The 51,695-nt window shown below is 45.5% G+C and overlaps 3 protein-coding genes across 4 annotated transcripts in view; all 3 read right to left on the bottom strand.

Moving 5' to 3' along the window:
* Positions 1 to 4,402: 4,402 nt before the first annotated feature.
* myo7ba (myosin VIIBa) lies at positions 4,403 to 21,869 on the bottom strand. The gene is made up of 47 exons (XM_030082513.1): positions 21,835 to 21,869; positions 21,651 to 21,752; positions 21,407 to 21,559; positions 20,679 to 20,863; positions 19,791 to 19,912; positions 19,558 to 19,700; positions 19,355 to 19,468; positions 19,118 to 19,271; positions 18,918 to 18,994; positions 18,704 to 18,823; positions 18,050 to 18,189; positions 17,750 to 17,960; positions 17,520 to 17,655; positions 17,071 to 17,246; positions 16,824 to 16,964; positions 16,571 to 16,729; positions 16,383 to 16,475; positions 16,094 to 16,188; positions 15,919 to 16,003; positions 15,626 to 15,844; positions 14,678 to 14,887; positions 14,380 to 14,595; positions 14,168 to 14,290; positions 13,955 to 14,080; positions 13,711 to 13,871; positions 13,503 to 13,629; positions 13,306 to 13,425; positions 13,046 to 13,219; positions 12,691 to 12,918; positions 12,429 to 12,596; positions 12,208 to 12,325; positions 10,461 to 10,587; positions 10,056 to 10,222; positions 9,797 to 9,978; positions 9,590 to 9,711; positions 9,341 to 9,492; positions 8,949 to 9,102; positions 8,546 to 8,701; positions 8,199 to 8,304; positions 7,976 to 8,089; positions 7,784 to 7,871; positions 7,525 to 7,631; positions 7,176 to 7,361; positions 6,681 to 6,797; positions 6,520 to 6,603; positions 6,323 to 6,442; positions 4,403 to 6,233 (listed from the first exon to the last, which is right to left on the bottom strand). Exons 1-47 carry the CDS (start codon positions 21,850 to 21,852, stop codon positions 6,138 to 6,140), a joined length of 6,492 nt encoding a protein of 2,163 aa, XP_029938373.1. The 5' UTR covers positions 21,853 to 21,869; the 3' UTR covers positions 4,403 to 6,137.
* Positions 21,870 to 24,845: 2,976 nt separating this feature from the next.
* On the bottom strand, positions 24,846 to 35,571 carry sap130a (Sin3A-associated protein a). Of its 2 annotated transcripts, XM_030082514.1 has the most exons (21): positions 35,446 to 35,571; positions 34,635 to 34,757; positions 34,256 to 34,548; positions 33,816 to 33,983; positions 32,576 to 32,702; positions 32,355 to 32,470; positions 32,140 to 32,264; positions 31,853 to 31,997; positions 31,678 to 31,768; positions 31,475 to 31,579; positions 31,226 to 31,367; positions 30,863 to 30,978; positions 29,028 to 29,315; positions 28,775 to 28,943; positions 28,187 to 28,285; positions 27,712 to 28,064; positions 27,356 to 27,598; positions 27,148 to 27,273; positions 26,958 to 27,061; positions 26,154 to 26,267; positions 25,917 to 26,075 (listed from the first exon to the last, which is right to left on the bottom strand). In XM_030082514.1, exons 2-21 carry the CDS (start codon positions 34,744 to 34,746, stop codon positions 25,917 to 25,919), a joined length of 3,195 nt encoding a protein of 1,064 aa, XP_029938374.1. In that variant the 5' UTR covers positions 34,747 to 34,757; positions 35,446 to 35,571. The 2 variants fall into 2 exon arrangements, with proteins under 2 accessions (XP_029938375.1, XP_029938374.1); XM_030082515.1 differs by lacking the exon at positions 35,446 to 35,571 and having other exon boundaries at positions 24,846 to 26,075; positions 34,635 to 34,746.
* An 8,467-nt stretch (positions 35,572 to 44,038) lies between these two features.
* The window catches only part of amotl2a (angiomotin like 2a), a 7,737-nt gene continuing 80 nt past the window's right edge, over positions 44,039 to 51,695 (bottom strand). The window contains exons 1-11 of the mRNA XM_030082517.1: positions 51,567 to 51,695; positions 50,269 to 51,077; positions 50,004 to 50,160; positions 49,464 to 49,608; positions 49,283 to 49,375; positions 46,864 to 47,159; positions 46,544 to 46,734; positions 46,356 to 46,457; positions 46,102 to 46,262; positions 45,655 to 45,828; positions 44,039 to 45,547 (exon numbers count right to left, since the gene is read on the bottom strand). The exon at positions 51,567 to 51,695 is cut by the window's right edge and continues 80 nt beyond it. Coding sequence (XP_029938377.1) covers positions 45,465 to 45,547; positions 45,655 to 45,828; positions 46,102 to 46,262; positions 46,356 to 46,457; positions 46,544 to 46,734; positions 46,864 to 47,159; positions 49,283 to 49,375; positions 49,464 to 49,608; positions 50,004 to 50,160; positions 50,269 to 51,005 — 2,139 coding nt within the window. The 5' untranslated portion in view covers positions 51,006 to 51,077; positions 51,567 to 51,695 and the 3' untranslated portion in view covers positions 44,039 to 45,464. The remainder of the gene's footprint in view (positions 45,548 to 45,654; positions 45,829 to 46,101; positions 46,263 to 46,355; positions 46,458 to 46,543; positions 46,735 to 46,863; positions 47,160 to 49,282; positions 49,376 to 49,463; positions 49,609 to 50,003; positions 50,161 to 50,268; positions 51,078 to 51,566) is intronic.

The following is a 51,695-nucleotide window of genomic DNA, read 5'->3' as shown; positions in this document are numbered from 1 at the left end:
AGCCGAGCTACCCACCACTGGGTAAGAAGCATATGACAAATTCCTGATTCAGGCGACTGTAGATACCGGTTCAGCTTCGTCCAGCTGGCAGGAAGAACAACAGTCACTGTATACCATATCTCAGGCATGTCGATTAAAGCAAAGCCTTCTTCATAAACACAAAGATGATGAAACTAAAACTCAGAAAGAAAAACAATATGTAAACTTCTTTCATTCTAGCAGAGTGAGGATGATATCTGACACGTGGCTTTACAGTTAATGAGTCTGAAGCTACAGTGTGTGAACTATATATGGAATAACTTGAAGTAATCAACACAAACCAAACAGTCACCACAGTAAACATTAGTGTGTATTGTCCTGTGGGTATATTGCCAGTATTTTACACACTGACCATCAAGTAAAACCTGTTTCAAAAGACCAAAAATTAGAGCATAGTAAAGTGATTCACTGTAGTTTGATGTCTGCCCTTCAGTCCAAGAACAGAAAAAAGCATCCGGTCTTAACATCAAAGGCTGCAGCTTGTGGTAACTGTTATCTTGCTGCACTATCAAACTCTGAAACATTGCATTGACTCTCCACTGCCAGTAGCTATGTTTTCTTCTGCCAGTGCATAAAAAATACAATGACCACATATATTGTACCTATTATCCCTTTCATGAGAGGAGAAATGACAGCACGTTTGTGTGTTTGCTTGGCTTAGTTAGTGTAACAAGAAATAACAGCAACAGCAACAACAAGCAAGCAAAATCTGAATAAATTTGACTGTTAAGAATGGATTTTCTTGATGTTTTGGACTGAAGATGGCCTTTCGCCTGTTAATAAGCTCTGTCCTAAACCAGGGTACAATGTTTCTGCACATATATCTATAAATACTCAAATTTTAAATGAAATAGTATATTGAACTTATAATCCCAGTTAGAAACTAAAGTATTTTGCATATTGCATGCATTTTAAAATACACTTATTATGGTTTAATTGGTATATTTTGTTCACATAAAGTGCTTTCATAGCTTCAGTACTATAACAGTTTGGAAAGCCTCAAAACAAATGAACATATTGAAATCATGGGAATCAAAAATAATAATTAAAGAAAATATATTTGAAAGCTTCTTTCCATCGCTGTCACCTAACCTGCTGCCATAGCGGTTTGTGTTCAATGGGGTGAATGTTTTGCACACAGGACATTTATGCAGGATAAGAGGAAAACGTTTTATTGTTCTCATAATAACAATACTATTCTCTGGTCGGCTTCATTGGAGTGCAGCTCTGAGATCTTTTCAAAAATATGCATTGCTCATTACAGATTTTACTGTCTTTGTCAGATTCTGTTTAAAGGTTTAACAGGATAAAGTTGATCTGCACTAACAGCACTCTGAGGATTGCATTTTTTTTTCCCAACTATTCAGACACACCTTAAAATGACCACCCACTAGTCCGACCAAGTCCAGCAGTCCACTCCTCTTTCTGTTATCTGTTCTTTTCCGTGTTGCTTCAGCCTGACATCTAAACTCAGGAACCACAGGGGAGGGAACAGGACAGGCTGACACTGATTAATCTCAGGCGAGGCTTCTCTCTAACTTTGGTATTTGTGATTGATCCAACACCAACAGAGCAGCATGTGTATCTAGGAAGAGCCTGCTAACCCAGCTCATGTCTCTAGCTGAGATGGGAGGCTTCCATGCAGATAACACACCGAGGGCTAATGCGGGATCAAATTGTGTTGCATAAATGCAAGACTCCCAAACAAAAGGCAGCTAAAGGATTGGCTGCCCTTGCCTGACTGGGCTAAAGCTTTGTTTCATCAGCTCACTACCCAGGCTGTGAAAGAACCAACCAGATGCAGCGGCGGCGGCAGCGTGGCTCTTTTCAGCGAGTCGCTGTGAGAGTCACATGGAGCGCGTTTCTCATTCAAGAAGGGCTCAGTCTCTGAGCATCCAGGCTGTGCAAAATCCACCTCCCCTCCCTCAAACCAGCCGACGAAAAAGGGGCTGGGGTTTCAGCAGGGGATAACAAACCAGGACTGGAACATTGGAATTGAAAAGCTTTCATAAATACGGATCTCTGAGGGATAATCCCAGAGGGAGGCGATCCCGAAACACGCCTTCATCTCAGCGATCTGATTAAGCAGATCAGTGGAGGCGTGAGCGAGCGAAGAGACGGCTGTGCATCTTGGCTCTGGTCCTTTTACATCCCTCATTTGTCGCTGTACCGACAGCTGTGCACTCTTCTTTTTTCTCTTTTTTTTTCAACTGTGGAGTAACCTGGAATAAAGTACATGGTGAAATGTGGTAACAGGATTAAATGAGTGCGCTGGATCTTCAACCGTCTGCACTGTCAAGAAGAAAAAGCCAGTTCAGCTTAATAAAATGCCGTTAAATGTTCAATTAGTCATGCAAAAAGAAAAAAAACCTCGGTGGTTTGCTCATATACTGCATAGTATGCAGTAAATGTATGCAAATAAATAACTTCATGCACTTGATTCAAGAAGTTGCATAAACTTGTTTCCAAGTTGCCACAACAAACAGCAAACATCTGTTAAGTTTGATAGTTGTATGAACAAAATGATAACTATTGCATAAACTGAGAATCAGGCCGAATTAACAGCTGATGAGATCTTTGCAGATAAGATGTTGCTGACATGATTGGAACTGGAGCTGACACAGCTGATAGCTCAACTTCTTCTCTGCAGTGTAAGCTTTAAACTCAAAACCTTTAGAAAGGTTTGTAGAAAAGTTGTCCTGCCTTTAAGTCCAAATTCCAGCATGAGATTACCTTCATGAAAAGGCACCACAAATGTTCACTCTTCCATCAACCTTCACTGTCCAGCTCCTGCATTCCCTTCCGCTCTCAAGCCGTTCCCTTTCACTGCTTTCAGTAAAGTTACAACAGAGCTAGACCTCGCAAACAAAGAGTACTTACCCAAAAGTTCTGCTGCTTGGAGTCAAACTGGTGAGCAGGAGCCGGGAGCTGAGAGCAGTCTGAGAGATCGTCTGCCACTCTGTGGAAGGACTTGCGCTCTGACATAAAGGACGTCGTCCCAAACCCCCTCCGCCCCCCTTCTTCTCTCCCTCAAGATGTCCTTGGGAATGAGACTGTAGCTCTTTTTGTGTCTCAGCAAATTTGATAACAGGCGAGGGAGTCCCGATGGGAGCCTTTTCGTTTGAACCCTGACCCCACCCTTTCTCTCTCCATCCCCTTCTCCTCAGAGAGCCACTTGTGCGCTCCACAATAGCCTGAGTCAGAATAAGCGGCGTATTTTAGCAGCGGGAAAGAAGAATGGCATGCCTCAGTCGCAACGAGTTGTCGGGCATGACTCCATGGAAACCGGGCCTCGTGGTGCGCCGGGCGTCTTTAACGTGAACTCCCACCCCCCCACTGGCAGATAGACGATGGACTGTGCTGTTAATTGAGAAGTTTATGACGAAACGTCTCAGACATGATCTTTTGTAGATGGTCTGTTAAGTTCTAAAGAGGGCCCCCGTGCCCCATAGGAGAGCAAGAAAAAAAACATAGAAGAGGGAGAGCATGGGGATGGGTGTGTGTGTGTGTGTGTGTGTGTGTGTGTGTGCTTGTAGGAAACAGAGGCCCTTGTTGCTGCTCGCCTCCTGGGGGCATCTTGAATTGGAATGCCCAAAATAATCAGTCACATAGCCATCGGACAGATGTGGAGAGAGGACCCGCTGGCAGAGGGGGATAATATTTCTTTCATACATGGACTTCACAGCTGTGTGTCAGACACATCGGCTCTTTCTCTGTTCGCGATCATCGATATGCAAATGCCTTTCTCAAGCCGTGAATGAAGCCACTATCTCTGTGAGAAGCTTTGACATCCCTACTCTGTTAATCTACTGCCAACTGCTAATTGGAGCGTCTTCCCCTCCCCGCTCCTTTGCTTTTGTTCGGCTTCTCCACTTTGTCCGCGGATCGCCTTGTCACCCCGAAGCGTAAACATCACCCTGTCTGAGTGCTCGAGATCATAAATATACCACTGTACCGACTGCCGGGGGTGTCCCCCACTCCCCAAAGCAAGAATATATACTGAGATGAAAATGAGATGCTCTTTTGGAAAAAAAGAAAAGAAAAAGAACAATTCACAATGAAGTACTAGAAAGTCGGCCTGCAAATACAAAAACATAACAGCCCCAGCTTTATCTATAGCTATATCTATATCCTCTGTTTCCTTCTGATGACCCGGGCAAATAAATAAATAAATAAATAAATAAATAAATAAATAAATAAATAAATAAATAAATAAAGGAAAGCTCATTGGATACAACCAAGGAAACTCAAATAAATCAGAGTTTTTGCTTTCGCAATGTTACAAAGCTTTATTTGAAAATCTGAGCAAAAAGCAACAATTTCTCACAATTAACAAATACAAAGAAATGCCTAATTAATTCCTTGCTGGAAGCACAGAGGGGGTTAATAATCCTCCAGCAGAAACTGTCAAGAACAAGCAGTTGGAGAAACAAACAGCATGAGTCGCAAAATTTCCAAGAATGGTCAAATGACAACAAATAGTCAATACTTCAGACATGAAAACATTGGAATATTTTTTTGCATAATTTTTGTGTCATTAGCATCATATTTCAAGGAGAAATGCTGAATGTAAACCTATAAGAAACAACGCCCTGCGGAGTGAATTATTCCTGTAAAGATTGCTGCTTTTTTTCATCAACATAGAAACCCAGATCCAAATCCGTTCATGCATATAAATAAATGTATTACATTTAGTTTAACATTTTTGTAGAAAGAGAAAGTCTGAGAGGAATAATATGACCACCCAAACACTAAATTCTTCAGTTTTGGTTGTATTTACTTGAATAACAGCTTTGAAGTCAGTGTACGTAGAGAGAAACTCTGTTTTGCAGTGAAAGATACTGTTGTGAACAGTTTGTGAATGATTCAAAAGATCATTTATTCTTCATAATTTAAAAAGATAGGTTTTTTTTTATTTTTAGTATATATCTTTTTATTGGTAATTTATCAGCATTGAGTTTTACATGCCTGTAATTATTTTTTAACAGGAATATATTTGGCATAACACCAGTCTGTAGAAGCATGCCACCTATTTTACGATTCATTGCAAAAATCAATATCTTTAGATGTAGGCGTTATCGAGCTTTTATTTAACATCTTAAGTTTTCAGGACATACTTATTTTTGACTTTTTGTTCAGGTTGTCTTCCACTTCATCAAAGTCCGCTCACAAAAGTAGGAGTTTTTCTAAGCTGGTAAAGACTGGATGTTGGATATGCCTTATGCCTTGACCGACTGGTTTTTGTGTCGAATAATTTAAAAGTGTGTCATGGTTTCATATAAATTGTTTCATAATGAAGCACCACAACGACACAAATATTTAATTAAAGATATCTGTTGCTGTCTACAGCCGTACCTTAATTAACTTAAATTTTTGTACAGATGCTTGTTATTTCATGCAGAAAACGCAGTAACTCCTGTCTTCTGCAAGGAATTTTATTTCAGTACACACCTCACAAACACACTATTCTCCACTCGGGAGGCAGTGTTGAGGCACCTCAGCGTCCTTCACCTGGCTGGAGTGTTGATCTTTAGCTCATCCTTTCCTGTTACGGTCCAGACTGGGTGGAAACATGCAGCCTTTTACTGACTTTGACACTTTAAAGTCCGGATCACAGTTCGGCCATCTGAAAACACTTCTCTCATGAACCTGCAACCTGCTCAAAGAATCTTCTAAATGGTATCTTAATAGTGTAAGTCTGCTTTTAATGTGGAGCAGTGAAGCAGTTCAGCCATTGCTGGGTTAAATATTCATTGTGCTGCTTCTTTGAGTGACTCTTGTGGCGTTGTGGTCCAGACTTGTATTGCAAAACTAAACAAGTGGGAATTTCCTAATTTGACAGCTGTACCAGCTCTCTTCACAAAATTGAACATTTTCACAGAACTAATTTTGTGGATTCTACCACTCATTCATTCTCCATAAATGGCAAATGAATATATCGTTAAATAAACACAAAGCTCTCCCACTTATTTCATAACTCATTTCTTTCATCTTCCATAAAAGGCATTTAATTAACTCATTGATTTATCTTTCAACAACAGACAAGCTCCGCCTCATGGTGTACTTGTCTCTGTGCCACAGGCCTCCTCAGTCCCACTTCACATGTTGAAGCGCTGGTTCCTGGCTTGCAGCGCCCGCTTCTCCCTGACGTACATGTTGACGTAGGAGCTTATAAGATCGTCCATCTTGTAACCCTTTTAAAAAAACACACACACACACAGCGGTAAAGACAGGGGAACTGGAAAGAGTACACTTGATCCTAAAGAGGGTTTTCTGAGCTCACCAGAGAAGTCTCGCACAGGAACTTGGTTCCTTTGACCAAGCTGCCGATGGTCATGTGGAAGTAGGTGCTCCCGCTGGACCAGTTGGCGATGCGGTTGAACGGGTGATTCGCCAAAACTTCCTGTAAAAGAGATAATTGAGTGGTGAGAAACAAGGCTTCCAATTAAATGCAAATAAATATGCTTAACGTTTTCCAACCTTGGTTTTAGGGTGTATGATTGTGAGCCCTTGTTTGCTGATGGCTATTCGCACGATATCCGGGAAGTTTGGCTCAGATGTTTGCTGCAGAAACAGTTACAAAGATAAACGATCAAATACCAATAAGACAAGATATTCGCCCACCACTCCTCTGCTTTTACCTTCACTTCGAAGAAGGCACAGCCGAAGGTCGGCCATCGGCTGACGGTCTTCAGGAACGCCACTTTTGCTTCTTCAGCAGTCGAAGCAGCTTGTTTGTTGAAAGCCGCCGCAATATTCTGAGAAATATAGAACATATGGTCACATGGAACACAGCAGTTGTTTCTGTGAAGAGCTTTTAATCATTGTCCTGCACGTTGGTTCATTATTATCATTTTTTTAAGATTTAACATGATTGCTGTGAATCCCGTTGCTGCATGATAATCCAAAAGGATGTGCTTTTACTGCCCAATTGTGTTTGTGATGACTTTAAATAAATCCTCACTGTGTATTTCAGTGACACTTTTCAGTGATACAGTCAACCGTTTATGTCTTCAGGAACGCTTGTCTGAAAACACCCGGTTTTAATATTGGCTGGTTTTGGTGTTCTGATGGGGTTTATCAACAGTAGCACCAATAAAGAGTCGCCTCTGCATGCTCAGCTGGAGATTTCTTACCTTCTTCCACTCGTTCTCGGACAAGGCTTTCAGCTGGTCGGCTGGCACCAGCTCCTTCAGCAGCTTCGGGATCATCACAAGCTGGCTCTTGTCTTTGCCGATCTTTATCCTCAGCAGGAGGCTGGCGATGTTGAGCACATCTTCTTTGTTGCTGATATGATAGCCTCTCAGATACTTGGGTAACTCCTTCGAGACATAAAGTGTAATCTGAATTATGCTGTTCGGTCAAATGGGTGAAGACTCGCTGTGTGAGCAAATGATGCGAGGAGGAACTGTTTTCAGTTTAAAAAATTGTTTTTAATTGCAGATGGAGACGTTAACCAGCATGAAAGATGTGATCTGAACGTACCTGAGGGAAGTGGAAGATACTATCAGCTTTTGGGTCTCTGCCAGGGATCACATTAAACCACAACTTTCTCATGAAGAACACCCGGTATGAGATGTTGACTGGCCCAGCTGCAGAATACACACACACACACACACACACACACACACACACACACACACACACACACACACACACACACACACACACACAGTTTTACATGTAAATATATACAATACAGGCAGTGTAAGACTGGCAGTAACTTCACATAACGTGCCATTACCATCCTTGATCCTCTTGGCTCCCTTGGAGTAGTCGGTGATATTTCTCAGACTATCGAAGAAGTAATCTGAGTCATTCAAACTCAAAACCTAAAATAAAGCAGACCAAACACAGTTACAGACTGTTTTATAATCCACCACAGAGTCAATAAAGTTTACGAGATGCCAAACAGATGTGAAATTTAAAGATAAACCTTGTCTTGTATTTTGACGAAAATACTGAATCCGTCTGCTGAAGCCAGCTTGAGTTTCTTGACAATGCTCTGGATGAGGTCCTTCACCCTGGTGCTGGTCGCCACCTCAAATATCTGGAATCAGTTGGAAACGCTGAAGCCTCAGACGCTTTAAAGCCAAAACCGATGCAATTTCCTTTGCCAACGGCGTGTTATTCTTCCTGGTATTTCATGAACCTCTCACCTCGTCTGTGTCATTGGGGAAGTGGACTTTGTGGAAGATCTGGGTGCTGTTCTGCTTGATGGCGTCCAGCTCCACTTGATGAGGTGGGAGCTTCCTGGGCTCCATCCTGCAGGAAAACAGCAAATGCTCTGTCACGCCCCCTGCAGGGCCCTTTGGATTTCACCTCAGTGAAGCAGACGGTGTGAGAGGTGCATTAAAGAGAGCAGGATGGGCTTTGAAAATGCTAACTGGGCTTTATCTTCATCAATTTATGCAACGGGAAAAATATGCAGCTAATTTATGATCTTCAAAAAAGGCTCCTTCTGAGTGGAGGTAACGTGTGGCGGGGTGCGGCGTGTCGCACGTACCTCAGAGAGTCCTGCATTCGCTGCAGACAGTCGGAGGCGAGCGGCTGTCTGCGGCGGGATTCTACAAATCGCTGTGCATGCCTCAAAAGCGACTTACTGGGAGGAAACAAGCCACAGCAGAGCCACAGCAGCTGCCAGCCCTGCTCCATACTGAACCTGCATCATTTGAAAAAGGAAGTAAAAGAAGACATAATATTTTAATGCTCTTCCCTCTCAGTCAAATATAGAACCTATCATCTCAGTTTCCACATTGAACAGAGGTATGAAGAACAATAATTTGTCCTGTTTCCCAAAATCTGCCAATAATTTCAATCTTCACTAATTACTTCTCAAAGGGTATAGTATGTTTGGTTTATAACTGAATATTTAAACTATATTAGAAACAGGGAGAAATGCTATTTACCGGTTGTTGTTGTTGGTCATCTGCTTCATGATCTGGCAGTAGATCTCATCCCTGAGCGCCTCGTATTTGGTGGCCGGGCCGAAGATCTGGTCAGTGAGCTCGAGGGGGCTCTGCATCTGTTTGGTGGGGTAATCCCCCATGTACTTCAGGATAGGTACGCAATCAGGTCAAGGACTGGTCAGGGTGAGCATGGAGGTTTTAAAAGAAATAATCCTAACAACTTGTCCAGCGTGACTTCATGACTAACTTTAGCATGTGTTGAAGAGTTATCAAAAACAAAAAAGAAAACATAATCAGCCTGGTAAAACGATCTAACTGACTTTATTCTGACTTTAAAGTCAAGGCAGTGCTGGAGAATTGAAGACATGTGGCGTTTTGCATGTGAAGGATATCGGTGAAAGCAAGGCAGGCTTTGTGGCTCAGCTCTGAGTTGCCCAGCTTCTGGAGGAGCGGCTGTCGGATGGGCTCTCTGGAGTGGGCCCACAGCCTCTCAGGAGCTGCGTTCCTGGAAATCACCTGCCGGTTCACGTCCTTTATGGGCTGCCTGAAGGATTAAGACCAGAACTGTGAAGATCCCAAGACAGTGGTTCACCTCCCTGCTGACCGCGGGGTGAGAGGAGTACCATGCCAGCCTGGAATACCTGAAATACTCGAGAGAGAACTCCTTCAGCGTGACGGGAGCCACGGCTGTCATTGTGTCCGTTTGCTTGATGTTTGCCTCGATGATGTTCTTCCTCTGGTTTGGAGAGAGGTTGATGAGGTTCTGAAATAAAGAAAAAAACCACATGTTAGACTCAGCAGAGCTCGGAAACTGGAGCTCCTGTGACGCAGAGTTGAGAGCTCCGTACCAAGACCTCGTTGGAGGGTTTGCTCAGCGTGGGCAGGATGAGGATGGCCTCGATGGGGACGGCTCCTGTCCGCTTCGTGTTATCAACCTGGCCCTTAATCCAGCCCCGCTCCTGAGAGAACTCATTGTCCTTAATAATTATAATGAGCTCTCCTTTCTTGAAGCTGAGGAGCGTCGGGTCGTCTGGCGAAGAGGGAAAGCAGAAATTAGACATCTGACAATCAAAGGTGGTATTTCTGCTGCTTGACCGGGACTCCCACCTGATCTGCTCATTTCCTTCAGAGCAACCGCATATTGGGAGCGCTCTGTCAGGCCACCGATGAACATCGTGACGAGCTCGGCCATGTCCTCGGCGTTGGAGCCGCTCAGGTGGAAGTCTCCTTTCAGTGTCAGCAGACTCACGGTCTGGCCAGACACCTTCTTTTCTCTGCATTGGCACAACAGAGACCCAAATACATGGTTAAGGAGGACCTAGTGTCTGCAATCAGCATAATAATGCTGGACGGAGACATTTCTAGCAGACAAAATGTCAACAAATAAAATAAGATCAGATTAGACAATTCTTCTTTCATCCCACAGCGAGGAAATTAATTACTTATGTATGTGATTTATGCAGACGGAGGTAGCCCGGGATTGCTTTCTGGTTTTTCTGAGACTATATCTACCTCAGGGTATTGATGGCAGTGACTTCTGGGAAAGATAACTGCAGCAGCCTCTTCTCCCTCTCATCCAGGAAGGTGATACCGGTCCAGTTAATTGCCACAATGAACTTGTTCTTTGGTAAAGGTGGACCTGAAAGCATGCACAGAGGAAAGAAACACAATAAAAGATTGTTGATTGATTGATTTCATTACAGTTGACCTCATAATATTTTAAAACTGCTAAAAAATGGTACGCACACCAAGACAATTGAGAAGTTTTACACAAGAAAGCTATTTATTATTAATCAGAGCAATTTGTTTCAAACAAAGGAAGGTTAAGGTTATAGAACAAATATTACAGCCCAAAACCAAATAAACTCAATTAACAATGACCTTCAATAGTTTGTAACACGTTTCCTCTTAGGGTACTTTTGCTGATCCCCTGGGGGGGTGGACCACGTGCACAATCATGCATACGTTGGGGGAACATGCAAACTCCATACAGAAAGGTCCCGGCCGGTATTCGAACCCATGAACTTTTTTGCTGTGAGGCAAACAATCTGGCCACTGTGTCACTGAGCAGCACAAATGACCATTCAGGAAGATGATCATGCTGGCAGCTTTTGGTGCTGCGCCTCAGAGGGCCTGAAGCAGAAGCTCCGAGCGGCAGTCAGAGCAGTTATCTTCCTCATCAACCACTTGACTGTGCAGTAACTTCTGAGTTGTGTGAATCAAACACGTAGTTTTCCTCCTCTTTTGGTTTGTGGCAAAAGAAAGTGAAATACAGTTGTGATCTGTTGAGAGTAAAGCCGTTGGTATTAATACCAGTGTGAAATGAGCTCAATGCTGAGAGGATATTTTGTCGACCGTCTTGTTTTGTTGACATTCTTACATAAAGTGTGGTGAGTTGAGCCTCAGCGGTGCTGTGTGTCTATTAATAGGCTTTTCTTGAGTTTCTACATTCTGACACTGCTACAAAAATGTCCTTTAGCATTTTTAGACAACAGCGCTTTATAGCTTATGATTTCCATTGTGTGGCTGCAGATCGTGAAGATTGACACGTCTGTCGCAGGAGCTTCATGTTCAGAGACGATCCAGGCCGCAGATCCAGCTGCAGCTGAGCACAGCAGGAAGGGCTGCAGAGCACGCCGGCCCAGTCGCTGCTGACCACAGTGTGCTTGTGGTAACATGCTACTTATTAACCACGAGCCGGTTTTCAGAAATGGTCTGATTATTTTCAGCCTTTTGAGGATAGACACCTCATCTTCATCTGACATCTAGTGTAAACCTGTCATTGAAAAGTAGAAGTTGAAATGCTTCCGGTTTCTATACTACAGTCTGTACTACTGCAGTTTCAGTGTACATCTGAAGATCACTGAATGATGAGGATGTAAAAGTGTAGTTCTAGCCCCGTTAGCAGTGGTACTGATCCGGCCCGGAGACCCCAGCTTTTCCTGAACCCACGGCAGACGTGTGGATGTTCGGAGTCCGAGGAGCATCGGTGCCGGATCACAGAGCTAAAGGTCATTCCTCTCAGACTGGCTCAGAGTGGATTATCTTTGGTTTGACGAGGAACTAGATGTTGTGTTTTCTTTGTCTCTGTCAGGGTTACCGTACATGTTTTCTTTTTATTTTATGATAGGGTGTCTGCCATATCAATCATTTTCCAGTTTAGTTTAAAAGAAGAAACTGATATGGCCTTTCATGCAATATTGCTATAGATCACAAAATAGAGCTCAGTGGAGCAACTACAGCTTTCTTGTGATCCTACCTGAAACCTTGGTGACCTGAAAGAACCTGGAGAACAGCATTGGCCAAGCTTCCCGGGCAAAGTCAACCATGTCTGCCTTCACCAGGTCTGCCGTTTTTCTTGAAGCCAGATACGGACCCTTGAACGGATTGAAAAAGGAGACAGAGACGTCAGATCTGATCCGTGGCCTTTACAGCCTGTGTTGCTGCTCTGCATGCAGCTCCAGCGGACAGAGGACTGACCTGAGCATGGGCTGTGCTGACCATCTGCAACCACTTGGCCTCTGATTTCGACTCCAGCAGAGAGTTCTTGATGCAGTCCTGCACGGCTTCCTTCACATTTGCCGTGCTGCTGTCTGTCTCATGTAGAACGTACAGATGCTGAGCAGCCAGCTGGACCAGATCATCCTCCTGTCAAAACATGAATGCAGAGTTTGTTTTACAGAAACATAGCGAGCACTCTGACGGTGAACACAAGGCGTGTTCGCCATCAACGTGGGCTCACCCTTTCACAGCGGTACTCCCCAAACTTCAGCCCATGGATGATCTGTCGGTGGATGAGGTCCGTGCTGGTCTTGTCCTCCTTGCTGTCGTGCCACGGGGTGAAGATCTCCTTGCGGAAGATGAGTCGCCAGGGAGCGTGCTGCTCCTGGCCTCCCCTCCTCTTCACCTCCTGCTCACACTGGGAGATGGCGTCCATCACGTGCTCCCGGCCGCTGCCCAGAGCCCACACCTTCACAACACAGCGCAGCTCCAGTTATCCAGTTTCCTACCTTGACACAGTCGCTCCATGCAAGCATATTGTCCATGTATTCTGACTGCAGGTTACTGTCATTCGCATGAGAACAGAATTTACGTACCTTGTCATACAGGGCGACGTAAACAGAAAAGCCGAAGGTATCCTGGAGTTTGATTTTGTTGGCGACGAGCTGGCAGATCTCTCTGGAGGTGGATGCTGAGTCAACAGGAAGGTTGATGGAGCGGCCGTCCAGCAGCATCACAGACATGATTATGGGCTTCATAGTCTTGGTTGCCTGTCACACACAAAAAAAATCAGTTTGTTGACAGAATCAGTATAGCACAATCTGATGGTAAGTTAGGGTCTTTTCAATCCCATCACCTGAAGCTCCAGCCAGGCAGGAGGCTCCCCCCTCATTCCATTCATTAGAGTTCGTCGCAGCCTTTTAGCGCAGAAGGAGGCGTACGATTCTGGAGCAGAGTGAACGAAACTCTGGAGGTACTGTTGAGGGAAAATGGAATACTTTACTTAGTAATTTTTTTAATTACAGAACCGGTCATTGTGGCAGCTGGGCTTACCTTCACAAACCTGTCACTGGGAGGGAAGACGCCCAGACAGAGAGACAGCAGGATCCATCCTCGGAAGTAGCTTCTGCGATTGTTGTTGCCCTGAATCTGCTTGCAGATTTGACAGTAAATCTCGTCCCTGTGTGAACCACGTCAGTCGAGGCTTAGAAAGAGACGTCTGAGGGACAGGCAAGCAGCTTAGGAATCAAACTCTTCTCACCTGAGCTCAGGTCTGAGGATGGCGTAGCCCACAATGATGTGGAGCTTCTCCATGGAGGTCAGTGGTCTGTTCATGGTGGGTCCCTCTCCAATCAGGACGTTGCTGTCCTCTTCAACAGTCTGCAGGCCGGGCTGCTTCGACCCTCTGTTTTGATCCTCCGTCTGTGAATTAAAACATTCAGTTTCCCTCAGTATGAGACTCACTCCCCAGATAAACATGACTGAAATGCTCCAGCTTGCATCACCGAGTGGGCAGATGCTCTTTTGCTTCTGGAAAGCTTGTCAGCGGACCCCCTCTGGCCCTGTGGATTAATCTGGACCTTGTCACTGGAGATGGAAGCCTTCCTGTTTGGCGTTGACTCATTGACTCTCTGAAGCAAAGAAAAGGGAAGGAGCTGAATGTTTATCGCGATACCACACGACCTCTATAAAACGAATAAATGTCGTGGGAGGTTTACCTGTTCCAGGTCTTGTGGCAGAAATCGTTCCTGTGCGGCGCTCTGTCGAACCCTGCCCTGCATCCTTGGCTCAGGAGAGTCTCCCATGAAGCGCTGGATGATCCACCACACTGTCAGGGAAGCCTGAAAACACACGAAACAAACTGGGTTGAAGTTCAAACAGCAGGGCCGAAACGGTTGGGACTGAGAAGTCGGCAGGTCTGGAGCCGCACCAGGATATCGCCTTCATCCTCGTGGTAGAGTAAGGGCTGTCGAAGGCGCTGGCGAACGTGGCTGGCGGAAGCAGCCCCCTGGAAGTACATGGTGGCGAATTTGGAGAAGGAGTACTCATCCAGGCCGTCGTCCTCGTCTTCGTCGAGACTGTTTTCCTCCATGGGGATTTCATCGATGTCTATTTCTTCGATGATCATCCTCTTTCCTTCAATGTTCTGAAAGTACAGACACACAAATTGACTCATCAGTTCACATCGAAGTTTTAACCACGGTGGCCAAAATGTTACTGGGCCGAACCTCGAGTCCCGCCGGTGCGTCTCCCTCCCTGCCTCCAACCATGGTGGGCAGGAACCCGAAGATTTCATCCACCATTTCCTGGTTTGTGATGGACTCTTGCTGAGCCTGGTCGTCCATCTCTTTCTTCCTCTTCAATACTTCCTCCAAGCGTTTCTTTTTCTCCAGCATAGCCTGCCGTTCTCTCTCCTTCTCTCTGGCAGAGAGGTGCCGCTGAAAGAACGAGGCATAATTTGCAGTCAGAGGAAAACATCTTCCGTCTTTTATACATTCCTAGTTTCTTTTCTCACTGCCTGATGTTTAAACCACCCATATTACAGGGTAGAACAGTGATGCTGTGTTGAAAAGGTGTTGAAACGATTTAAAAGTTGAGGTGAAAAACACAATCACTTAAAACATATACCGTACTTTGTATTTAAACAATGGCACCTGTACATTTGAAAATGCATTGTTTATCTTTTCACATAAGGACTAAGAGGTGAGATGAACATTTATTACTGTCGACACAGTGAAAAGAGCAAAACCCTGCTTATTGTAACTTTCACTAAAGAGCTCGAGGTGGCTCGCATTCAAGTGAATCTGCCAAATCTGCACACTGAACTCACTTTGTCTTTATGTCTCGTACATGTGTGTGTATATGCCTTTGTTAAATGTGTAAATTCACCGTGAAACGGTTTCCAGCTGTGATTTTGTTGTATAATGAATCTCCATAAATCTTTCAAGTTTGTACTTTAGACGTGTCATACGTTATAACACACTTTGAGAAGCAGTAAACTAAACTAATTAATGCAGCCTGTTATATTGAATGCATGGAATTTCTTAGATAATTAGCAGACAGTATAAACATAACTAGAGGTGAACTCTTGCAACATGAGACATAAAGTCAGTCAATCAAAACATTCTTATCTTCTTTCCAGCTGTTAAGGTGAAAAAGTTCCTTGTTGTACTCACGGCTCTTTCCTTCTCCTTGAGAGCTTTCCTGGCCAGCATGCCCCTGGTGTGAGCTTGCAGCAGGATCACGGCGTCTCTCTTGCGCCGGAACTCCTTCCTGGCCAGGTATCCTTTGGCGTGGGCCTGCAGCACGAGGGCCGCCTCCCGCTTCTTCTTGTACTGGAAGCACAGCTGACGGGAGCGGACTTGTGCCTGGAGTCTTGCAAAGCCCAGCTGCACCTAAAACCCAAAAACCACTTCGGGTTTAATACGAGCCAGAGCAGGGTTTTTAAACGCAGGACGAGAGGACGTACCGTTCGGTACAGCTTCCTGCCTTTGTAGCCCCTCCAGTGTTTCTGGATGACGAGCACCGCTGCCTTTTTCCTCAGGAAATCCCTCCTGTTGAGGGCACGAATGGCAAAATTATGAAACAGCACTTCATATCTAAAAACAGTAAAGGTGCATTTTGAAGTGTTTGGTATACTCGACCTGTATTTGTAGCCTCTCATTACTTTCTGGATCAGAAGTGCTTTTGTGTTGAGCTGCTCCATTCTCTCCAGTTCCAGTATGGTGTCGTGAAAGTCCTGAGAGAAAACACGCAGTGTGCCATGTTTGTGTGTGGACTGGCATGAATCAGATACTGATTTTTTGTGATATTTTTGTGCTGTTCTGGGTAATAACACATTATATTTTCTTCTCAGGTTTTATAAACAGTACCGACATACTTTTTAACAAATGTGTAAACGTGTATATTTCTTTGTGAGGGTGTGGGCTGTACCTTGAGGAAAATCTTTGTTTTGCCGGTTTTCCAGTCGCCTTTACCAGCAAGAACACTTTTACAAATGCTTTCACAGAGTTTCTCTTTGTTTTCCTGTTAAAAAAAAATTAACAACAAAAGAAACAGTTGTGATCGCAACGAACGCAGGAGATATGGAGAAACGTCTCACTCCGTCATGTCCAGCTCACTTTTTTGGGATCGCCCGTGGGAGCCCTGAGCAGGACACGGTAGCGGTTGAGAAAGTCGTCGAAACTGTAGCGCACTGGATACCCAGCTTTCCTGATCCTGATGGTCTCCATCATGCCGGAGTAGCGGAGCTGCGTCATGCACAGCTCCCTGTCGAACACCTGAGACCGAGGAGCGTCGAGACATTCATTTCGCTGCCACGGCCTCTTCTCTCGTGAAGACATTCCCTTTATTGAACGGATGTTCTGCGCTCACCTTGGGCCTCTTGAAATCATTGGGTTTGATGCAGCGTATGAAGTAAGGCTGGCATGCAGTCAAAGTCTTCATCAGCAAGTCCAGAGACTTGCGGAACTGTCCGCTCAGGGTCGGCACACGCTTCTTGTTGTCGGCCGCTTGCTGTCACACACAAACAAACATCACAGTGTAAACAGCTGCTCACGGATCGTGCCTCTGCATTAAGACGTCGGGTTAAAGCCGCTGCAGCTCTGACGGCAGCACCGACCCTCACGGTCTGCCTTGATGGGGTGATGATCATCTTGGGGTTGGCACTGCTCTTGATTGTTGAGGAGCTGCCGGAGAGCTCATTGTGGAAGGCGCTTTTGAGGAGTTTGTTGGCGGAGGTCTCCACCAGCTGGATCAGGTCGGTGCTCAGAGCATCACGGTTTTTCTCCAGGAAGCCTGATACCAAACGGGCAAGGTGAGTGTAAGAGCAGAGGGAGGATTAAGGCAAGACAGATGACTGGTACAAGTTGATCCAATACCAACTAAACCATTGCTGATATTGCCAATAACACCAGTACTTTGTACAAAAATTTAATCTAATAAGAGTTAAAGGTAGTTTCTTTCAAATTTGGCCATTAAAAAAACCTACTAAACTCAAAAGATAACTTTGTCAGCGGCTATGAGTTTCTCATCAGTCCCACTGATTGTTCTAATCAGATCCAGCAGTACCTTTTGAATCGTAGTAGACCGCTCCGGCAAAATGCTGGATTCCAAACTGCGTGTCGTGGTCATTCTTTGGGGTAAGGTAGATGTTCCCTTTCCCATGAACTTGATTCAGCTTTTGGAGCAATGTGGCATCTGTGCCCTGAAAACAGGCCATAAAGCAAATTTAGTAGAATCTTAGAGCTAATAGAAAAGCATTTATTTATGTATTTTGATGGTGCATGACAGACGCGGACCTTTGGGAAGTTGCTTTCCTCGTCAATGAGCGCCAGCATGTTCATGGGTTTGTTGGCCAGCACATCCAGTGTGCTCTGGTTGTCCTGGTAGTCGATGTGCTTCCAGACGATGCCCTCCCGGGCGTACTCCTCCTGCTCCAGCTTGAAAACGTGCTTCACGAAGAACTGCTGCAACTGCTCGTTGGCAAAATTGATGCACAGCTGCTCGAAGCTGCGAGGGACGAGTGGCAGAGGGATTTTAGTCTGAAGGAACAAGCTTCACAAAGTTGCGATGACGGGAGAACTTCTGCGAAAACTGACCTGTTTTTGGCAAAGTTCTCAAAGCCGAAGATATCGAGCAGGCCGATGGACTGTCGGACATCGCTTTCGTCCTCAGGAGGCTTGTAAATGGCTTTGTTGATTTTGTGCACCACCCAAATGAAGAGACGTCCATATATCGCCTGCACAGATATGACAGAGATGAAAGCAGCCCGTCAGAATTTATATCTTTTATCCAGTGATAAGTGCAGCGTTTGTACTGTATAAATGATGATTTGTTCACTAGAATGTGCTCATCATCATCATCATCATCATCGTCATGATATATGCACATTGAAGGTCAGCTGTGTGTGATGTTTGAAGGTGTTTACACACCAAAGACATTTTAATGGCATTTTTCACAAGCTGAGACCTGCAAACAGCAGCTTTAAGGAAAAGGCCTCCATGCTGGGAACTCCACGGTGTCCAGACGCTTTAGCCGTAGTAGATGAGAAGCACTGGTAGCTTCAGATAAACATTTGTCTCTCCGCCGCTTCAGGCTTCTTTCCCTCACTATGAAATTGGTGACTACATTGATTTTTTTTCATCAGCCATCAGTGAATAGTTAATCATACTCTTAACTGTTGTGCTTTTCTGGCGCTGCAATGCGGCGCAAACAATAACTTATTTTGAAGTGCTCGGTGCGGCTGGCTTTACTTTGACGAAAGCGTCCCTGCCGTCCATGGCCTGTGTGGTGTTCAGCGGTTTGACCACGCTCTCTCTGGCGGTCATGAAGGAGCGCTGAGTCAGGCTGTCTTCCAGCGCTTTGGGATCCACCTGAGGTAACGAAACAAAGCTGTCAGGTCTACATTTCATATATACTGAGAGAAAAATGAAAACAAAACACAAATAAAAAAAAAACTGCACGTGCCTCCAAAAGCTTGCTGGCCATCGTGAAGTGGGAAGACTTGGCGATGTCGCTGCCCTCCAGGTTATTCACCGTGCTGCCTGGAATGCAGGAGCGAAAAGTTACTCAGCAAAAAGAGAGCAAAGCACAGATTTCATCCATTTGACAGGAATTTTCTCAAATGCAGGGCACGCATTTGATTCAGCGCTCTCTCTCCCCCTTACTGGTGAAGTTCACATTTCCCAGGTGGAGTATGGCAGCGAGCAGTTTGGAGATTTCCCAGGAGTCATTCTCGGAGAAGGTGAGTACTTTCAGAGCAGAGCGGAAGTGAGCGTACTCGTTCCCGTCGTCCCGTCCCTCACAGCTGGTGCATTTACCCTGGAGTTAGAGACATGGGAGTCAAAGCTGAAGACGAATCCTCGTCCTTTTACAATTATCAGAGACATGAGATTCCGCCGTACCATGGTCAGATACTTGTATTCTGAGGCGCTGCCCAGAGAGAGGAGCTTCTTCTGATCTTCGGGCATGCCCATCAGCATGTCGTAGAACACATGGTAGTTTCTCTCCTCTGGGGCCTGAAACACAAACACCGGCGTCTTATCACCGTCTGGAATCTGGACTTCCACCACCGACGTGTAAACCGTCAGGTGACTTATTCCCTCACCTGACGGCACACCCGAGACTTCTCCAGCAGGTACTGCTCGATCCGGGCCCCTTCGATGGCCCCCTCTTTGCTGAAGCTGATGTCGATGTACTTCCCAAAGCGGCTGGAGTTGTCGTTGCGGGTGGTCTTGGCGTTTCCGAATGCTGGGAGAAAAACACAGATTCTGTTCAAACAGCGGTGAAACCGAGATGATGATGGACTGTAAATGATTCCTGGAGCCGTTCGATTCTCACCCTCCAAGATGGGGTTTGCCTCAAGAACCTGCTGCTCGATCCAGGAGTGCTGGCCGCTCACCGCCGCCAGGAACTGGAGCATCAGCTTGGTGTTCTCGGTTTTCCCTGCTCCAGACTCTCCGCTGATGGGTCACATGGACAAGTGTTAGTGTTTCACATGCATTTTCAGAAAATATGTTTACTTCCACTCTTTTTTTGGTTCAGATTAACAAAAACTTTTTAATATAACTAAAATATATATATTAAAAAAACAGGTGTACGTGTAAATAAAGTCAGCGTGTTTGTATATTTTTATTATTTCTGCAAAAAAAGATTATTGTTATGTAATTGAAGAAGAGTGAGCAAACACAAAGATCTCACGTGGCGGAAAAGTCAAATAATGACATGATAACTCATAAATACAGAAGACTTGTAAAGTTTTTCCACCAAACAATATCAGCACATTCCTCAATTGTTCGCATTTGAATACGCAGTTTAAAAGGCAGTACAATCTGAAGCTGGAGATCCTGGTTTTAGTCAGTCATTCACACCAATAAGCTTCTGGATTTACAACACGGCGGAGCGTTCAGGTGCAATATCCTCTCCTGTAAGTGTTTTATGCTCTGGTGCTGGTTTGACTTGGAGTCTTCCATCCATCTGTGCACAGACAAAACCACGGAATACTGCATGTCTGCAGTGTGTCTTTAGGGATGTTTGTTCATGTCTATGGGCACATCTTAATGCAGCCTTATCATGATTTGTTGTGAAGCTGTTTTTTTGTTTAATTGTTGCTGATCATGCAGCACAGTAATGGGATTACAGGTGTTGTGTTCACCATGGCTGCATCGACACGAGGAATTGCTGCACCTGCTACTTCCCTGTGAATGTCATTTTAAGTGGAAGACAGACCTGATGATGCAGCACTGGTTACTTTGGGTGCGGCGCATGTTGAAGAAGCAGCTGTCTGCGATGGCGAAGACGTGCGGCGGCAGTTCGCCCAGCCGCCGGTCTGTGTACATGTGCACATAGTCCATGGTGTAGATGGGCAGCAGCTGGTAGGGGTTCACCGCCACCAGAATAGAGCCTGTGTACGTCTTGAAACAGAGAGGCACATTAACTGTCACACAGTGGCACGCTTGATTCGGTTTGTTTGTGTACGTGAGGATAATGAAGTTATTATGGTGCGAGCGTAGCGTCAAACCAAGTGACCCAAACGACCCCTATGTTTAGCCGGGGCGGCGGCGGCGCCGCACGAGACATGTGATTCACTGGATTCAAGCGATTCACGGATTAGTCACAGTCACGAACTGTGGCCAAATGTCAGGTGGTCAATATTGTTACTGCCAAGCGCCAGACAAGAGAATATCAGTCTGTAAACGTTGCCCGGAGTGTTTGGAGGCCGTGGTTTTCTATAAGGGAAAATAGTTGTATTCATGGCTCTGCACACAGTGTGGAGCTTTGAAGCCGTGACGCAGAAACACTGGGACCTTCTCCTGTAACAGAGGCTCATTCGTCCCCATGGAGACAAACTGCAGGGAGATAAACCACGGGGCAAAGTCTGCAGCCCAGAGGTGGGAGGACACCGGAGAGTGTGGATATCGTAAAACATGTCGGATCTGCTGGGAATAGAAACTCACATATATGTTGCCCTCTTTGTGGCGCACCAGGAGGTTCCTGAGCAGGCCGGCCTCGCTCAGGTCTCCCAGGCTTATCATGTCGTCCACGCCCTTCACCGAGCTGGGGTGCATGCTGCGGAGGCCGCCCTGCGTCTTCTTGTTGAGCCGGTGTTCCTGAAAATAACAGGACCAGAGACATTACGACTGCCGCTCACACTTCTTTTGTTCCAGACCTCTCGGTCGTGGGATGAGACGAGTGTCGCACTTTTCCTTCATCGTCGGTCAGCTGAAGCTGGCCGGTGTCGGTCACCGTCACCTCTGCCCCGATCGGCACACCGTGACCGGTGTCCATCCACACGAAGTCCCCCTGATCACACAAAACCCACAGAGTCACTGGAAAGGTTTCAGAGAAAACGGCTGTTGACGTTGATATCGGGGAGGATTTATACCTTACTGAGATGCAGCATGGTGGCAGCCTTGTGGATTCAGCCTGCAAAGAGGCAGAAATAGTTATATTTCCACCGAAAGACTCTTGATACATCAGCCGTCCTTGATTCAACCCGACCATCAAGCTCATATATGTAAGAGTCAGACTTGCTCAGTGCTCTTTATTAGGTGTTATTTGAATGGATTATAATCTCGCCACGGGATTTAAACATCTGTAACACGGTGCAGAGACGAGATTACCAGCAAATTATTCAGCAAATAAAATGCATTTAGTGACAATATTGCAGCTTTTTCTTCACTGCAAAGCCATTCGCTGTGAACACATTGTGTTTATTAATTCACTGTCAAGTTGAAACAAGCACCAAAATTACCGATTGAAAAAGTTCTTCCATTTACTGCCAGTAAATAGTCTGAGAGGAGCAGCGCGATGAAGCATTTGCTCCTGGGATTAATAAAGCATTTCCATTCAATTCTATTTCAAATATAAGTATATTCACCTTCCAAGAAACTTTCTCTGAACTATTTGAACTTAATTTAAGAAGTTCAGGTATTTCTCACAAATCATCGCTCTGCTGAACTCAGTAAGAATGTTATTTTACGAGGTTCTTTGAACGAAAAGCCAAGGCAGATATAGATTATTTGCTGTTTTAAAATAACTACGAACCATTCAGCTCAGGATATTCACTTTCTCAGGTCAGCATCGTCAATTCAATCAAAAAATGACTCAGTCAAGTCTTATATCTTTATATTCTATCAATCTGCTTTAATAAGCAAATATATTAGCAAATGAGGGTTTAAAAAAGAAACTAAATGTTGTCCTAATTATCTTTTTGTTTTTTTGACTAAAAAGAAGCACAATGCTGCCAGACAAGGACTTCTTAACCATATAATGACATTAAGAACAAAACAAGGCTCAAAAGGTGAAAACAAAAATCCAAACGTAATCCTAACTCTGTTCGTTTTGCTTGGTTGTTTTAATTCAGCCGAATCATTTCTCCACATATCTGAGCTCTTACCTGGCGGCCCCTGAGTCCCTGCTGGAAGCTCGCCTGCCTCTGCTGAAGGGATGATCCCTTCCAAAGACCATGGAGCAGGAAGTGTTCCCAGCAATGTGTGCTTTATGGCTTCTTGACTTTGCTCCTGCAGAGTCAGAACCACCCAGTCAGGCTGACGTCCAGCCAGAGGGCGTTTCCTGATCCCATCAGAAGGCCTCCACGCCAGCGGCGCCTCATGTTTTACCTGCTGGATGTGATTTACCGAGTCAAATGTTGCTCAGGGCCGCAGCGGAACCCTCATTGTCTCCTGTCAGTATCTGACTCCTTTCACTGAGGGTATGAACACAGTAAGAGCAGAAATAACCGGCATTGGAGAAACCAATCAAACAAAAGGCCAGGAAGTCAGCTTCCTGATCGGTGAACATACTTGTCATGGGTGAAGCGCTGCCTGCAATATAACGAGAGGCAGTTAAGCTGTAAAGCAGCTGATATAAAAGATGACCTGCTCAAATCACTCTGGGCGATGAGAATCACTGAGGGTGTAACAGCAGGAGTGTTGGGATGTGTTCGCCACCGGGGGCACAGGGGCGGAGGGTAAAGAACGCCAGATGACAAAAAATACAAGGTGTAGCCCAACAGAGAACAGCCGCAGTTTAAAAAAAATATGAGTTTTCATCATTTAAAAAGCAGAACTTTCCCAAAAGGTATTTTTATTTAATGTAGACATAATAAAACTGAGTTGCAGAGTTTGTGGAGACCGAACAAAACTTTCACTTGCTGGCAAGAACCTTCGGACAAATGTCATTAAATGAATAAATAGTAAGTTGTACTGAGAGTTCTGTGAAGCAAACTGCATGTGCTACATATAGATTTAACACACGAAGCCTGAAAGTGAAAGTCAGCCGCCTCAAACCGCAGCTTCCTCTAATTTAACAGCGATGAATTAGAGCAAAAGTGAAATTCCAGCAACCCCAACGGAGAATTCTGAAAAAAATAATGGCTCTGTTCCCACCGTCTGTCTGTCTCCATGCGATTCAAGTTTACTCTTTCATCTCAACATGTAAAAATATTTTTTTTCCAATTGTCTTTGACCGATATTTTAGTTTAACCTAGACTATTGACATTTTCTCTCTGTTTGTGAAATGTTGACTTTGTTTAATTTAAAATTTAATTTTAAATACCGATAGTCTCTTTTTTCACCTTTTTCTTGCTTCATCTTACATTTCAATTAAATTGACTTAATATCTGTCATTATTCTCACTATGAAGACAGAGGAGTTTGTTTTCAATGTTTTAAATGTATTGTTAAAACTTTGAAATGATCAGCTGCTATACTTTGATTTCCCTGTTGGAATATTGGGGTGAATTGTGTGACCAACCTAAAATGCACTATAACCTTTCCAGGTGAGCGTAATGTGACCTTCTCCAAACTTCTGAAAGCACGCATGAAACTGTTGGGCGTTTCGGGACTCTCTGCCCGTCTTGTTTTGTATGATGCATCATGAGTGAAGCACAGATGGTTTTAAACCCACAGAAAACCTCTGGAAACAGCTGGTAACTCCGGACCCTCAATAACCCGAGGGCCGCCCTGCAGCAGACAGTAAGTCCACTTGAGACGAGCAGGAGGCGCTACTGTCCGTCTTAGACTTTCCAGGAAATGTTTTCATTTCTGATAACAAGACGTATTCACCAGGTTTCCATCGATTTGGTGTAAACATGATGAGAATAACACAAATTACATCTTTATCACAGCATCTGCTGCCATGTGGGAAATATTTGGTGAACATTTTGTAAACAAACTTGAGCTCTTGTGTTGTACTAAGAAAAAAAAAGCTTCTAACAAGTGAAATAGTTGAGCTGGTGAAACAGCAGGTATCTAATAGAATGAAAGCTGGCCCGTGTGGGAATATTGGATCCTTTTGAGCCGCTTTGGAAGCAGATCGTCACCATATCGACACGTATTGATCGCTGTCCCGAGCGTGTGCGTGACAAACCAAACACAAGCACAGTCCTGTAATGTTTATGTTGCTTTACTATAATTACACAGACAAAAACAATGTACAGTGACTAGTTGCCTCAGGCTCACATTGCCGGTAACACTGCAGCATGATGCGTCGCACAGCACAAAATCTTCTTCTCCAGTACAAAACTTGAAATCCAAATGCACATTTACATGAATCACTGAAACATAATTCGGCACTATGATCACACGAGGAGAGATTGCTCCCTGTGGTTTCATTCTGAGCTCTGCTCCTTCTGTCCAAGTCGAATTAAAATGCAGTCATGTTTGTCTAGACATCCGTTTGAGGACCCTCGTGTGGGTCTTTAACTTAAAGATGACACGTCGTTTGTTTTCAGATCTAAAGGACTACTTATTACTTAGTCATAGCGTTGCTTGATTATAAATCCTCTCTACTTTGCCTATTTCAGGAGTTATTTTGGGAGGGTAATATGTGAAATAAGGTTTTCTATATAGTACGTGCATTTTGCCAACATGTGCAAAATCTTCTCCCGGGTCCCTGTCGGAATCATGTACACTGACTGACAAAATGAAGGCACAAACCGATGAAGAGAGCGTAACAGACTAGCCCGTATACACACACTCCGCTGTTGGTTTCAGTCTGCCGGTCCTTCGCCTCAACTCAGACGTCTTGTGGGCGTCGGACTCAGGACGCCGTCTTCAGGTAAAATCACACGAGTACGTTAAAGATACACAGCTTCAAATTGTCTTTATAGAAGAGGCAGGAACTAAGTTAGTAGAAATGGTCTTGGGTTCAAAAAAAGTAAAAGAAAAAAAAAAAAACAAAACAGGATGGGGGGGAACAGGACGATGAAAGGCCTTCCAGTATGCCACAATAACACGGCGTGCGGCGCCGGGCGTCGCGTCTTGAATGGGAAACTTTTCCTAATGGGCCTTTCTGCTTCTCGGAGTTCCTCCCGTCTCGTCTCCACAGCTCCCCTCGCGGCGGGCCGCAGGGCGCGTGCGATTGTATGCAGCAAAAACGTAGCACCAAAAGTCTGAGCTCCTATTCGCCCCTCCGGGCGGAGACGGGGAAGTGGTTACTGGGCAGAGGCGGCGGGCGCCGCGCTCTACGCGCGCTCCTTGCGCTTCAGCTTGGAGGACTTCTTGATGGCGCCGTTCTTGTTGAGCAGCTTCAGCACCTTCTCCTTGTGGTCCAGCACCTTCATCATGGAGTCCCGGGCCTCCGTCACCTGGTCCATCACCAGCTTGCAGCGCTGCATGTTACCCTGAGGACAAACACAGCCGTGAGCGCCGCCGGGACAAACGCAGCCGCATTCTCACACTTCCTGCCGCGTTGGCCAAACCTGAATGAGCTCGTTGATGCGGTGAAGGTCGTCGTCGGCGCCGGCCCTCTTCTTGGGGATCAGGCCCTCTTGGAGGGTGGAGAGGCGGCTGTAAACGTCATGCTCCAAAGACGACTGCAGGACAAATTAAAGGAAATACAATTCAATCGCCGTGTTCAAGAGAAAATGGAACATTGCAACTAGAAGGCAGAAGAGGAAACGGATGGCGTTCGTGACAACTGTGTTTATCGGCGACGCTGCAGGATGAACTGCAGCTCTCATCTAAAATAACATGTCAACTGTGGAGTTCACACGAGGCCTTTTCATCATCTGATGCTGAAATAACGGAAAAAAAGGAGTCGACACAGTGTGAAGTGTGTGTTTGAGGCGTCCTTTCTGAAAGCAGATCTTCTCTTCATGCCAGAATCTAACGAGCAGCTCAATCTTCACACACATATTTTCAACCATTTAAATAATAATAAAGAATTAAAACAATTCCCCCCATTCCCCTCATGATATTCTAATACACTCCATCTGTACACAATCAAAGCGAAGCAGTTCATTAAGAAAAGGCCGAGTGTTCATGTTTGTGTGTGTGTGTGTGTGTGTGTATTGGTCTCTGGACGTCTCTTCAGCTCCGTTAGACACACTGCCGCTCTCTAAAAGCAGGAAATGCTCACATCTTGATCATTAACAAAGCCGATCTTCAATTTTCAATCCTCACCAGTGTCGTAATCATGCTTGATCGAGTGCTAAAGTGTTTGTAGATCACAGATTTCTCTTCGGACAGGACCAGTTAGCGAGTTGTCTGTGGTTAACACTCACCAGCTGTCTGAGCTGTGCAGCACACAGGTGGATCTTCCAGCCCTGCGCTCTGCAGGCCACTCCTCTCTGATTGGCCATATCCTGCAGGGTGCCCTTCTTCTCCTCTGTGGTGGAAACGGAGCAGTTCAGAACAGAAAGACACACTGGCTGCATTAAAAAAAAAGAGACCTTCTGCTGATGAGAAACTCACCTTTGACCCGAATGTCACTGTATCTCTGGAAGTGGTGGTACGCAGCCTTCCAGGGGTTCCGGTAGTGTCGCAGCAGAGTAACCGGAGGGCGGGGCCTGACCGGCACGTAGCGCACGCCTTCCTCATCTGGAGACGGAAACAGGCATTGGCCAAGGGAACAAACCGACCACGCAGAACCGTCCCCGAGACGGAGGCCGAGGTCACGCACCGACATACTCCCTGGGCGGAGAGTCGCGGCGCTCCGCCCTGCCAGTGATGGGCCTGCCGGGCGCCTTCTCCTCGTCCGTGCTGTTGGTCTCCACCATCTCCGACTCCTCGGTGGAAATGACGTGCTGCTGCTTGCGGGGCTTCTTCCTGGGAGACGCTCCCGGGATGAGATCTCCCGGGGCGGGGGCCGCCAGCGCGGTCTGGGCGGCGAGTGTCGGCGCCGCCGACAGGCTGGCGTTGGGGTCTGCGGGGGAAAAACGCACACGTGGGTTTGTTGTTTTTTTTTTTCAGTTTAGCATTTATCAGATCAGCAGCGACACGCACACACTCACACACTCACACACACACACTCCTCACCTGGCTGAGAGGTGTCCATGGACTCGGCCTCCTGCTTAATTTTCACATCCGGACAGGCGGAGCCGGCGGCGGTGCTGCTGGCCGCCGGCTGCGTCGGGGAGGCCACGGTGTTGGCCATGGAGGCGGGAACGGGCGGCGTGACGGCCATGGCCGCCGGCAGCGAGGACAGGACGGTGGAGGGCTGCGAGGGCGGGACGGGCCCCGGCGTGGCCAGCAGGGAGGGGATGGCCTGAGCGAGGTGCTGGCTGTTCGAAGACACGCCTTGCTGCTCTCCTCCCTGAGAAGGCAGCGCCTCCACGGCGGCCATGACGGAAGGAGCCACCGCCACGTGCACCTCCGCCTTCGGCTTCACGCTGCGGGGAAAACGGGGAACAGCCGATGAGTTAAAACGAGAATGTGTCAACCTTTAGTGGCATTTACAACCGGGGAAAAAAGAAAACAAAAAGCATTTTGAGAAGCAGGAAGTCGAAGTCACCTCGCAGGCCGGGGAGATCCGGCTCCTCTCACACCGCTCTCCATCCTGCCGCTGCTGGGCTCACTGGGCTGCGCGGGGATCAGGTTCTTACGAACACATCTGGAAGGTGAAGACATGTAACATTATACCGAGGCCAATTCAGTTCTACTTTTACTTAGGAAGTTAAAAGAACTAAAATAAAACAAGTTCATTGATAAGATTACTTTCTGTAATAGTACATTTAGGAGAAATGACTGTAATGCCGTTTTGTTTCCCGTGTGTACGTGCCTGAAATCGCTGCGCAAGTTACAACAATGAAACCTTCACTGACCATTCGAGGATTAGCAGAAACAAACTGAATCATGCTCTATCGGAAGAGAATTTTCCTCCTCATTCAACACAGTGCACAGAGCATCGGGTTCCCTTATTGCTTCGTCCACTACGAAGGCAGCGAGCGACAAACAACTTGTAAACAAACAGGAAGCTCCAGTGACGGGCTGAGCTACTGACCCCGGCCACATTGAGACGAAACACGCCAGACTGGTCCGTTTACATCGACACAGAATAAAGTAAAGGTTTGAGGACACAACACATCAGTGTGACGCTCACCCTTCATTGGCAGGCTTCTTGCGGAGGATGCTGGGTCTGGAGGAGGAGACCAGTGTGGGGGCTCCCACGCCGCCCTGGGCGTGCGCCTGGACCATGGTGGCTACAGGCTGCGTCGTGCTGAACGTGCTGCTGATGGGGCTCGCTACAAAACCATCAGTCAAAACAACTCCTGGAACGAATAAAGTACAAATTACAAACAAGCTGCAGCAACCACTTATCGTCGCCATGTTGTCTGAATTTCTACTGTAAGTACCAGGTTTGGCTTCGGCTTGCGGCTGCTGCTGCTGCGTGACTATCGGGGTCTGCTGTATCCCCTGCGTGGTGATCGGCGCAGATGTGTGCAGGCCCTGGACTCCGATGGGGGCGGGCTGAATGCCTTGTGCAGCGATGGGTGCTGGCTGGATGCCCTGGGTGCTGATCTGAGCGGACGGCAGTCCAATTCTATCCACCGCCATCAGCTGCATGTGGTTCAGATGGACAGTTGTCGCTACGCCCACTCCGGCCTGAGTGGGCAAGCCTGAGCTTGGAGCTTGAGGAGTCACTTAAAAAAGAAAAAAGAAAAAAAAAAAACAATCAATAAAGTACAGATGAGGCGCTCTATGTGCAGTGTGGGAGATGGAGTAATGCGGTTTGCTTGTATTGGGTGGCAGAAATGTTTTGTCTCTGGTTGGACTGTAAAACACTGTAAAACACTGACTGTTATCACCATCTTGTGGCAGAAAATGGTATTACACTCAAAGGAAGCTCAAAAGAGAAATTGACAAATGGTACTGGGGCCAAAACTGTTTTTGCTGTAAATTTCTGACTTTTAATTTCAGAGAGATTGAGGTTTGCTCTTTTTTGCCGATGACACCACTTTAATAAGCTCTGGGGAGAACAACCAACAACTTGTAGTCGAGACTAAATAGCCTAATACAACCACAATTCAATCAAAGATTGCAAAAAATGTGGCCCTAATGCAGAAAGATAAAACTTTTCTAAATAAGAAAGCTCTGAAAACTATTAATTGTTCACTTGTTTTGCCGTATCTCAGTTACTGTGTGGAAGTTTGGGGCAACACAGATGCAGGGATATTAAAAATTCACTGTTCCTGTATTCACATATGTTAAAAGTTTGGGATTTAATGGACTTCAAGACTCAAATATTGTTCAAAACACGACAAAACACACTCCCAGGAAACATCCAAAAAATGTTTGGGGATCAAGGAGGAGGATGCAAGTTAAGAGGGGAATTAAATAAAAAAAAAAAACAAAAAAAAACAGCATTCTCATGCCACATTAAAAAATGTGTGTATCGCCTATCACATGTGTGGAATAACACTGGAAGTCTCCAGGACCTCTAAAACAGTGCACTCATGTAAATCACTTCAAATTAATGTACAAAAACAATATATGTGAAAAATACGCCGATGATGAGCAAGTATGAGAAATTTCAAATAACATTAAGCTGTATGTTAGTGTTCTGTTGTTTAGATAGTTGTCCTGCTGGTGGTACCATGTGTGCATGGACCGATGCAGGCCTACTATATGATGATTAGCTTGCAATATAGATAAACTTGTTCTCTTTTTTTTTTTTTTTTTATGGGTAATGTACCTAGTATATTCAGTTCATGATGATTGCAGACTTATGTAAGAACACAAGGAAATGCTGTTGTGTGATTGTATATGCAGACACTTGTGTCTGAAGCGTCTTTCTTGACAGCATTGTGCAGCATCAATGGCAGGATTTTGAAAATGAAAGATGTGGGGCAGGGCCTTGTAAGTTTTAAAACTTCTTCCTACTCTATTTGAGCAAATACGTTTTTGATTCTGCATAATATTTATGTTTTCTTATTTTAAACTGTTGCTCCAATAATATATAAATATAAATAAACAGATTTCTTTGAAATGTTATGAATATTCCCACTCATTTTTAAAAGAAACACACTCTACACTGAAAAAGTACCTTGGAGACCAGCAGTGTCACATTCATAATACATTCATCAACTTCTAGCCTATTAGTTTATTATAATTCAAGTTTTACGTATTATTCACACGCCACATATTAGCACAAGTGCCAATAAATGACAATGAGATTGACAGAACTCACCAGGATACTGGCGGATAGTAGATACAGAGCTGCTGATGGGAGTATAGGTATGGGTCAAGGGGTATGAAGAGGAGTAAGCCGGGAGGAAATACTGGAACTGTACTGGCACAGAAGACCTGAGAAATGAAATGCAGACCGTTAATTCAGGACATGTCAGCATTCAGGTTCAAAACAACGTTGCTTGGCAAGAACACATTCAGTACTTCAAACGGTCATATTTAACGTCTGTTTACTGTGGTGGTTGTAAGTGCACTTAATAATTTATGAGTGCGTATCCAACGAGATATTTTTTTAAATGCTTCGTCTTTGAAATGTACCTACTTCCACAGAACCGTTACTCACTGAGACAGCCTGTGCACTCACCTGTTGTCACTTCTGGCCTCCATGGTGACGGGGTTAGGGGAGGACCTGTGGGCCGGGATGGGGATGAGATTGGCTCTCTCTCCTGGGTACTCGGACTGCACACGGGACGAAGAATGGGCGATGGGCTGCGGGACGACTTTAGCTGTGAAGGACACGGAAGAGCGGTGAAGACAAACTGTGCGCTGCAGAGACAGACGTGGAATATAACAGGTGTCAGGAGCAGACGCAGCTTCACAAGTCAGAACTTACCAACAGGGATGGCCGAGGTTGTTACTGCTGTAGCATGTGACGAGTGGGACGCCATCGTCATCGTGACAATTGTGCTGCTGGTCATTTGCGTATGCGGCACGGTGCCTGAGCATGGTAAAAATATGAATATACTTGTCAGAGTCAGCTCATTCACATATTTCTGTGGCTGACTGATATTGTATTCATACGTGAAAGCCAAGTACCTATTGTGGTTGTAGACGGCACAGTGTTGGTAGCAACGATTGGTGCCACAGTTGCAGCAGCTACTGGTGTCACAGGGCTGAAAATTGGCTTCTGCAGAGGAGAAACACAAACAATTACTAAACAGAAAACAGGTAATGTTCAATAATTTGCATAGGTGTCATTGAACACAGTGACCTGTGCCATGGTGTGTGAAGGCTGAGGCTTTCCAGCTCCAATGGCAGGGTTTGACGGCAGAGTGATCCGGGTGCCAGTGTCACGAGACGCCTGAGGTCTCTGGATGCTGACAGTGGCGGAAGGATGAATGGTCAACCCAGGACGTCTGCAACAGTGTGCACAAGTTCTCAAAGACTGGGGTAGTTTCTTGTATCCTAATGAAAGCTTTTTGCTGTTTTGTTTTTTAAACTCTAACGTGTCAAACATCTTTGACAATTCTGAAAATTTATGTTAAAGCCACAACCTACCCATGAGCCACCTCTGCAGAGTGTGTGACAGTGGGACTGATGACCGGGGACTGGGTTCTTGTTGCCGAGATGGGAGCCACCACCGTCGGCAGCACGGTTGTGGAGGTTGTCAGTGCAGGACGAGACTGCAGACAGTACGGCACAAACACTGTTAGCATGAGGAATCTGAAGGCTCCGAGCGTCACGCTCGTTTGTGTTAAAGCACAGAGGAGCACCTGGAGGGTCTGGTGGATGATGTGCTGCACCGTGGGCTGCCCCGGGCCTGCACTTGCCCCTGTGGCTGGCCGCAGGACAGACTTCGTGCTGGACATGACAGCTGCTGCGGCAGCACCTACAGAACAGAGAGCAAACTATCACAGGCAAATCCACAGCAACCGGAGTGAAATATATACACCGATCTGAAGTCTGGTGCGCTCTCTTATGATATCATGCATACCTCGCGGTAAATGAGACGTGAAGGTCTGGGGAGGGACTGCAGGGGTCCCAATCTGCAGTGCAGGGGCGCTGCCCCGAATGATATGAATGTTCGCTGGCAGCAGGTGGTGCAAGTTGCTAGAATGACCCTGAAACAGTATGAAAGCAGATCCATGTTTATAAATATCATTAAAAAGTAGTGTTGGGAAACAACAGCTTCAGTCGCATTGAATTCCATTAATCCTGCAATGAAGTGGAAGATTTCAATCAGAATTTAGTCCAAAAAACAAAACTGCACTGTTGATTTTCAATTTCAAAACATAGCGCAAATCAAACAAAAAGTTTTATACTACAATAAATCAGCTTGTCCCCTCTACCACCATCATAATATTAAATAAGCACCTTCACAGCAACAGCAAGTTAACAGAGGTGGCTGATTTTCTGGAATCAATGTTGTGTATTGTATTTCAATGATACTTCACAGTCAAGCTGCTCCGGTGCTCACAAAAAAGGTCAATATATAACTGATCATATTAAAAATCCAATAATGTTAAAGGTGAAACATTGGTCCAATCAAGAATGTTTTATTTTTTTCCTCCTTAGAAATAAGTCTCTGTAAGTGGGGCCTTCTTACATTTGAACTCTAATTTTTAGCTCCCAGCCACACGCTGGCTGTGATCTGCAGACACTCGACTGAACCATTCAAATATCAGATCAATAATCAACAGTCTGATTCACTGATTCAATGACAAGCCACCTAAAAGTGCTAGGTATTTATAAAGCTGCTTGTCACAAGAAAAAAATCTAAACAGTTCGGTGAAGTAGCACTCTAAAACATGTTCACAGGAAAGCGTTTCTTTTTACCGATATTCAAAAATGCAAACAGCAGTTCATTATTACTATGTGTTATTTAATGGTGGATAAAATGAGGGTCTTCATAAGAACAGCGTGAGGCTGTCTGTAACCACCTCTGTGTGTTTGCCCTGATGGACTGGTGACCCGTTCAGAGTGTACTCTGCTTTCACCCATAAGGGCAACTTCAGTGCTCTGCAACTCTGAACGGGATAAGGAAATATAGAGGATGGATGGATGGACGTGGTCAGAAAAGCTGCTCAAACGAATTCAGACCAATGCACAAAGAATGCGATGCTCTGCAGCAGTTTTTGGCCCAGTTCACTCTCACTCAACAAATAACTGACTTGGAAAATGTGTACACAGAAGACCAAGAGTTCCCCTGAACAGCGCTGTTCCATTTCACTCACCTGCTGACCACTGATGGTTGCCACAGGGATAGATGGTGTTGGGGCAATACTGCTCTCTATGGTGACAGTGATGTGACTAGGCACCTTGGGTGGGGTGGGGAGGTGAGCCTGGTTGGAGGCTGGTGCTGGAGCAATATGTCGACTCGGCATCGATGACTTTAGGACCGCCTAGAAAAGGAGACCATATAAATACAACTCGATTTTACTCTGGGGAGTGTAAATCATTTGTCAAGAGCACAGAAAGGGGGATATGATAAAATTTGGAGGACAGAGTTCACTTCAGACTTCATTCTCCATAATTTGATATTGCTTTAAAAGTGACTCATTTGTGCAGTAGTACTACTTCAGCGGGGTGCATTGTAACACTGCAGTACTGTTCACCAACAAAGCAAGCAAAGGTAACTCCAAACGTATAACCAGCCACTGTCTTCAAGCTTTACCTTCATCTGTCCCTCAGGGAGGACTGTGGGCTGGCCTGGTGGGAGGTGGACTGACGGAGCGGGTACAGTCACAGGTGTCCCTGGCTGGATTGGCACAGTTTGAGGGGTGGCCGGTGGCTGCCCGTGTGTCTGCACCTGTGGGTACGGCCTGACCACCATGGTCTCCTGCTTGTCATCTCTGAAGGCCATGGTCCCTCCACCTCCACCACCACCACCAGGAGGTGGAGGCGGAGGAGGAGGAGGATGCTCCGGCTGACCGTCAGCATCCCGAGTACTCTCCGGATCTGCACTGGCTATGGGGAGACAGACGGATTACATGTTACTCTTCCAAACTCCTGCTAGCCGAATACGAGAACGAGCCAAAGCGAGGCTGTGGTACCTGAAGCAGCGGGGGGCTGAGGGACAGACACCAGGTTTCCAGCTGCAGGGATCTGAGGTGTTCCCCCGCTGGAGGCAGGCAGACCGTGTCGGGGGAATTGCTGGGAGCTCATATTTAGCGGACCTATATAAAGCATAGAGATTATACATTACCTCGAGCACCAGACACAGTGGCTCTAGCGCGAGGCTGAAAGCTGTCTAATGATTGCAGCAGTGACATTTATCATGTTGGAAGACTACAACAACAACAAAAGGCCACCGGTTTAACCGTTCACTGCGCGGGGTCATGAACGAGCTAACCGAGCTCAAGAAAAATACAAGCAAAAATAAATAAATAAATAAATAAATCATACACACAAGCAAAGTAACCAAAACCAAACATACAAAACGCAGCAGGAAAAAAATTATTTCGATAGAGATGTTCACATTTTCTCATTTGAGTGTATTTGAGTATTTAGTGGATGACTGTTTACCGCTGTTACCGCTGTGTTGTTACCGACTGACAATAATTATGCGGCTGCTATCCGAAGCCGCTGCAGCTCCAAAGCATGTTTTCGGATGGCTCGTATCAAAACGTCCTGAGGCGATACCAGCGCCATCAGAAAATCAGCACATCGGTCGCGGGTTTTTGCTTCGGAAACATAAAAACTAAAAAGTACCTTGGTGGCCAGCTAGCTCAGCTAGCGACAGGCTAACGCTACAAGGCTAACCTCGCTGCCGCCTACTCTCCGGGACAATTCATTAACATTCCACACAAACTCAGCGAGCCGGAGAAAACAAACATGCTTTCCGCATGTGTGCGCATAACTCACCGTTTTAGCTCAGTTTGTTCACTGTGATCGTTCAGTGGATTACAATTTTTCCATCAGTCTTTTCTTTTTTCTCCGACATGTAAGCCGGAAGAACGCTGGGAAAAGGCTGGTACCGCCCTCCCGCCGTCCACCAATTATACTGCAGCGTTCTGGTGGGCCGACCAATCAGAGCGCGGCACTGCAGCCGCCCGCAGTACCACGGCGAAGTGGCCCGCGGACGGAGAGGAGGAGCTCGCGGAGTGGCTGCTATCGCGCCAGCTGATCTGTCGGTCACGCGCAAAACGTTCTTTTTTCTTTCTTCTTTGTTTGATTACTCGATCAGACATTCAAAGTCAGAGGAGTCAAATGCAGATGTGTTCATGGACAAACAGCAGCCTCGGCAGCGTGTGGAAGAAGCAGTCACAACACCGAGGCGCCTCCTTCTCCTCCTCTTCCTCCTCCTCCTCCTCCTCGTGGTGGTTACCAACCTGCCCACTGCTGAGCGACGGATCCACTTCCTCCCTGCACCAGGATTTGTCACAAGTGAGCCGATGTGGTTGTGTTGCTCACTGCGTCCTGCGCTGCACAGCATGTTCACTGGATATGAGGCCATTCATTCCTCTCCACCCCTCTAAATCTTGAATGAAAAAACAAACAACACTATATGGAAGCGTAGATGTCTTGAAGAGTAGTGTTTGGTGTCACACTGGTGACAGAATTGCAGAATTGTATCACTGTCTGCTTTCAATGAGATTGGAATTCTTTTGAAGCATTGCACCACAAGTTAAATGTAAAATAAGACAATAATAATTAAATAGTTAATATTAAATATGAATATTACATGAATTATTGTGACTATTGCAAGCACACAAAGGATGACATTAGTAGACAACAATGTTCACAGAGAGGAATAAGTTAAGAGTATGCATGCTTTTTGGAAATATATATTTAAATAGGTTATTTCAGATAGCAGCCACCACTGACTGCAGTTATCAAGGCTAGCTATGAATATTGTCTACTGAGCTAAATGTGTCAAGGCAAAGCTGAACATTTACTGTTAAACTAACTTCCTCTGTTCAGAAAGTTCACTTTGTGTGGTGGCAAAATCATCAGGGGAATGTAGGGGATAATTCACATTCTCATAGCACATATTTTTATTTAGTATTTTCTGCAAGCTTGCCAATTTCCGAACTCCTGGTTGATTTTGCACAGATTAAACTAACTTAAGTATTGGCAACCAGAGGCGGGGCGTGCCAACAGGCATACCAGGCATTTGCCTGGAGAAGCAGATGTTTGCAGTTCAGAGATCTTCTTCTTCTTCTTTGGAGCAGGGGGCGACCAACAACTATGGTGCACAGCGCCACCTACTGTGTCTTTTGGTGAATGTACTTCAGTTTACTTCCTGATCACCGTATTCACCTCAGAGATCTGTAAAATCAGCATGTATTTTGTGACACCGGGCTGTCGTGGAGGAGTGGCGTGAGCGGACCAAGAGGAACTAGAATTTAGCACTCAGAGAGTGCAGACCTCCGCCACAGCTCAAATCAGTCACCAACAACAATAAGAACACCATATATAATAAAACAACATTGTGATCGGGGGTGTGATCGGAGCGCAGCGCTGCGGCGTGCGGCATGCGGTGTGGCGTGCGCATGCTGCACAGGCCCCCTGTTTGCAGGCCTGCCCAGTTATGTCAAAGACTGCCCTATCTCTCCATGATAAAGAATCCTTTAAAAATTCCTGGATCCAGACAGTGATCCGGATCATCACCAAAATGTAATGGATTCTAAGTCAGCCCAAGACCCACCTTTCCACAAAGTTTCATTGCAATCTGTCCATAACTTTTTCCGTAATGTTGCTAAAAAACCAACCAACCAACAAACAAACCAACAAAACAACAAACCAGCAAACCAACGTGATTACATAACCTCCTTGGCGGAGGTAAATATTGGTGAATCTAATGAGTTTTTGGATGATTAAAGCCATTTTGGGAGCTGGCGCCACACATGCCCCATTGGCTAACAGTATATGGATGTCTGCAGCTCGACTATGGATCTAAATTTCTTCCGGATCACTTTTCAGATCAGAAAACCCTTCTGAGTGAGTATACTGTCATACATCTTTCTATAAACAACGTGGAAACTGTTTAAACCGAACTTATCCTTTAAGATGAAGGGCAGTGCAAAACCTGGATATTTGGGCTCATTTTTTTAAATCCCCCCATGCCTGATTACGCCAGCACTAAACATAAATGCAGAAGTATGGTCAGCACAATTTATATGCATGCAAACTTCACAACATCTTAACAACTTAGCCTATTACTCACATTTTTGTAGTCATGCTTTTACACATTATTGTGATCAGTGGCGGGGCATTCTAACAGGCAAACCAGGTATTTGCCTGGGGCCCCTGCTAGGGGCCACTGAGAGACCGGGTGTCCCACGTGCTAACACATGTACTGCACAGAAACAACAACAATGGGCATTTCTGATGCAATTATGAAACCAAGAGGTAGCAAACCCCCATGGGGCCCCACACGGCCTTATGTGCCTTCAGCGCTGCCTGCGTCAATCAGCGCGAGCCGCAAGGTTTTTTTGTATAATAGAATGATTGATAAGCCAGGGCTTTCAAGGACTTCTGTTGACCCTGGACCTCACTTCGAGAACCCCTAATCTCTCATTAGATTAGGGGTTCTCAAAGTTTTTCAGTATACTTGTCAAATGTCCCAGAAATTGTATGCAAATAAACATTTTTTGTTCAGTGTGCACAGATGGGGTGGGGGCCCGATGAATTTATTGCTTGGACCCCCAAGGACCCTTGCCTCGCCACTGTTGGCAAGTCAATTATTTTAGTGTCTATCTATCCGAATCCTACCCCGCATGACGGGTCCACTGTGGCCTGCAGGGCAGAGGAGGCTCACACCGTTCCAGCAAGAGGTGGACAACACTAACACCTGCGCATCTGTGATGAAACAGTAAAAGGCAGTGTTGTCATTGATAATATAGATGCATTAGCATCAAAGCTATTATGCAAGGGTCAATCTGTGAAAGTATGCATGCTGAAACCTGCTGAAGGTGTGTGCCCTGCGATGCACTCGAAAGAACCTGAATTTTACAACCAGCCGAAATGTTGAAATACAATATAAGGTTGATGTTCATATCTGTAAACATTACGGGCTACTTAAATATGAATGAGCTACAAGTCACTATTTTTTTAATGCAACAACAACAGCAATAACAACAACAACGACACAGTGATGTGGGAGCTGGAGGCTGCAACTGAACTACAATATACTACTGCAGTACCTAAACGAAACCACTAGAGGGCAGCAGCCAAAAACATTTCTGGAGTCTCCAATAACTGAGTTTCGAGTGGTGGGACAATCATATGTTGCCTAGTACTTCCACATATTGAATACTATTATTGCTACTTCAAAACAAGCTGCTGCAAATAAAAGAAGAAGATTATTGTCATTACTATTATTGTGATCATAAAAATAATCTTCTTTCTTGTTTCACTTCACATATGCTTCATTTCTGGTATATAAGGAAACTGAACCAAGGAGTTTGTGAATTGTTGGGAAAAGAAAATAAATATGAGGATTTTCCGCATAAGGAGGAAAGTTGTCAGAAAAAAAAATACTCAGCTCAAGTATATGTACTTGATAACACTTTTTACATACATAGACGGAAGCTTCATGTGATTTTTATTTTATAAATGTGCTGCTGGACACAGTTTGCCAGTTAGGAAGAATAAGATCTAATCCTTGAGAAGACTCTACAGCAGAGGTATTCATTTATGGCCGCAGGTGTCTGCTAATAGAAATGCCACTGGGTCACCAGTTTAGCTAGCACTAAAACATCCCAACTTTTCTTTTAACAGCCCAGAAACATGCAGTATAAAGGAATTGATGTACTGAAATTTAAGGTAAGTTGCAGTTGTCTTTGTTTGGATGTCTTTGTTTTCGCACTGGTGACCGGTCCAAAGTGTGTCTCCTCCTTTTGCCCACATTGTCTGCTGGGATCAGTTCAGTCCAACAGCAAGTTAAGTCTGACAATATGTTGAAATATGAATGGATCAGTGTTTTGTTATTACCAAACAAATGCAAAATAAGCAACACCATCATTAGTCTCATGCTCTCAAAGGTTCACTTTTATTTTCAGCTTGTAGCATTTAGCTGTAAAAAGACATGTGTTCACATGTCTTTTTAATGCTTAAATGTTTGAACCTATTCAGAAAAGTGAGTGGAACAAATTCTCTGGGTGAGAAACGTCGTAGTACCACAGATCTCTCCACACCTGGCTGCACACTCCTCACCCATCGGTGTTTCAGTTAAGGACGTCATCATTTACATACACCTGGGCCATTAAGGGTTATACAAACTGTTCTTGCAGGCTGTGGCATGCCCACTAAATTCCCCAGCTGGGCTAACTCACTCACATACACCTGTTGGTATGTTGCTCTAACTGGGAAGCCGAGAAACACGCATGAGGCGCATTCTTTGAATCTTCTCGCTACGAGTGAGACGTTGTGTCGGTTGTATTTAACAGAGGATTTAAGAGGCTCTCATATGAGGATCGAGGAACACATTAATTGTGAAAACATCAGGCCTTAACTCCAGATTAGAAATGATTGAACTATACTGTTATTCCCCCAGAAGGCATTGTAGACTTTAAATACAGTGATCCTTTGGCAGACACGCCACTTAAGTGTGGCCCGTCATCGCCACAGAGGGACGTCTTTTTTTGTTGTGTGAGCATCGGCACGTCTACCTGTGTCACTAAGACCCCGGTCACTCTTACTCACTGTGAGCGAGTCATTCCTCCTGAGCTCTGCTGCTCCACCGATTCCACTGAAGCCGCAGGCAGGAGCTGAAGTCTTTTGCCTGATGCATTATGAACGTATACACAACACTGAATTACCTCCAAGGGAGAAAACCTTTTGTTGCCTCAAATCTTGAATCACTGAATGGTATGAGAGGAGTTTTGACCAGTAGTTTTGATGACAGTGCAAAAATAAAGGGAAATGATGTTGAAAAATCATTGTACATATTTTTTTGTTCTTCTATTTTGTTAACAAATAAATCATTTCTCTGCTGTTCTACCTCCTGTGTCATTTAAAAACTACTTTACAGTCACTGTAATCCTCATGGTTTCTGTCCAGACTCCAACGGGTCCCATTAGCTCCGTGATATCTGGGTCATCTGGACAATGCTGCTCTTCCCCCTGAAGCCTGACCAACAAACCGCCAGCCTGACTCGGTGTAATTCCATCCTCCAGTTGATAAAGGAAATTGTGTTTTCCCGTGTTTACATCGTTAACAGAGTTATCTCTGACAGTTAGATGTATATCTGTTGCGTGTCGTTAGAATATGCTGTTTTTGACTCCAGAGAATAACAATCTTTTGTTTTTATTCGAAGTTCTCAGCCTATGGATAAGTCACAGGCTGCATAGTGAAGTGAAGCCAAACGGTGTAAACTTTACACTGTAAAGTAATTCAGTACAAACCAAGGACACATTTATGCAGTACTTTCAGAAATTAAAGAAAATCATAAAAGATCACTTTTTTTTTTCTTTTTATTGGCCCACGAAACAATGAAATAGATGTTCCATCTTTGCTGGTGAACATATTTCTCAATGTATTATTCAAAGAGAACAAAAATGTAAAGAATTTATCTGAAGATAACAGATAATTTATCTGAAGAACGTGTTGAGAAAACACTGGAGGTGTGATCCTGCTTGAGCTTGATCAGCCTCACACACATTCACAACAGCAGACATGCCTTCGAAAATTACCTGCAAGTGTCCTCCTCGAGGAGTTTTGCATCGTCTCAGTCGCTGCCCTAAAATTAGAGGACAGTGCCCGGATTTATGTGGAAAAGTTCGGGGGGGCGGGGGTACATTCCATGGGTGCTGAGGGCAGGAAGTTTTGGAATCTCCATGGAAATTAAGGCAAAACACAGAGCTCTGCAGTTATTTTTCCAAATATTTCACACAGGCTTATATAGTACAAAATGTGCTCCGGAGCTTCCAAAAGGAGACAAGATGATTTGTTGCCGAGCGTCTACTCTGTTTCTGCCAGGAATAGAGATTGTAACACACACATTATGGCACATTACTCTCGAAAGACCTCGACGGGGCGAAAATATGCAAACGTGGGTAATTTACAGAGAATGCATACTATTTCCCTCAGCATTTCACAGTCGACTGACCATGTTAAGGCAAAACTCACATTTCAGAGCCGACTTGGCTGACATCTGTTCTTGATCCACTATGACTGATGCTGTGGTCAAGCGAGAACCACTCACACTCCGCTGGAGCCAGAGTGGTGAAATCATGGTGATAAACGCAACGGACCTGACAACAGCCACAGCCCTGCTGTGTGTGTGTGTGTGAGGAATGCACACACACATACATCGAATCTCTTCCTGATGATGATGAAGAGGATGATGATGAGTTTATGACACTTGAGAGTTTCCCTGTGAGGAGCTGGCACTGTCAGGAGTCACATAATCCTAACCTTTCCCCCACTGAGCCCCCCCCCCCCCCCTGCCCACATCCTTCAGTCACAGTTTGTGGGGGGGGGGGCCTCGTGTCTTTACATGCACCGACACTACAGGCAGTACGAAATATCTGACATGCGATCTGTGTGAACACACACACAGGACCAAAATACTGATAAATCACAGACCCCACGGTGCCACTTGTGTCCCGGCTGAAAATGGTATTCAACAGATGGAGATTTATTATTGCAGCTTTTCTCAACTGAGAAAAGTGGCACTCATCTACAAGAAGTAAGGGCAGAGTGGGGGTGTGGGGAGGCAGGGGGGAAATGTGTGGCATCTACGGCACGCCATTCCCAGCTCGCTAGGGAAGAGAGATGGCAAAAATGTTTACATTAAAAGTCAAAGTTTACGGAGGAATGTCTGGGATGCGCATAATAAAAATGAGTTAAACTAGTTGCAAGGTGTTTATTTGGTCGGTTATTCCCAGATGACTGATCAGTTCTTGGAATATTAAGAATATCTTACTTCTGCTGCAGCCTCAGAGTGATAGAATAGTGAGGAAGCTTGCAGAGAATAATAGCATTTTTCATAGCAGTGTTTACAGCAGCTAACAGGATCCTTCCCCAGTTGAGAGGCTAAGTATGCAAATATTAATACAAAGGAACACAAATATGGTTGTAAAATTTCTGTAAAAGTTGGGAAACCTGCAGACAACTTCTTTGAGATGAATGTGCTTCTTTTTTTTTTTTTCATTTTGGGGGTTTAAAGTGTTTGCTGGCTACCTTTTTCTAGATTCCACACTGGAAGTGAAACCAAACTGTCACAATAAACAAAATGTGAAACTGGGATTACAAAATGAAAGATGCTGAAACACAGGATGCATTCCCAGAGCAGTAATTAATCATTCATAACAGTTTAACTGGAAAGAGAAATGAACTTTCCTTCAGTTGGTCTTATAGGTAAATGTGGTGCTCTGTGTTAAATACGTAAAGTTCAAACACAGACATCTTTAGTGAAGTTATACCGACGCTTCCTGAAAATAATGATCCATTAAATTCCCTGGAATTTCTTAAAACTAATCCATGCGTGTCAAAACTGAAAACTGAAGAAAAGTTTGGGCAGCTACCAAGTCAGTTCACTGAAGGTGATGTTTCCCTGCATGCAGTGAAAACTCCAGTGTGTTTTGGTAGAGCAGATGATTTTTGTTCACTTTCAGAATCTTATGAGGGAAAAGCTGCAACGACATCAAGTGAAGCAAAGTTCACCAGACAGCAGTTTGAAGGAAAAAAACTCAAAATTCAAAATGTACATTTTAAATTCAAAATCTATACCCTCACATGTCACAGAGAAATCATCCCCACAAGTGAAATATAGACCATAATGTATCTGAACAATGATTTCTAAAGGCTAGGAGAGATGTGGTCTTGTAAGTTGGTGATTTGACCTTTACTTCATTGTGAATCTGTTTTCTTTTAGTATGACTCCATATTATGTATTATTTGCATTTGATAATGGATGCATGATGGATACATTATTGAAGAGGTGTAGGGGCCAAAGCAGATCTTATCAAAAAAATCTATTATGTTAAAATTTCTGAATGATGAAAACAGTTAAAAAAAAAAACAAAAAACAAGCGATCACATTTTCATGATTTGTGGGATCCTGCAGTTTTGGATCTAAATACTATAAGAATGAGTATTTTAGCATTCGTAATTGTAAGTAAAGCCCCATTTGTTGTTGTGTTTAAAGAGTAAATACAGAGTAGCAGCAGACACACAGTGTTTGCTGTTCAGTCCGGTAAGGTTCATTCATACTTGAAAGTGTTCAAATCTTCAGATTTAGTGATTCTTGTATGCTTTGTGAGAGTTTTGCAGAAAACAACACAGGAAGCCTTTTGTCTGACATATATTAAAAATTTTAATCTATTATTGAGAAATGTTAAGGCATAACCTACAAATGTTTCCTTTACAAAAGTTCACAGCAACATCAAATTGGGTCAACCAGCGAAAGCAAGGCACCTGAACAGAACCTTTTGTATTTGTCATTCATTATAACTTAAATGTAGAGTACATCTTTGGCACCAAAACAAAAGAAAGAATGACACACGTATGAATGGAAAACAAACAAAATATATTAACCTCTCTCACTTCAAATAGTCATTCATGTAAACACATTCAGAGAAGACGAGAAGGGCAACAACCCGGCCAACGCGGTGCACTGACCAGCATGTGCACCGCGGCGAAATACGGCCGACTTTAGAACTTGAAGGGAAATACAAGTTAAACGTGAGGTTGCTTGTGTCGAATACTCCTCTTGGTAATGTTGTCCACATCAAACTCAATATCACAAACATCGATGCGCCTTCAGGAGCTCACTGACGTTGAATTTTAGCAGCCTTTTCCCCGCTAAAGAAGCACAAATCCGAACTGTGGCACATTCCAGTTAAATTCAAAGCACATTCCTTGAAAACAGGGGTCTACATTCAGCAAGGTTCAGTGATCCTACATCACGTAGGGAGAAATAAATAGAAAATTCCAAGTTAAGCACATTGGGCTGCACAGAAATGTGAGATACTTGAGTGATGGAGCTGAATATAACACAAGGATAGAGACAACAAGTAGCAAATGCAGGCCAATTATAGTTGACCATTTCGACGCCCTTCTGGTAGAACCGGTTACCGCGGCTCGGAAGAAATAACCAGTCCCAGAAAAGGAATCATGTGGAGAATGTCTGCCATTTTAACAAGGGCTAGGGGTCAGACTTTAGATAGCCTTTTTCTTTAACGGGAGCATTCCCCTAACAAGGAATGTGAGAAGATTAGCTCCAGTGTGTCATCGGAGGGGAGCGAGACGCCTGGGGCGAGTCGCTATCTGAGGGCCCCCAAACATTAACCCGGGATCTGGAAAAATTAGACCCCAGTGAAACGCTGTCAATCCTCGCAGGCTTTTTTAGGAGAGAAATGAGCAGGCTCCGCATTCAGAGGAAGTTTTCAAATCCTCAGCTGAGCCGCGAGCAGCGCCTCTGAAAGGACGAACAACTGTTCATTTACACTTGAGCTGTGTTGTTAGGGAGAATAATCCCCAGACATGAAGGATGCCTAATTTGAGTGATTTCATAAATAGTCGTATTACTTTTAGAGGTCACGGTAATGGGGACGCTACTGGAAATTCACCAAATACAGAACAGAAGAAAATCTAACTAATCGAGAAGAATATGTCTTTTGTGTATAATTTAAAAAAATCTTATCACAAAATGAGCAGCATTTACAAAATATAAATACAATGCATAACACAAAAAAAAACAGGCACACACACACACACCCATGCACACGACATATGCAGAGTTTGAAGCCCAGTTGGTTTCGTCATGCAGAATGCCGTCCAGGTACCGGAAAGGACTCCCACAGTCTGCAGAGGAAAAGCTCAGCTCTCCCCCACAAAGCTGGACGCGCTCTGCACCGGACTTCAAGGAAAGCTTTCCACACCTCAGTCAACGCTTTCCGCCATCATTCAGTCACACAAGGCTCAGCGGCCACTCAAATGAGGATCTCCACCATCTCGGCGTCCGGGCCGTTGACGCTGTTTGACGTCTGGGCCGCCTTCTGCTCCTCTGAGGTGTCTGTGGTCCAGACAAAATCAACAAAGTAGAAAAATAAATTCGGTGTCCTGAAGCAAATACGTTTCTGCAAAGATCTGTTGAACTTTTCAGCACGACTCTGAACCCACCGGTGGTAGCTGCTGAGATCTCTGGAGGCGTGGGCCCCTCCGCGGCGAGGCGGGGCTCCTGAGGGGCCTCGTCGCTTTGGGTGCTGGAGTCTCGGCAGGGGACCCTGACGGTGGCGGGCGGCTGGGGCTGCGGCGCGGCGACAACACATGTCTGGTCATCCGAGAGGCTCTTCGCTGCAGACAGACAAAGAAAGGACGCAGCTTAATTACCAGCTTACATCCCACATTTACACACTCATGAACATCTGCCCCGGCCGAGTTCTTCCCATGACTATTCTGGATGAGGCTATTCTGGAGTGTGAGATGATCTGCATTCCGGTTTAAAAACACGTTGTCTATTTAAACAACTAGTGGCAATGTATACATTCTGTCTGGCGGCACTAAGCGGTCCGCCAGTTGTCACTTGATAACATGTGACATTAAGGCATAAGCGGAAAAAACACTCACCTTTAGTCTCCTTGCTGCCGGTCACAGTGTTAATAGAGGGGACGGATCTGGCGGGACGAAGGCCCTGCTTCTCCAGCTTGCCCTGCTCCCATTTGGAGCGCTGCTGGAGGACTTTGATCACGGCATCCTTCTCCAGGAGCTGAGCATAAAGCACACGCATCCTACAAAGGCATAAAATACACCATGAAACCTCTGAACAATGACAGGCATGAATGAACCACGAAGGAAAACCGAGAGCATTTAAATATGAGCACCTGTTCTCCATCTCTTGGTGTCTATGGCTGGACAAAGGCAAGTCTTGATTGAAACTGCTGTTTGGTGAATGACGTGGTGAATTGTTGATGATGGTTGTGTCTCTGAAAGTAAAACAGAGGGCTGTTAAAATACAGAATCCTTCAGTGTCTGAATGGTTATTGTCAGCTGATCCGTTAGATCTCGGCACCTCTGAGCTGCGGCGGTGGCAGCGGCGTCCATGGCAAACTGCCTCATGGTGCTCTCCTCCAGGTACTTCTGCTCCCACTTGGTGATGTCGGCCTCCAGGGCCAGAATGCGCTCCTCCTTCTCTCTGAACTGCTGCTGCAGCGTGCTGGAGCTGGGCTCTGAAGACGTGGCGTCAACTGTTTGACTCTCGGACTGAAAAAAGAGACACGGTGGAGTCGTCAACAAACAGTTTGACGTTTCGTCTGGTGTGCTAATGCGCAATGGGAGGATCTTTCTCTGGTCTCAGGACAGAAGCACGGATTGAAGCGATCGCCTCCTCACCGGTTGAGCCCTGAGGCTTTTCAGCTCCTGCTCCAGCCGGGTGCGCAGCCGCAGCTCCAGAGCTTCCCTCTTCTCGCAGGCGGCCTGCAGCTGGGCCAGCGCGCTCTGCAGCCGCTCCACTTTCTTCACGTAGGCTCTCTTCTTCTGCAGCTCTTCCTCCAGCTGCCGGTTACGGGTCTGCGCCGAGGCCAGAGCCTGCTCCAGCAGCTCCCGCCTCCGCTGGGAATCCTCCGCCGAGACGCGCAGGTGCTGGATCTGCCTCTCCAGACGCTCGCGCTCTCGCTGCTGCTCTTCGTCTGAGGAACACATGAAAAGGCAAAGAAGTGAGTGGAGGTGCGAATTTGAGTGACATGATGTTGGGAGAATATCTACTTTTAAAAAATGGCCACTTGAACGACAAAGAGGCTGTAGAATCGTGATCATGGGAATAAAATCTGATGTTTGGTGGATGAAGTTCAAACAAAGTGGTGAAAAGCAGAGTGACGCACGATACACAACAAGTAAATCAAAATAGCATGAATGCATAGTACAATGAAAGATCAGATCGATCAGAGAACAACACTTGACAAGGTGCCAACTCGGCCCCAAGATCTTATAAACCCACAATTAACGGTTTTTACATGTTCGAAATTTGCTGCATATTTTAAGGAACAATTTCCCAATGAGGAGCCAGTTTATCTGGTGTGCCACTTGTGAACAGGGACTGATTACACAACATGAGTGCATGCCTGTGCAGGGAACGCAGACTTCGTCTTATCCACTTACGCACACAAGCATAGCTTTGTACTAGCAAAAGCTCAGGAATGCTTCGAAAGATGTGAAGTAAACAAGCAGCTCAAAATATATTTCAAGTGGTACTTCTAACCGAAAGATACTGAAAAAGATTACACATCCTAACATTGCATTTGGTTCCTTCAGAGCCAAGATAATTAAGAGACAACATTTTCGAATGTGGTGGATCAATGCGTCAAAACACCATAACTTGTTCCAACTAATGCTTTGGGTCAGACTGGATGAAAACTAACAGCAAGAAGGGTTTCTATACACCTCATTCTCAATAAAATATTCTCAACTGGCTGATTATTATTATTCCACAGTGGGAGGAAAATGTCTGAACGAGAAGGCGGAGCAAACCAGGGGTCATGTTGAATTAGGCTGCGATGCCCTGAAGTTACAGACTTATTAGTTACCCTTGAGGACGGAAGTCAGCATAGATACAAAACTGGATAGAAAATGAGGCAGGCAGGCGGAGGGGGTGTGGGGAGCATTCCTAATGGTGGAACAGCCTGAAATACCTAAAAAAATTCTTGGAATCCAGGCCACATTTACTGCAGCTATGAAAAACGGCTGACGTCTGAGTGCCAAGCGCAACTCTTAAAATTAGCGATAGAGCCATTTGTGTCCCGACATGTCGCTTTGTGTAGCAGCTCCAAAAGGAGGAAACCAATCCCTGCTCAACTATTTTCCTGCTATTGTGAAGAGGTTCACAGGAAAGTGTAATTCGTCAAATCTGATCAACCCTGTGTGGCGATGAAAAAGTGTTCGAGAAGGGGTTTTGGAAGGAAAGAGCCGATGTCCACAGTGACGTTTCTCACAGCAAGAACATCTGGGATCAAATACTGACTGGGCCCTTCCTGTGTGGAGTTTTCATGTTCTCCCCCGTGTGTGTGTGTGTGTGTGTGTGTGTGTGTGTGTGTGTGTGTGTGTGTGTGTGTGTGTGTGTGTGTGTGTGTGTGTGTGTGTGTGTGTGTGTGTGTGTGTCGGGGGCGGGGGGGAATACTCAGGTTTCCTCCCATGGTCCAAAACCATGCATGTGAGGTTAATTGGTAACCCTAAATTACCCCGAGGTGTGGATGTGGTTGTTTGTCTTTCTGTGATGGACGGAGACCTGTCCAGGGTGCATCCTGCCTACAGTGAGCTGGGATTGGCTCCAGCGCCCCACAACAGTTAACAGGGTAAGTCAGTAACGAAGGGGGATGGATGGATGTTACACATTAACATGTTATAAACCCATTTAATGATCTCTCTGTAGGTGTAAAGTTCCAACACTAGTAGGAACAATTTGAAAGACATTTCAAAAGGCATTTGCCATTCTTCAAGACTAAAGACCAGCAACATGTGATGATTGTCTATCATCAACTGTTTGGGAGGTGCTAAACTGACCAGAATATCTTACAAATATACCTAATTTGGATAGATTCTGACTAAAAGGCTGTGTCACTTTAAATGGGTACTGTGATTAAAATATGGTTTCTCATATTTAATCCGATTTATCAAATGCCCTAATCAGATAAACTGGTCCAATCATGAATTTGAGCGACAGAAACAATTATCAAATATGACCGCTTGTCTAATGGCAACACAACTACTCTTTTTGCCTGAGTAAAGAGTAATCCTCACAAGACAGACGAGTACTCACTTTGCTCCAGAAGCTTCACAAAGATGTGCTGCTTCTGATCGGTGCACTCAGCCTCCTTGGCGACTCTGTGTTTTGTAGCAGTGTCAAGTTGCTCTGTGAAGATTACCAAAGGTGACAGTGTTACACACGGGTCTGGGTTTTATATCTAACAGGTTTTCCTCAACAATTCACAGATACATACCTCTCAGGTCTCTGTTAAAGTCATGCAGCCTCTTAATCTCCGCCTCTAGTTTGTTCCTCATTGTTTTCTCCAGAGTTTCCCGCTTGACTGAGCCTTTCATCAGGGTCTCGTAAGCCTCTGATATCCTTTGAATCTCCAACTCCAGCTGAGAAGAAAATGTGTAGAGATCAGTTTCTGGGAGAAGACTCTCCCCATTCAGCTGTGCGGACAGTAAGGCAGATGTAAGTATGAATGAGGCTAATTAGTCATCTCTACAACCACCAGCCAAAGGCAAGTGGCTTTATAAAGCTACGTGCAGCTGAATGAAGGTATCAACATTCCTGAGTGAAGGCTGCTGTCCCCGAGGTGTCAAGACCCTCCAGACATTGACGCAGGGAGTGAGCTCTCAGCACCTCTTCTACGAGGCGAGATCTCTCCATGAGAAATCAGCTAACAGGCAACTTGTCATCCTGACGCGTCTGTGGCTTTTTTTTGTTTTCCAGTGACATCTATACGAACATGTAGCTCCAGTTCCCACTTTCAGCTCCCGTCCCGTCTCACCTTCTGCAGTCTGGCAGCTTTTTCTGCATACACCTCCATCTCCTTCCTGAGACGCTCGTTCTCCCGTATCAACGACTCACTCGAGGCCGAGTTATTTCCCGAGGCAGCGATGATGCCGTTGTGAGCCCCCGGAGGCTGAGCGGACCCATACTCGAACCTGTGGAGGGTCAGGAGTGAGTTGGTCCAGTCAAGACAGCAGAAAGGGAATATGGAATGGGGAAAGTGCCAGCGAGCCACATCTGGAGGCGTCGACTGGTTATATTACCTGTGGTGGTCTGAGTAGAAGGGAGGAGGAGGCTCTCTGAGGTACTGGCCGTGCTCCTGAGAGTGGCTGACCATGAATTCAGGGACTCTGGCACAGTAGGGATAGTCCGGCGGTGGCCTGAGCTGGTCTGCACACAGCTGAGCTCCCTGTCTCTCGGGCGCCTGTGTCACGGCGGCCGTGACGTTGTTATACAGCTGTGGATAGCTGTGAGAGGAGCTCATCGCCACACTGTCTCCGAGTCCTTTTCGCTCCAGAGAGAGCTGCATGAGCCTCTCGCTCAGAGACCGAGCGTGCTCTCTCTTCAGGTCCCACTGTCCCTCGCTGCCCATGGCGTCCCCGCTGGAGCCCTCCCGCTCCGTCCGTCCTTTCTGGGAGATCAGATATTGGGAATGAGCCTTGGCCTCCTCGTAGGTGGGCAGCTCCTCGCCGTGGAGCTGGTACAGGTGGCACACGGGGCTCTCGGAGTGCAGGCAGTCCCCCTGGTGCTCCTGGCCTTGGGGCTCCTGTCTTGCTGACATCTGGACGCACTGGGTCTCCTCCTGAGTCAGGCTTTCCAGAGAGGAGCGGGGACTGCCGGTGCCTCCCCCGCCGCTGCTGCTGCTGCCGCCACCACCTCCTCGCAGGGCCTGCTGCTGGATGGCGAGGAGAGTGCGGGTGTCTGCCAGGTTTCCGTAGCGGAGCTGCTCTTGGATGAGACGGTGCAGGACCGTTCCAGATGAGTCCTCAGCAGTTCTCATTTCAGTCAGTGAGAAATAAGTTTTTTGTTTTTTAATTGACCCAAGTCTTGCTGTGTGTGAGGAATCACAGATCTGTGAGAATAAAACACAAACTCAGTCAGCATGGGGAAACTTTCCCGTTATCTTCCATCTAATCTGTTCAGTTTGCTGGGCTGTTTCTCCGCCATGAGCTCCACACAGGGGACAACATTCCTCCTCTCCTTCACAGCTTATCAACTCTTCTCTGTATCAAGCCGCAAGTGTCTGAGCTGCTGCTGGAAATACCCCATAACAGTGATGCCACAACAAACCTCCATCCTTCTCTCAGCTAAACAGGAACCTCAGCCAACAGTCTAAAGGGGAATCACAATGCTGTGGCTTCATCTACTGAGAGCCAAATGTTTAAAAAACAGTTACAAATGGGAAGAAAACATATATAAATATATATAATTCCTTTTTTCAAACTTTTTTTTTGCTATTTCACACTAAAACCCATGAGGCAGCTGCACTTTACGCATTCACGCGTAAACACGAAGAGAGCCAAGTATCAAACCTGCTGGAACGAAACGCGAAACAACTCACCAAAACCCTTGGTCTTCAGCGTTTATTGAATATCGTCGCGCCTCCGTAGCAGGAATAAAAGCAGGGGTTTCCCTCGCTCCTGCGCTCCATGTATTCTCGCGCGGGGAGCGTGTTGTGCGCGCCGCCGGG

Source organism: Salarias fasciatus, chromosome 23 (genome assembly GCF_902148845.1).
Source record: "Salarias fasciatus chromosome 23, fSalaFa1.1, whole genome shotgun sequence".
NCBI classification, from domain to species: Eukaryota; Metazoa; Chordata; class Actinopteri; order Blenniiformes; family Blenniidae; genus Salarias; species Salarias fasciatus.
The sequence above is the reverse complement of the archived record's forward strand: the minus strand, read 5'-3'. Positions and strand labels throughout refer to the sequence as shown.

Bases quoted from the DNA above. Each gene is read 5' to 3' on its own strand.
- sap130a (XM_030082514.1), bottom strand. From the start codon at position 34,746: ATGAGCTCCCAGCAATTCCCCCGACACGGTCTGCCTGCCTCCAGCGGG. The intron at 31,368-31,474 runs GTAAGTTCTGAC...TGTCCTTCACAG, and splicing joins AACCTCGGCCATCCCTGTTG to CTAAAGTCGTCCCGCAGCCC. The intron at 30,979-31,225 runs GTGAGTGCACAG...TTCATTTCTCAG, and splicing joins GAGGCCAGAAGTGACAACAG to GTCTTCTGTGCCAGTACAGT.
- myo7ba (XM_030082513.1), bottom strand. The intron at 16,730-16,823 runs GTGAGCGCAGAA...CCTCGGTCTCAG, and splicing joins ATGATTTCAAGAGGCCCAAG to GTGTTCGACAGGGAGCTGTG. The intron at 9,493-9,589 runs GTATTCCAGGCT...TTAATCCTTCAG, and splicing joins TTCTCTCTCGAGTATTTCAG to GCAGCCCATAAAGGACGTGA.